This window comes from Quercus lobata, chromosome 5, assembly GCF_001633185.2.
Source record: "Quercus lobata isolate SW786 chromosome 5, ValleyOak3.0 Primary Assembly, whole genome shotgun sequence".
In the NCBI taxonomy this organism is placed as follows: domain Eukaryota; kingdom Viridiplantae; phylum Streptophyta; class Magnoliopsida; order Fagales; family Fagaceae; genus Quercus; species Quercus lobata.
Window position 1 is genome coordinate 56,532,317 of NC_044908.1, and position 72,089 is coordinate 56,604,405.

The following is a 72,089-nucleotide window of genomic DNA, read 5'->3' on the forward strand; positions in this document are numbered from 1 at the left end:
CTGTTGTCTCCAAGTTTTCAACTCGTACCAACAAACTTGTCATCATCTTTTGAATATCCGTCAAAGTTACTGGAGCATTACCCTTTTCTGCCATATCTAACAAATGCGAAAAGACCACCAACCCAAACAATGAACCTTGCTTCGACTATTGCCAAACCTCTTCACTAATTCAATGACAACTGATCCCAAATTTCCAAGCTTTACTAAAGATTTAGCATTGACCCCTGAATGACCCGTTACTCTCACGTGCATGTGCACAACCATCACAAGATAAACACACATTTAAAGAAGACAAAAGTAGCCAACATGTAAATATATATGAAAGAGCAAGACAATTCAAGCAAACCACAATATTTCAATTTAAAGATTGCACGTGAGAGTTGTGCCCATCAAACAATTAACTAAAAAAAAATTGCCCCCACTCATGTTCAAGCTTGACCCTCTTAACTAGTCCCAGTGGAGTTGCCAGTTTGTGGACATGGCCATGTGATGCCTCTTGAGATGGGTTTTTAAGAAAAGAAAGGTTTGATCTTGAGAGTATTTTATATTAGAAAAATCATGAGTTTGAAAAAAGTTGAGGAGTTGCCACTTATTTTATTATTATTTTTTTAAGGGAAAATAAAACAAGAAATAAAAACCCTTTCATGTTTTATTTGATTGACAAAATGGATAAGGAAAATGGTCTACGTCCACCAAGGACAAGTTCAGGGGCCAAATTACGCCGTGGGAAGGTATGAGGCACCCACACACAGTTGATATGTCTACTGGTCTCTACTAAACAAGTAAGGACTATTTAACATTCAATTAATCCTTCAATGGGCACAATATTATTGATCGAATTCATTACACCAAATCGAGCAAGTAGTTGATTTTATGACATGGTGGCCTAAAGCTAAATCATAAGACAAGATAACGATAATAAAAAGAAGTAGCAAGTTAATAACAAAACAAAATGATGACTAAGAAATTAACGAGCATGTCAAGGATAAAAATAAAAAAAAACATGTATAAGCTTAAACTCTTCCAAGTCATCATCTGAGCAACATGAGAAGATTTTATTTTAAAGGAACCAGTGGGATTACTTTTTCTAAGAGAAGAGTGGGCTTAATCAGATTAGCTTGTGACTTGGTTCTGATTTGAAGTAAAAAAAGTATATTTTTATTTTTGTTTGTGGAAACTGAAATCATGGCCTTGGCAAAAAAAAAAAATGAAGCACATTCTTATTTTTGTCTGTGGAAACCGAAAACATAGACTTACTTTTGATTTGAAGTAAAAAAAAAAAATATATATATATATATATATATATATATTTTTATTTTTGTTTGTGGAAACCGAAAACATAAAGGTTGCCGGAAACAACATGGGTCTAGGCATCTTGTAGAGATTAGCTATGGTGGAAAAAAAAAAATAAAACTATGTCTTCATCACAAGCTTTCAATGCATGGGTCCATCTTTTAAGAAGTCACATGCTGACATGATTTAACTCCACTTTCCACTTTTAGTTTTCTTTTATTACAACTAAGCTGGGTTCTTTGTTCACAAGACAGCCAAGTTTCAACCTTTAACATTCAGACTGAAAAGAAAATACCCAGCAAAGCAACCAAGGTTAAACGGCTAAGTCATGCAAGAATAAAGTGTGGGAAGGTTGAAAACATACCCAGCACCCTTGGACGAGTTTGATGGTGACTCGACTGAGACGAATGGCGATGACAACGGCATTCTCTGATGGATGGTCCTCCCACCACGTGACGCTCCACTGGCGATGGTTGTCAGAGAGGCGCTGAACTAGCCGTGTACAGTGTGGGATTTGTCCCCCCTCAAGACTGGGTCTTCTCCCAAAAAATTTCAATCTCTCAAAATTTTTTTTTTTGAAAGCTTTTTTTGAAAATTAGAATGCAAAGAGGTGTAATGAAAATGATTTTTGGAGATGAGAAATAGATTGGTCCATCCTAGTTCTGGAATCTAGTGGAAAACAAAAAATGGTCTCCCTGTTTTTCTTTTTTCCTCTCCCCTTCCTATTTTTATTTCCCGTCCTTATATGGTCTCCACTCTCTATTTTCAAATTTCAAATTCCACATACCTACTATCCGTTTTCATTTGCACACCATCTACTGCCCGGCTGGAATAGTGAAATGACAACCAAGACAAAAATCGTGCAGCTAAGGGCACGCCAAACTTGCTTAGTGTGGGAGCTGTTTGTCCCCTGTGCCCAAAATGTACATCTCACCATTCACCATTCTATTTTGTTTTTTTTTTCCTTTTCTTCTTGACCACTAAAGCTGGGTTTGCCAATATATTTGAAATAAAATGCAATTGTTTCTTTAAGTTAAATTAACAGAAGGAACTTGAGAGACTTGATCTTTTTGGATATAACTTTCAAAAATTGAGGATTTTGTGGAAAAATGAAAAAAAGACAAGCGTGCATGGATTAAAATTGTAGCTTCATCCAAAGCCATTGAGATTGGCATAATTTTCTCCTGGGAGTTGGGCCTTAGGGAGATTATTCTTGAAGGGGATTCCTAAATTTTTATGAATGTCATTGCCAGCCATGACCCGGGCCCTATTCAGATCCAACAACTTGTTACTGGTATAAAATCTTGGGTGGCAAAGTTTAGAGCTTGGAAGACATCCTTCACGTGCAGAGAAGGGAACAAGGCAGCTCAACTCATGGCTAAACATGCCAAACAGATTTCTGAATGTACCATTTGGGTGCAAGATACTCTCCCTATAATTATGTCTCAGGTTCTTAATGATGTATCTGATTTGGGTTTCAGCCCAGTTTAATGAAAGCTTACTAGCATTCTTATAAATAAAAAAAAAAAATTGTAGCTTCAAATGCAATTAAAATAAAAATTGATAGTAAAAACTATGAATAAATAAATAAAGGAGTTGAAAAATAAAATAATAAAGTGTCAAATGAGAGAGAGATTAGAGAGTTATGCACTTCATTTAATTAGTTCATCATTGGGGGGACACATGCGCAAAAGGTATGCATTATAATCAAGGAACGAAATAGGGTGTCTACAAGGGGCAAAAAAAAATTTGTTTGAAAATTTTTAGAAATTGGTATGTTAATACTAAAAGTTGCATCATCAGTATTGGTTCTCAAATAATTTGTATTTTTTCTTATAAATAAATCGAATATTACAATTGACTTTCCCATAATCTATGCATCAAATAAAAGTCATATTAATTAAAAGGATTTATAATCAATAATTTTGTAGTTCAACTGACACTTCTTGGTTTTTTGTGTGTCCAACGAAGACATGCAGGTTTCAAATCCCCCCTTCTTCTTGTTGTAGCTATCAACTTATTTTAAAAAAATTATAGGAATTTATCATGGTTTTAAAAATACACTGTAAAGAGAACTGAAAAAATGAATGGTTCTAAACTTCTATGTTCTTTGGTTCAATTCAAGTCGGACTGATTCTTTATTATTTTTTTTTAAATCAAATAATTTAATATTTTTACAATATTCTATATTAACCTATATTAATAACTACATGTTAACCTATCCCTTTGTTGTAAGTTCTAATAAAAGGTTTACTCTTTATAAAAAATAAATTTTTTTTTTTAAATAACTACAGGTGTATAGTGTACCCCTATTATTGGATTGTCAGTAGGCACCATGATTTTTTCACTACTTGTAATAATTTTCACTAATAGTTTTGGAATAAAAGTTTCCACTTTCCACCTTTATCACTTAAAGATTAAGAAAGGCACACAAGTCACTCACCATAGGGCAAAGAGAAAGAGAGGGGAGGGAGAAAAGATCAAATCAAAGAAGGAAGAGAGATCCATCCACGAGACCAAACCTTGTCTTTTTTGTTACCCGGTTTTGTGAATTGTCGAAAGGATTGTCTTAAAGTTTTTGTTTTTCTTGGGCAAATGGCATGCAGGAATGGTTAGATAATTTTTCTTTTTTGATTTAATGGGCCAATTTGAAAAGTATTTTCAAGGAAGGGGGCCAAAATATAAATTTCAGGGACAAAATTCTAAACTTCGGTGTAGATATACATACTGGTCTTTGGTTTTTCAAAATCTGTGGGATGCCCCCCTAGCCCACACATAGGTCTGTCTCTACAAACACTGCATTATACAAAGAGTAGCCACCTGACACAAATCATATTTTGGTTTGTAATGGGAACTTGTACACCAAGTTGATCTATTTGGGAAAATTTGGAAGAGTTTTTGCTTGTAGTTTGTTAGACATGGGGTGGGAAGTTGTGAGTCGTGGGATTAGTGGTTTTTACTTTTAGAAACAAGTGAAGAGTTTATATCTTTCTAAAATTTGGATTTATAGGAAATTTATCTGATTTTTTTTGTTTTTTGAATTTTATTGAATAACTATTTTTTTCGTATATAAAAAAAAAAAGCCCATAAATATAGGGTTGCAAAGCATAATTTTTGCTATTATTTTAACATGAAACAATTTTGGGTAACATATTACCCAAACGTATTTTCAAACTTTTTTTTTTTTTAAGACTGGTCCGCCAAAACAAAAGCTATAACCCTGTGTGTCATTTTTGTATGAATTATCTCCTACAAGGTAAGGCTCAGACATAATGATTTGAACATCAGTTGGATACTTCAAATCAAAGTTGGAATCTGTATATTGAAGTTCGTTCATGAAACAAGTCCGTTCATATAAACCATTATCAAAATGTCCACTGCCCATAGGAGGGTAAGTATTATCACCCGGCTGAGTGAAAACATAGCCTCCCCATTTCAATGTGTCTGCTCCTTCAACTAACTCTTTAAATTCTGTGGGTGGCCAATACCCAATTGGATCAATATTATCATTATAAACCACCCACCATTTTCCGCGATCCTATAGTTAAAAAGGAGAAACAAATTAAATGAAGGATCAGGCATTTTGCAAAATATAAGGTAAATTTAACCATATAATAATGAACTTCTAGCACTTATTGTGCGGGCTCAAACTCCCTTTTAATAATTGATGTCAAACATGTGAGATTTTTTTTTTTTTTTTTTTTTTAAAAGATGGAAGAGACAAATATCGAATTTAGGATATTTTGTTCAGATATCATATTAAATTACCAATTCTCTTATAAACTTATTCTATTGGAGTATGATAAATTTAATAATTTAATTATATACTTCTAAAATTTTGATCCAACATTCAAAATAGCAAGTTCAAAAAGAAAAAAGGGAAATTATTACTTGAATAAGGCCAAAACTCATAACCACTTGTTCTTCAGTACTATAAACGGAGACCTTGTCGATAGCACCACCAATAGGAACTTGGGTATTAGTTTGTATGAAACCCCCACAATTAAGATTAAAACATCCTGTAATATTGCGGACGTCGCTCTTTCCGTGCATGACATGAAATTCAAATTAAGTTAGTAATATATATATATATATATATATATATTTATAGATACACACACATATACACTCTCTCAAGACCTTAAATTTGTTTGAAGCTAAAAAGTACTTACAGTCCATTGCATAAACCAATGGGTGCGTGTATCACCATATAAGTCTGGGTTCACCTAAAGAATATCAAAAATAATTTATCAATTCCAAATTTTATTTAATTAAAAATATAATTTCAAGTAAGTGGGGATAAAATCTTGTGAGCGACACACTTCATCAATGTATGTTATTACTGTTAAATTCAGACGCCACTACCCTTATAGTATAAATTAACATTTTCAAATTAGTTTTCTTGAGAAATTTCTATAACAAGTCTTTCCAAAAATTGAAAGTCATAAGTGGGTTTCAGTTAACTCAACTGGTAAAGTCTCTTGTGATTAAATAAGAGATTTGAGGTTCAATCCTCACCTATATCTCCTACACTAAAACCGATTGGTATCTTGGTCCAATAATAAAGAGTTATTATCAGGTGCGGACTCCATATGTTAAAACTATCTCAAAAAAAAAAAAAAAAAAAAAAAAAAAAAAACCGAAAGCCATAATAAGTCATTTTGACTAGTTTCATATAGACCTTAATTTTTAAGGTAGCAGGAATTTATTCTGTCATGTATGTAACAATTGTGTTAGGTTTTTAATTGGTAAATTCCAAGAAAATGTAATAAACATCTAGTTGGTAAATGTTATTGTGGTATTCAAGAAAACTTTGTAGAACTATTTAGCACAAAAAAAGAATAATTTGTCAAGAACTAGTTCATGGGAGTCTTTCGATGAAGGACTTGACTGCCACTTGATTGAGGGTTGATAGATTGACATTCATGGATTCGACAAAATTTCTGATTTTACAGCCAATTCAATCGCATCTCAATAGACTAAAAATTGCATACTTAAATGACGTGTTTTATTTAATGTTGATTGCAATGGAATTCAAGGATGTTGGAGGTTGAACATGCATACCAAGCTGTGGTAATCAAACCTTTAAGAAGGGTATTGGAGTTGGTCAGAGTTCATGATCAGAACCTTCGTTAGAGTTCATAACCAGGTTCAGAATGTCATTTGAGTGTGTGGATTGCCTAATTTGGAGTGTGTTGCCCTTTGGAGTGTTTTTTCCTTTGAAGTTGATCTCCTTTGTTTTTTCACTTTGTCACAAAATTTATGTGTATCTACTTTTTTTTCTTTATTCATTTTACAGATTTGGTTCACTAAATAATCCTAATTGGAAATTAGTTGATTAATCCATTGCCTAATTAACTAAGGGATATAAACAAGTTTTTCACTATTAAAAGTTTCATTGAATTCCTATTTTGAATTGATTTCGCCTTTCTTGGAGTGTATGGAAAGGATTTTCCTTGGTGTGGATCGGAGGAAAAAGATTCTCTTTGTTGTGGAAGGGAAGTTCCTTATTGAAGAACTAATTAGGTATTCCTTGTTCATTAGGAATAGGATTTGAGCCCTATAAATAATCATTGTTGGGATAGATTTTTGCTCAAGAAACAAGAGTGAGTTTATTCGAAAAGTATTTCAGTAGATTTTTGGGGTTGAAATATACTTAAGTATGTGTGTTGAGATTATGTTTGTGTGAGAGACTTATTCGGTGCATTGAGGCTTTCGTATTATTAGCTTGTGTATGATATTCTTGAGAGGTTTTGTTAATATTTTTGAGGTTCATGAGTGTTGTGAGTGCGAGTATGTGAGTTTGGCTTGTGAAGTTTTAAGAGTACTTAATCAATATCATTGATAGTGGACTTTGGTTGGCTTTGCTTATGGATGTATGCTTTAAGTTGGTCAAACCATGTATTGTTGTCCTATATGGTGTTTTTATGTTTATAATTATTTGTTTGTGTGAATGTGCTTTTACTAGTTCCAAATCACAGCATTCACAGTGATAAAGTGAAAGCATATGTTGAAATTAAACTATACAAGAAGCAAGATATTAGTTATCCTCAAATAAAAAGTAAAGCTAGCTGAATAAGTTAAAATTCCTTTCTCTTTCCTAAGACTTACAATCCACCCCACTTGTATTTGATTGAAGTTTGGTCCATCTCCTGCTTCAACTGCTACTGAAGCCGAACTATATTGGTGAGGTCCAACTTTGTGATTATATACACTAATACCTGCTATAGCTGAATGATACATTTTGTCTGGGGTTGTTTTTGTAAGCAGCCCTGCAAACTATATACGAGGATAAATTCTATCCCAGGGTAAAGGACTCAAATTGTATTACCAAAACAAGGATGAGTAGGGAAATTAAAAAAATGCACTACTAATATCAAACAAAGAAAGCCATATATCACTTACTTCCAAACCACCATTCGATTGAAGCGAAGAAAATTGAGGCTTATTTAAATTTGATACGTTCCCAGGTATGTCATTGTGTGTGACCCTTAAAATCGGGATTGTCCCTTGTGGACACTCCTCGTCTAACTCAATCTTTGCATAACGAAAACTAGGCGGCAGCTTCTTGGAATGTATTTTGGCTAATATATCTCTTACTTTATTGCTAGGTCTCATCTGTTCAATATTTTCTATACTTCAGCAAATAAAAATACCAAGACAAATGAAATATTATAAAAGAAGCATCCGAGTTGTTAGAGTAGCATCAATTTCTTTTTTTTTTTTTTAATATTCAAATCAATTTGTGTTCTTTCTTCTCAATTACACTCTCTTCCATTATCTAGCATCGATACAACCAAAGAACACCATTTTTTCTTTTAATGTTGACACTTTTATCAGGCTTCGCTTTTTTTCATTTTTAAAATTTTTTGCCTGTATCGCACATATGTTAATGTGCAAAGTGCCATATCGTTTACAATTCTAAATGATATGGCACTGAATTCACCTTAGATTTGTAATTGAATGATTTTAATCATAGAAGAAATTATATCAACTTGCAGAGAGAAAACAATAGAAGTCCCACAATGCTTGCTTGTTAGAAACAAGGTGCATGACTAAGGCATCATTGAAATGAAATCTTAGGACACGTTTGGTATACTAAATGAAGATTACATTAATAATATTAATCTTTAATTCTTTTTTAGTGGGAATATAAAATATTGTAATAATTTTTTTTTATATACTATATTCTAATCTAAGTGTATAAATGTGTGAAACTCCTTCTTGAAAACTTGAACTCCGGCCTTTATCCTCCACACCCCACAAGAATGTATACATGTGAAGTAATCATTGCACCAAGAGTGTGTGGTAGTGTAATAATATTAATCTTTAATTCTTCATTAGTGGGAATAGAAAACATTGTAATTGAATAATTAATTACTATTCATAAGTTTGGTTGTTACATATGAAAAGCTTGTAAAAAATGATGTGTAAGGAAAATTTATATTTTTGGAAATATATTAATTTTAAAATCTATTACATGTAGGGACGAAGCCATGATTCAAACCTAGGTGAGGCCAAGCTTAATGTGAGTTTATCGAATTTTGTCACATTCATTAGCATCATAATCTCAAATTTGTAGTCGGATCCAATATCATATTGCAATAAACTTACACCAATTTTATCAGTGGTGATTCTTCAAAATTTAATTTTAGGATTTTTCAGAATTTAGGATATGAACACTAGAGGTTGATAACACTAAATAATCATAGTAAGCTTATGAATTATTTGTATTCCTCTTCCAATAATGATAGGGACACAACATGCCCCACAAAAATTAGTTGCAAACAAAAGCCAACTAAAAATGAGAATTGAAATGAGAAGTATTACATCCATAACATTTTTATAATATTTTCACAACAAATGGTAAGTTATTACTAGTTTTAATTTGAACTTACCACTGAAGAATTATTGTAACAATATTGTGACCATAGCATTTCTCAAAAATCATGTCCCACAAATAAGAAAAAGTATAATGTTAATAGTTTATTGACAGTAAAATCACAACAATATTATTACTAATATTTTGTTGCACAATATGAAATTTACAGTTTTTTTTTTCTTTTCTACTGAGTCAATAGGACAACTAAAGTCAACCAAAATATGGAATTTCAATTTTGCTCAATGCGCTACACGTTTGATTTATATGAAAAAAAAAAAAAAAAAAAAAAAAAAAAAAAAAAAAAAATTCATGAAAACCAAAACCACAACTTTGCTTTTTGTCTTTTTAATCTTCCTTTTTTCATCTATCAGATCTATCTTTCTCACTTTATCGTATTACTGTGAGTTTGTGTCCAACACATGTACAGTATTTAAATATTTTTTCTTTATAACGTAATTTTTTCCTCAATATTTCTCTTTCCTGAAATGTCAGTGTTCTTATTTCTATTTTTATTGACATTTACTTTTCACACTTATCTATTATTCTTACAAGACTTTGTGCTCTCTCTCTCATGTATCACGGCTTAAACCTAGCATCAGCAGAAGTGTCAAAAGCAAATCTGTTCAGATCCATCATTTTCTTGTTTCAAACTGCTGGATTAGATCATTTACAAGAGATTTCAGCAGCCCAGTTCGATCCATATATAACTTGTATTTTTTGGGTTAATTTGTAATTTTTTTGGGAAGTGGGGCAAGGATGTATATTTTGGGGTTCATTGTTAAAATCTTATGTAAATATATACGGAGAAGTCAAATTTTTGAAAAAGCTAGGGGGACCGTGGTCCCCTAAGCCAAAACATAGCTTCAGCCTTGATTCTACGTACTAAGGAATAAACTTGGCTAAATTGCAAAACTGGCATTTTATGTTTCACTAAAATTCATTTCAATTCTATAACTTTTGCTATTACATATGAATAGCTATTCAATTATAGGAGCTATTACAGGCTTTATAGCATACATACCCATAATTCACTATACCTTGCTCTTTTTTTTTCTTTTTTTCTTTTTTTTTGTTGTTGTTAAGAATTTCAACCTATGGCGTCCACTCATGATGATAGATAACTCTTTATCATCAAACTAAGACATCAATTAGTTTTTGGTGTAGACAGAGATTGAACCTCAAATCTCTTATTTAATCATCAAAGACTTTATCAGTTAAGTTAACTAGAACCCACTACTATCTCTCGCTTAATTGTACACATTAAGAGTATAAAGTAATATTAGGAAAAAATCTACAAAGAGAGATGAAAAAAGAGAAACTAAACGTCTACAACATGTTGTGTCCTAAGAATGCTTAGAAACACCATTGAAATATCATGAAACACAACCTCTCAAGACACCATAATACAATTTTAATTTTAATGAGAAATAAAATACAAAATACGTAAAAATAGAAACCTCAATTGTATGATCCTTGAGTGAAGGGTGCTTTAAACTTGGTTGCTCATAAATATTCACGCAATCATAGATGTCTCCATGTTTAGTCTGCAAAAATCTTGTAATTATTAGATTAAATATCAAGCTATAATGAAATGCAAGGACTTCTTACTTTATCAAGCATACAACCGAAGATACCTCAATACTTTTGATGCGTGGTTCAATCTGTTTTTCTGAAATCAAATTATTGAGATCATTCCCTTTTTCCATGCCTCCATTACGGGAGGAAGCAACACGTAATAAGACAAGAAAAAAAACAAACTCTTTGAAAGCCATGGATCCTTAACACTTTTTTTTTTTTGATGAATGGATCCTTATCTCTTGAGTTTGTACGGTGTCAATATACATTTATAAGAGATTGGAGACTATAAAAGGTAATATATCAAAACAAATTCCATATAAATGAAATTAAGTGAACATATTGACAAAGTAATGACAAGGATAAGAATAAGAGATAAGTGTGAAAAGTAAATGTTAATAAAAATAGAAATAAGATCACTAAGATTTCATGAAAGAGAAATAGAGAGGAAAAGATTACGATATAAAGAAAAATATTTAAATACTGTACATGTATTTGTCACAGTAATACGATAAAGTGAGAAAGATAGATCTGAATCATCTGATAGATGAAAAAAGAAAGATTAAAAAAACATAAAACAAAGTTGTGGTTTTGGTTTTCATTATTATTATTTTTTTTAATCATATAAATCAAACGTGTAGTGCAATGAGCAAAATTGAAATTCCATGTTTTGTTTGACTTTAGTTGTCCTATTCACTCAATAGAAAAAAAAAATGTAAATTTCATATTGTGCAACGAAATATTAGTAATAATATTGCTGTGATTTTACTGTCAATAAACTATTAACATTATATTTTTCTTATTTGTGGGACATGTTTATTGAGAAAGGCAATGGTTACAATATTTTTATAATAATTCTTCAGTGGTAATTTTTGGGTTGGCCTAAGTTGACTTGGGGCTTCACAAATGTATGTGGGTTGGTGTGTGTTAGGGTGAAGTGGTTTGGACCCAGTAATTTTTCGAATTGGGCCATTTATTGAGCTGGGTTCGGATTGGGTTAAGGCCTTTGGAAAACTGGCTTGGGATTCTACATGAAGTGGGCTTAAGTGAACCAGGTCGATTCTTCAGTGGATTGGACTGACCCACCCAACAAATAAATCAGCAACAGATGATCTATTCCACCCAATCTCACCCTCTCTTTAAATCAAGTCCTCCATTGCCAAACTCCAAGGGCTCAGCTTCTCACCGGCCATCACCACCTTCACAATGGAGATCCCTGAGATCAACCCCTCCTTTCTCATGAACCACTGTAGAGTGTGACCCTCTCTGGCAAAAGAGAATTCATGCCTGTCCCAAAGTTTGAGAATTGCAATAATGGAGGGCAAAGCCCACTCGATCTTCCCTCCATGGACATCAGCCAAATACAACATGTTAATCCTGACTTCGAAGATCAACACCGAATCCAAGAGGTGGAAGGAAATGATCAGATATGAGTTTTGGGTTTGAAGGAATCTAAAACCATTCCTAAACTTATTCAAACTACATACAAAATTATAACATCATACAATCCATGTTCCATCATAATACCCTCCAAAATTCTATCAAGATTTTTTCAAAATGCATATTATTCATATGTTTATTGTCAAGTCTTGGGAATGCGAGCAGTTAGTGATGAAGCACGAGCTCGTCAGTGGAAGTGAGTAGATGGAATCAACTTGTTGGTGTGGGTATATGCTCTATAAGGGTCACCGGTGTGGTGTCTGCCACAACGCCTCCGATGCCAAAGTCAGTATTATAAAAGTACCTTATGAAATGAAAGACAAGATGAAGAAAAACCAAAATGCTTTCTAAGAGTATGAACGTATATATGTACCTTCTGTTGGCTGTGTGAGGGCTTTATATAGATAGCTTTAAGGGCTAGCCATTGTGCTTATTAATGCTTTCTCAGGTAACGCCTCTGATCCAATAATGGAGCTTTTAAGAGGCTCCCAACGATCTGTCTGGTTGATTCGATAACTGCCAAGGTCATTGATTGACTGTATTAAATGACCCCTATGCCTTCGTCAGTGATGACTAGCTTCTTCGTTATTCGGGACGACTTCGTCATTAACGTTAGCTTCGTCTGTGGGATGTAATCTCGTCATTCCCATCAGTTGCCCCCAGGTTCTGTGGTTGTCTGTGACGCGTCATGACAATCACGGAAGATGAAAAGTTTTCTTGAGCTGTCTGTGACTCTTAGGGTTCTGTTCCGAATTTAATGCTTAGTGGCGGCGCTACACGCAACGTGGCCACGTGGCGCGTGCTAATCCATGGAATTAATGGTGTGACTCTTAGGTTTCCCGCTGGTTTTTCAATCGTTTTTTGGCCTAAGTTTAAAACTTCTCCTCTTCTAATTTCATTTACTTTTTAGAAAGCAAAACAAAAAATACCCGAACGATACTTTGAGCATCTTTTTTCTTGAGACTTCCTTCTTCTTCAAACCGTTGTGCTGTGCTTTTGGTGTTTCGCCATTGGAGGTATGTTTTTCCTTACTGGTCCTTTCCTTATATTTTCCTTTTATCCTACTGTAGTTTCTGATTCTTTCTTTCCTTTTCTTCCTTTTCTTTTGTTGGTCTTTGATTTTCTGGGGATTTAGCTTGTATCGTTTTTCTCTGCCCTCTGTTTTCCATACTTCCATGGTTGATAGTTTGGAGGTTAGGATAGCTTGCCCATTAATCTCATTTCTTTTTGCGCGCCTAGGAGGGTCTTTGGGTACTTACCCGTTTCTAGAAAATTTTGTGTTTGAGGGCAATTGTCTGACCGTAGTTTTGGGCGACTTGCTGCCTTTGCTTCGTCAATCGCTTAATTGGTTCGAGGGTTTAGCAAGGAGAGAAGTGATGTCTAAGGTTAGGTCTAGCGATCTCGAGACTGGGTTGTCGTCTAATGGCAACCCAGTGGAAAAGGATACAGTCGTCTCTGGTCCTCGGGAGGTTAGGGCTTTTTATGCCCTCAGGGAGGTGTGTGGTTTGGACGTCGAAACTATGAATAGGTTCAAGGATAGGTTCCAGTTTCCGGCAGGGGTTCGTGTCCGTCTTCCTAAGGACGAAGACAGGGCCTACCACTTTTTTCCGGGTGAAGTGTGTTTTTATGAGTCAAACTTCTCCTGCGGGCTTAGGCTCCCCGTCCACCCGTTCCTGATGGAACTTTTGGCTTATTTTGGTATTGCTCTCGGGCAACTCATGTCTAACTCGTGGAGTATCGTGATCAACTATATGCAAATATGGTTGGCCTCCAATGGGGATATGATCAAGATGGGTGAATTCACCTATCTATACCATTTGAAATAGTCCAAGGAGTACGGGTATTATGAGTTAGTCCCTTGGGAGAGAAAGACGAGGATTGTCAAGGGCTTACCTTCGTCCTTCAGATATTGGAAGTCGCGCTTTTTCTTTGTGTTTGGGGATGACTTTAAGACTCAATCCAGTAGTGATTGGGGTGATATCCCGAGGTTGCTCCGTCGATGGGGAACCCTGACTTTAGGTGCGTCAGTATTTCTCCCCGTCGTTTTAATTTTGTCACCTTTGAGGCTTTAGTATCGCTAACTCCTTTATTTCTTGTCTAGTACAGTTAAGAGATGGCCTAAGCTTAAGAGTAGGCATAAGGAACGCATTGAAACTGCGATCGGGTATGCCAAGACGATTGAGAACTGGGATGACCTGGTTGACCCCCGGACCCTTGCTTTCTACAACCTTGGTCCTAACCCGTCTCCTTACATTCTTCGTCAGATCAGTATTAAGGAAAAAAAAAGTAAGTATTATCCTCGTCAGTGTTAATTCTTCTCATGTATACTTAGTGATTTCCTGTTAAACGCTTTTCTCTTGTAGAGATGATGACAAAATTTAACAAAGACATGTACGCGAAGATGAGATCCAAAAAGGACGAACCGCTGTCCAACCTGGGGAAGAAAACTGTGGGTATGACCGGGAAGGGCCCCGCCCCCACTCCCCTTAGCTCCATCCATCCTATAGCCTCTGCTACCGAGATGACAAGGATGGCCTCTCCAACCACGTCAATAGAGGAGATCCCCACTCCCGGCTCCAAAAGGCCACGCGTAACTGGCAAGGAGAAGGAGAAGGCTGATACTCGTTCGTCAACAATATGGGATGACGAAAGGTTGGCCGTGGACAGGGCTCACGAGGTCATCACTCCAGCGGACTTGAGGGTTCTTTTCGACATGTCATTGAATGAGGTCATGTCTCGTCCTATTCACAAGCTCGTCCAGGTACCGTGTTTACCTTCCTTTTTTTTTTTTTTTTTACCGACGACTCTATGATTTCCTTCAGGTGTTGGGAGAGAGCCTCCATATTACCTTCGAATACCTCACCCAAGAGGCCAAGGTGGCATCTTTGACATCCCAAATGGAGGCTTTGGAGAAAGAGAATTCTGTCCTGAAGAAGAATTTGATTGTCTCTATGGACGAGACAACTTCTTTGAAGGAGAGGGTTAAGATACTGGATGATGACCTCAGGGTTGAGCGCAAGTTGACTCAGGAGAAGGACGAGCAGCTTCTTTCGGCCAAGGAAAAACTTGTAACCATCACTGCCAGATCCGTGGAGGTTTTCCAGACCATTGATGAGTACAATAATGTACTCTTTAGTTGGTACTTCAAAGGTTTCGAGCTTCTCAGGAGGTATCTGGTCAAGCATCTTGCTGGGGTCGACATGGAAAGCCTGGACCTAGAGCAGGTGGATAAGGAGATGACTATGGACGAAGCTGCTCAGTCTTCTGCCCCGGCTGGTGATGCTCCTGAGCCTGATACTGACGCACCTACCGGTGAAGATGCTGCTGCTGACGCCTGACTTTATCACTAAAAATTTTTCTTTTGTTTATTTTTTGGTGGATGCCCGTCCTGTTTTGGGCATTTTTTTTTTTTTTTTTTTTTGTAAATTTAATTCCAGAACAATCAGCTTTGTTTTTGAAAACAATGCTTGCGGCCCAGTGGTTACGGGTTTTTAATGCATACTTACTTGTTTAACAGATTTTTTGGTTGATTTATACTCGTCCATATCTTGCACTTTGTGATCTATTTATTCGTCAATAATCTGTTACTTGATTGTTTTGACGACCTTGAATGCAGTCTGACTGTTGTTTTAATTTGTTGCATGGATCTTCCCTTTTCTCTTTCTTTTTGTGTGAATCCGTCAGATGAGATCTTGTCACTTGCTCTTGCTAGGGGATTGTGCCTGTCGTGACTTACATCCGTCAAAGCGGAATCTTGTCACTTAGTCGTTTTATAGCTTTTATAGCCTTTGTATTCGTTACAAGGGTCGTCAGTGACTTACATCTGTCAAAGCGGAATCTTGTTACTTGTGTTCTATACCCATTGGGGTTATCGTCAGTAACTTACATCCGTCGAAGCGGAATTTTGTTACTTTAGTGTTTTATACCCGTTGGGATGGTCGTCAGTAACTTACATCCGTCGAGGCGGAATCTTGTTACTTTAGTGTTTTATGGGCCCTATGATTGACTAGAACTGCCTGCACAAAGACATCAGAGGAATAATTCTTTTATTAAATCCAGGAATGAATGTATTCGTCTATTACATTTATTGGTGGTACTTCTTTAAATGCTCAATGTTCCAAGGTCGGGGGAGCCTTTGTCCATCCATGGTTTCCATGTGGTAACTTCCTTGTCTTAAGTAGTGAATGACTCGGTAAGGTCCTTCCCATATGGGACCCAGCTTTCCTTAGGTAGGGTCTTTCCTTGCTGTGGTGGTCTTGCGCAGGACGAAGTCTCCTATGTCCAGTCGCTTGAGTTTAACCCTCTTATTGTAGTACTCAGCCATCTTTTTCTAATACTTTGTCATTTTGCTGGATGCGTTGTCTCTTACTTCATCCAGAAAGTCTAGGTTGAGTCGTAGTTCATCGTCATTAAGTCCTTCGCTAAACGTTCCTCGTCTGATGCTCGTTACCCCTACTTCCACTGGGATTACTACTTTCGTGCCATAGGTAAGCCTGAAAGGGGTCTCTCCTGTTGGGGTTCTGGCTGTTGTTCTGTACGCCCACAGGACGTTGGGTAATTCTTCTGGCCAGGCACCCTTCGCATCGTCCAGCCTAGTTTTGATAATCTTGAGCAGCATCCGATTTGTCACTTCCGTCTGTCCGTTTGTCTAGGGGTGCCCTGGGAATGAGAACTAATTCTTGATTCCAAGGTTTGAACAGAATTCTCTGAAGCCTTGGCTGTCGAACTGCCTCCCATTATCTGAGATGATCGTCAAGAGAATCCCAAACCTGCAAATTATATTCTTCCACACAAAGCTCTGAATCCGAGCCTCAGTAATCATTCCTAAAGCCTCTTCCTCAACCCACTTTGTAAAGTAATCAATAGCAACAAGCAGGAACTTTACCTGACCTTTACCTTGGGGCAGTGGGCCGACGATGACTATTCCCCATTGTGCAAACAGCCATGGGGAAGCTATAGTCGTCAGTCTCTCTGCTGGAAGCCATTGCACATTTCCGTATCGTTGGTACTTATCGCACCTCTTGACGATCTCAACAGCGTCTACTTGCATAGTTGGCCAAAAATATCCTGTTCGTACTACCTTGTTCACCAAGGATCTAGGGCCAGCGTGGTCGCCGCAAATTCCTCCGTGGATTTCTTCCAGGATGTATCTTGCTTCTTCTTCGTCTACACACTTCAAGTAAGGCATAGAGAAGCCTCTCTTGTATAAGGCGTCATTAAGGATCGTGAACCTGGCCGCCCTCTTCTTGGTCTTTTTAGTTTCCTCTGTGTTCTGAGGGAGGTGCCCGTCCCGGAGGTAGGATATTATGGGTGTCATCCAGCTGTATGTGCTCCGGATAGTGAACATTGCAATTTCTTCAATACTGGGGTGTTTTTGGACCTCCATCGCCAAATTTGTGCTAACCTCCCCTTCTGATGATGCTTGCTTCGAGACTTCGTAAGCCCCCATATTCTGACTTCTGGGAATCTGCACGAACTCCACTACATCGAACTCCTGAGCTAGATGTTTCGTCAGCTTGAGGTATTTCTGCATCTTTTCTTCCTTTGCTTCGTACTCTCCCTTAATCTGCCCGATCACTAGCTTTGAATCACTTTGGATCAACAGGTTTTTGGCACCAAGTGCCTTTCCAAGCCTTAGTCCCGTCAGTATCCCCTCGTATTTAGATTCGTTGTTGGTGGCCAGGAATTTTAGCTGGACCCCGTATTTAAGCACTTCTCCGTCAGGGGTGGTTATGACGACCCCTACTCCCCCCTTCCTCTGAGCTGACGAACCATCAGTTTGTATTATCCATCTATCTACCTCGTTGGTAACCCCGTCTTCGTCTGGAAGTGTAAACTCTACAATAAAGTCCGCTAGAGCTTGCGCTTTGATCGCTGTTTTGGGATGATACTCGATGTCAAATTAACTAAGTTCAATCGCCCACTGGACCATTCTTCCTGCTGCTTCGGGCTTGTTCATTGACTTCTTGATCAGTTGGTTCGTCATTACAAGAATGGGATTTGCCTGGAAGTATTGCCTTAGCTTGCGTGAGGCTACTATTAGCGTAAATGTGATCTTTTCGATCCTTGGGTACCTAGACTCAGCTCTTTGGAAGGCTTGGTTGACGTAGTAGACCGAGAGCTGCTTCTTACCCTCTTTTCTGATCAAGGCTACACTTACTGTCGAGGCTAACACTGCCAGGTATAAGTATAAATTTTCCCCTTCTTTGGACGGGCTTAGGAGGGGTGGACTGCTCAAGTAACGCTTTAGCTCCTGGAATGCAACTTCGCATTCGTCTGTCCAGGCAAACGCCTACTTCAAGGTCTTGAAAAAGGGCAGGCATTTGTCTATAGCCCTGGAAACGAACCTGTTCAAAGCTGCTATTCTTCTTGTGAGCTTTTGAACTTCCTTGACGGTCCTGGGTGACGCCATGTCGAGGATGGCTCACACTTTTTCTGGGTTTGCTTTTATCCCTCTTTGGGATACCATGAATCCTAGGAATTTTCCCGAAGCTACCCCAAAGACACATTTACTTGGATTCAACCTCATCTGGTGTGTTTTGAGGGTTACAAATGTCTCCTTCAGGTCGTCCAGATGTGCGAGCTCTTCTTTGCTCTTGACGAGCATATCGTTAACATACACTTCCATGTTCCTGCCAATCTGATGGCTGAACATTTTGTTCACCAACCTCTGATACGTAGCCCCGGCATTTTTCAACCCAAAAGGTATTACCTTGTAACAGTAGAGTCCTTGGCTTGTGATGAAGGTGGTCTTCTCCTGGTCTTCCTCAGCCATCTTTATCTGGTTGTACCCTGAGAAAGTGTCCATGAACGTCAGTAACTTGTGCCCGGCTGTGGAGTCCACGAGCTGGTTTATTTTTGGCAAGGGGAAGCTGTCCTTTGGGCATGCCTTGTTCAGGTCGGTGAAGTCTACGCACATCCTTCATTTCTCGTTTGCTTTCTTTACCAGGACGACATTTGCGAGCCACTCAGGATAATACACCTCCCGGATGAATCCTACCGTCAGGAGTTTGGTGACTTCCTCTACAATTGCCTGGTCACGTTCTGGGGCGAAGGTTCTTCGTCGTTGCTGGACGGGTTTCCGTTCGGGGTCCACATTCAATTTATGCTGTACGACTTCTGGAGATATGCCCGACATGTCCTCGTGGCTCCATGCAAAAACATTTAGATTCTCTTTAAGGAATCTTATTAGTCTTGCTTTTATCTCGGGGCTCAACGTCGTTCATATCTTGGTCGTCTTCGCTTCTCCTTCTACCAATTCCACCGTCTCTAAGGCCTCTATCCTTTCTTCTTCCTTTTCTTTAATCATCCATGTGTGGTTCTCCTTTTCAGCCAGGATGGCTTGGTAGCATTCTCTTGCCAGAACTTGGTCTCCCTTCACTTCACCAACACCATTATCTGTTGGGAATTTCACCTTCAAGCAGTAGGTTGACGTCGTCGCCTTCCACTTGTTGAGCGTGGGCCTTCCAATGATGACATTGTAGGATGAGGGACAATTTACCACCAGGAAGTCTACCTATCGGGTCAACTGCACTGGGTAGGTCCCTGCTGTCACCGTCAATGTCACCATACCCTTGGGGTAAACCCTGTCTCTGTTGAAGCTGACAAGTGGAGAGTCAAAAGGGCGCAGTCTCTTCGGATCTAATCTCAGCTGCTGGAAGGCTGGGAGGTAGATGATGTCCGCGGAGCTGCCATTATCGACGAGGATCCTCTTGGTATTGAACCCCTCTATATTCAGTATTATGACCAAGGGATCGTTGTGGGGCTGCTTCACCCCCATTGTGTCTCCTTCACTGAAGGACATGTCCTGGTATGTTCGTCGGTGCTTGGACGGGTGTATGGCGTGGACGTTGTTTACCTGTCTCTAGTAGTCCTTTTTGAGTGATTTAAACGAACCTCCTAGAAACAACCCTCCTGTGATCGTGTTTATCTCCCTGATCACCTTGTATGGAGGCTGGGACGGACGGTCATCATTCCGAGAGAAGGATTCATGCTAGATTTTAGTGTCGTCCTTGAACTTGCTATATTCTCCTTTCTTCACATATTTCTGTAACTTCTCTTTCCGTATTAGTTCCTCTATTTGCTCCTTTAGGTCTTTGCAATCTTCTATGTTGTGGTCGTGATTTTTGTGGAACCGGCGATACTTGTTCTTTGTCACAGACATTGGGGGACGAGTGCAATGGTCTGGGCCATTTGAGATAATGCTCATCCTTGATCTGCATGAAGATTTTGTCAACAGGCATAACCAAAGGAGTAAATCTTACCGTCCGAGGACTTTTGTCATCCTTCCTCTTGTTCCTGTCATTGTTTCGACGATCTGGTCGATCTCTCTTTTACCCCCTACGGTCGTCTACCCTCTTGGTCTTGTCGCCTAGCTTCTTGGTATCCTTTATGGCAGCTAAAGCATTTTTAGCATTCATGTACTTCTGCGCTTTTAGGAGCATTTCTGCCATTGTTTTTTGTGGATTCTTTGCGAGGGATGACACGAGATCTCTGGACCTTAGCCCTGCCTTAAAGATCGTCAGCTGGACCTTGTCATCGGCTTTATCCACCTCCAGAGTCTCCCGGGTGAATCGTTTTATATACGACCTCAGAGTTTCCTTCTCTCCTTGTCTTATGGTGAGTAAGTAGTCTACCGGCCTCTTTGGACGTTGCCCCCCTATGAAATGGCACAAGAAGGCACTACTTAATTGATCGAAGTTGTCTATGGACGAGGTAGGCAACTTCATGAACCATTCTCTTACAGCTCCTTTGAGAGTGGTTGGGAAGGAATGACACAGTATCTCGTCGGGTGGTTGCTGAAGACCTAGGGTCGTCTTAAAGGTATTAAAATGATCCTGTGGGTCTTTGAGTCCGTCGAATGGCTCAAGTTGAGGTAAGCGAAACTTTGACGGCACAGGGCATTCTAGTATTGCTGCGGTGAAAGGCGAATCCATAGCCCTCACCATTTTGTCTACGTTTCGGTCCGTCTTCTCCTTAAGGGCGCTCCTTAGTTCATCCATCTCCTTCCTTATTTCTCGAAGGAGATCCGAGTTCTATTCATCCGAAGTAGTTGGCCTTTGAGGGACACCTCTCCCGTGGCTATCCCCTTCTCCCTCCAGGCTACACTTGGACCGGCTTTCACCCTGTTAAGCCTGCTGAACTTGCTGGAGTCGAAGCTTCATTTCCTGGTTTTGTTTGGTGAGTTCTTCAATGGTGGCTGCCAAGGCTTGGACTTGCTGGGCCAAGGCAGTGAATCTGGGTTGGATTCCATCTGAATGTAAAGAGTTAATGGAAACCACGTTTTCAAATATGAATCTGAAAATGTCGGTTCCCATAGACGACGCCAAACTGATGAAGCACGAGCTCGTCAGTGGAAGTGAGCAAATGGAATCAACTTATTAGTGTGGGTATATGCTCTATAAGGGTCACCGGTGTGGTGCCTGCCACAACGCCTCCGATGCCAAAGTCAGTATTATGAAAGTACCTTATGAAATGAAAGACAAGATGAAGAAAAACCAGAATGCTTTCTGTGAGTATGAACGTATATATGTACCTTCTATTGGCTGTGTGAGGGCTTTATGTAGATAGCTTTAGGGGCTAGCTGTTGTGTTTGTTAATGCTTTCCCAGGTAACACCTCTGATCCAATAATAGGGCTTTTAAGAGGCTCCCACCGGTCTGTCTGGTTGATTCGGTAACTGCCTAGGTCATTGATTGACTGTATTGAATGACTGTATTGAATGACCCCTATGCCTTCGTCAGTGAAGACTGGCTTCTTCGTTATTCGGGACAACTTCGTCATGGACGTTTTCTTTGTCATTAACGTTAGCTTCGTCTGTGGGATGTAATCTCGTCATTCCCATTAGTTAGGAGCTTGGTACTATTTGTGGATACTTGCAGATTTCTACACGTCATAAAACAAAATTAATTAGCACGTAACAATAAGAAAATTATGTCATAGAGTTGCAAGGTATATGCTAATCCTATATATAGCTCTCTTATCATAGAGGTTAAGTATGATCTTATACTTTAAAAAATTATAACAAGCCATACAACTATAGATAAATAGCATCAAAAGAAGCAATAAAGTGGGACAAATTTCTTTATAATTTGAGAAGGATGCTATCTATTCCCTTGGGGAGCTTCATCTCCTCCCCACTTGAAGGTTGAAAGTTCAAGATCAATATAACACAAATGAAATAAAAACAAAATACCATGCCGACCATCAAATTATAATAGAGCCAAGTACCAAAGTTTACTAAAAACATATAACATGGTATTGTAGCTTCTTCAATGAGTGAAGTGTGAAGCCCTCTTGTTAATTATAAGCTTTTGCTACCCATCATTCTCTTCTAAAGAATTAATAAAATATCCACCAAAATCTATAAAGCAATATGTACTGTCAGATTTTAGAATTTAAACAAATTAAATAAATCTTTCAGTCAAAGAAAACTACTCGGGTTTATGGAAAAACAAAAATCACATAAAAATGTATCATTAAAATAAACAAAAGAAAAAAAAAATCTAGTTTTGGAGTTTTTTGTTTCCTCTTTGCTATTAGTTGCAAGTTGTTTCTCTATGATTGAATTAGGGATTGAACTTTCAAGATCGTTCATTTGTGCAAAAAAAAAAAAAAAATAGCATTTTTATTTTGAATGAAAAATGAAAATTTGAAGGAATTTGAATAAATGAAAGGTGATTGTGTATGTTGAATTTTATAATATGTAAAGTTGTGATGATTGACTTTGAAAAGGTTCTTATATATTACCTTCAGATGTGTGGGATAGTTTAATAAAAATTATACATTTGAATAAAAATAATAATAGAAGAAGTTTGGTCAAAAGTACAAACTTCATCTTACATTGCCACTTAACTGGTAAAGTCTCTGATGGTTGTATAAGAAATCTGGGATTCAATCTCCGTCTACACCAAAAAATTGATTGGTGTCTTGATTTGATGATAAAGAGCTATCATCAGGGACGGACGTCATAAGTTGAAACTCTCTCTCTCAAAAAAAAAAAAAACACATTGTTGTTATCAAAAAAAAATATATATATATATATACACACACACACTATGTTCCTTAATAATAGAAGGCATATTGGCTCACTACCATTACAAATTGGCAATAAGAATCATTCTCATGCTTCAAGTTCATAATTTATTTAAAAGAAAAAATTTTAAATAACATCTTAAGTTTCACTATTGCAACTGAAACCTTCATGATTGACTCTTTAATATGTTTACAATTAATCATTAACAAGAAGATAAACACTATCATTTGTTCATCAAAAAAAGATAAACACCGGCACCGCATTACCAAGTATATACTTTGAAAAGCATTCCAATATATATATATATATATATATATATATATATAGACACACACACCTGAAAGGCTACAGACAACCTTCATGACCAAAACATTAGACTTTAAATCTAAAAAAAGACAATGAATAGGAAACACAATAGAGTCAAAAAATGTTCTCTGCAAAATAATCTCGTGAGTGAAAAGAAAGAGAAAAGTGAGATTGTGACCTTCAAAGTTTGAGGCCTACAGGTGCAAAGAGCAATCAAAAAGGGATTGCAGAACAAAGCCAAGTAAAGAAGTATATTACAAAATAATAAGAGAGAAATCCAATGGACTTGGGGACTGGGTTTATGTGATTTTTGTTTCTCCATAAATCCGAGTGGTTTTGTTTGACTGAAAGATTTGTTCAATTTGTTTAAATTGTAAAATCTGATAGTACATTATTCTTTTTACCAAGTTTATTGCTTTGTAGATTTTGGTGGATACTTTAGTAATTCTTTAGAAGTGAATGATCGGTGGCAAAAGCTTATAAAAAGAGGGGTTTACACTTCACACATTGAAGAAGCTGCAATACCATGTTATATGTCTTTAGTAAACTTTGGTACTTGGCCTTATTATTATTTGATGGTGGGCTTGGTATTCTGTTTTTATTTCAGTTGTGTTATATTGATCTTGGACTTTCAACTTTCAAGTGGAGAGGAGATGGAGCTACCCAAGGGAATAGATAGCATCTTTCTCAAATTATAAAAGAATTTGTCCCACTTTATTGCTTCTTTTGGTACTATTTATCTATAGTTGTTTGGCTTATTGTAATTTTTTAAAGTATGCGATCGTACTTAACCTCTATGATAAGAGAGCTGTGGGATTAGCATACCTCACAACTCTATGACATAATTTATTTACTGTTACGTGCTAATTAATTTTGTTTTATGACATGTAGAAATCTGCAAGTACCACAAATGGCACCAAGCTCCTAACTAATGGCTCACATTCCCAAGACTTGACAATAAACATATGAATAATATGCATTTTGGAAAAAATCTTGATGGAATTTTGGAGAGTTAAATGATGGAATATGGATCGTATGAGCCAAACAATGCCTAAATGATCTGAAACCCATGCCGCCGATTTGAAACCCAAGCCACCGATCAAAAAAATCATCATTGGAGCAAGCCCATTCAAACCCATTCAAAAAAAAAAATCATCATCGGAGCAAACCCATTCAAAAAAAAATCATCGTCGGAGCAAACCCATTCAAAAAAAATCATCACTAGAGCAAACCCATTCAAAAAACATTATCATCGGAGCCACCGGAGCAAACCCATTCAAACCCATTCAAAAAAAATCATCACCGGAGCCATTGGAGCAAACCCATTCAAAAAAATGAGAGAGATGAGAGAGCAGATGGAGAGCAGAGCCGAAAGAGCAGATGGAGAAGCAGAGACGGAAGAGAGAGAAGAGAACAGAAAAAATGAGAGAGATGAGAGATAGAGGAGAGAGAGTAGAGATACCGGAGCCTCTGGAGCAAACCTATTAAAAAAAAATCATCACCGGAGCCATCGGAGCAAACCCATTCAAAAAAATGAGAGAGTTGAGAGAGCAGAGCCAAGAGAGTAGATGGAGAATCAGAGACAGAAGGGAGAGAAGAGATCAGAAAAAATGAGAGAGATGAGAGACAGAAGAGAGAGAGTAGAGATAAAATATATATATATATATATTTTTTTTTTTAGAATATTGCTACAGTGCAATTCTATCTTTAGAATTGCACTGTAGCAAGTATTGCAAAAAATTTACAATACTTGCCTTTACAATTTTCTGATGCTGATGATTTTAAGGCTGCAAATGCTAAATTTTCCTTAGATATGACATTAGCATTCTCCAATGCTAATGCTTTAACTAACGGCTCACATTCCCAAGACTTGACAATAAACATATGAATAATATGCATTTTGGAAAAAATCTTGATGGATTTTTGGAGAGTTAAATTGAAAGAACATAGAGAAGAACGAAAAATAGAGTATAACAGAAAGAGAAAAGAAAGAGAGAGAGAGAATTATTGAATTGAATCAATTGTATTGATATGAAAAATTGATTAATACAATACAGAGGCAGTACACTATATATACAGTATTAGTAAAGGTAAACAGTTAGTTACGGGCTGAATCAAGCATAATTGCCTCTCACACGTGCTAGACTTAAGTTATCAGTACATACAAGACTAAAGGACACCGTTCTATTTAATCTTGCATTGTGCCTTCTTTATACTTGGAATTGAACTTGCTTCATCTTCAATTTCCTCAATCTTGCAACTGCTGTTATCACTGCTTTCATCCCCCCTCAAACGAAATGGGAATTTCCACATGAGTTTGGATGTCAACTAGTGAAAACGAGAAGAAGGTAAGCCTTTGGTAAAAAATATCAGCAAGCTGATCATTGGAAGAGATGAACTTGACCATGAGATCCTTCCAGAGAACCTTTTCACGCACAAAATGGTAGTCCACCTCAATGTGCTTTGTACTAGCATAGAATACAGGGTTGGAAGCAATGGCCAAGGCACTAACGTTATCACATCACATTAAAGGAGGGGTAGAGAGAAAGATCCCCAAATCTCTGAGAAGCATACGTATCCAATATAATTCAGCTGCAGTAGAGGCTAAAGCTCTATACTCAGCTTCAGTGGACGATCTGGAAACAGTGGACTGCTTCTTAGCAGACCATGTGATGGGGCAATTTCCAAAGAACACAACAATGCCAAAAATGGACCTGTGATCTACTGGATCACCAGCCCAGTCTGCATCACAATAGGCAGACAAGAAAGGAAAACTAGGTGTAAAAGCAATGCCAAAATGAAGAGTGCCCCTAATATATCTCGGAATACGTTTGGCAGCTTGTAAGTGGTTCTGAGTAGGAGAACACATGTACTGACAAGCTTGTTGGATAGCAAATGACAAGTCTGGCTAGTAAATGTGAGATATTGAAGGGCACCAACAAGGCTTCTATAAGAAGAAGGGTCAAACAAAGGAGAACTATTATTGGGTAGTAAGTGTTGATTGGGAGAGCAAGGAGTCTTGCAAGGCTTGCAATCTACCATAGCAAACTTGGTCAACAGATCAGTAGCATACTTGGTTTGATGCACAAACAGCCCTGAAGTAGTATAGTCAATCTGCAACCCAAGAAAGAAATGAAGCAACCCAAGATCCTTAAGATCAAAGGCAGAACTCAAAAGCTGAATAATAGAAGTAGTGAAAGCCTTGTCACTGCCAGTTAAAATAATGTCATCTACATACAACAAAAGGTACACCAAATGGCCATCATGACTGTATATGAACAGATTACCATTAGCCCCTGATGCCGAGAAACCAATGTGAAAGAGATGAGTGGTGAATCTTTCAAACCAGGCCCTATAAGCCTGTTTGAGACCATATAATGCCTTATGGAGAAGACAAACATAAGAGGGGAATTGAGGGTCAACATACCCCTGAGGTTGTCTCATATACACCTCTTCCTTCAAAATGCCATGAAGAAAGGCATTACTAACATCAAGCTGCCTCAATTCCCAACCATGATGCACTGCTAAAGTTAAAAGAAGTCTCACAGTGGTAGGTTTAACCACAGGGCTGAAGGTTTCATCATAGTCAAGACCATGTTGCTGTAAATAGCCCCTTGCTACTAATCTTGCTTTATATCTAGCTATGGATCCATCAGCATGCTTCTTCAATCTGTAAACCCACTTACAAGTGACTGTATTCTTATCAGAAGGTAAAGGAACCAAGGACCAAGTGTGCTGTTTTAGTAAGGACTGAAATTCTGAGTCCATGGTAGCCACCCATTGAGGGTGTTTAGCAGCAACAACATAGGAAGGAGGTTCAGTCATAGAGTACTCAAGCTTAACATGTAAAACTTTAGGCTTATATATACCATGCTTAGACCTAGTAACCATAGGATGAGAATTATGAGAAATAGGAAGAGAGGAAGAAGGATTGGGATCAAAAGAGTGAGAAGTGGAAAGGTTAGTAGAAGGGACAACAGGTTCAGTAAATGAAGGTGGTGGATGAGGAACCATAGAAATTAGAGTGGAGGCTTGCACTAAAGATGGAAGTAAAGAAGAGGTAAGGTCTAAAGGAGTGGTTGAAGGAATAGAAGCAGAATTGGAAGAAAAATTAGAAGAAATGGGATTGACAGCATCAGAAGGAGGAGTAGAGGATGATTGGGGAAACCAAAGAGAGAAGGTAGTGGAGAAAGGACTAGTAGGATCAGTAGAGAAGGAAGGTTGAGCGAAAGGAAATAATGACTCATTGAATAAGGCAAAACAGGCAATGTAAATCTTATTGGTTGTAGGTTCAAGGCAAATGTAGCCCTTCGACTATGGAGGATAACCAAGAAAAATGCACTTTTGAGACCTTGGTTGAAGCTTGTGTTTAGTATATGGCCTAAGATAAGGGTAACAAGCACAACCAAAAGCCTTGAGAGCTTGAAGAGGAGGTGGTTTAGAGTATAAAACTTCCCAAGGAGATTTGAAACTCAAAATAGAAGAGGGTAATCTATTAATGAGAAAAACAACAGTAGAGAAAGCATAGGACTAGTAATTGTAAGGAAGATGTGATCTATAGAGCAAAGAAAGACCAGTTTCAACAATGTGCCTGTGCTTCTTTTCAGAAACTCCATTCTGCTGAAGAGAATGAGGACAAGAAGTTTGATGCAAAATGCCATTTGATGAACAAAAGGCTTGAAAGGCAGAATTGGTATACTTAGTACCATTGTCTGTTCTAAGCACCTTAAGAGAAGTAGAAAATTGATTCTCAACAAGAGCCTTAAAATGCTTGAAAACAGACAACACTTCTTTCTTATGTTTGAGTAAGAATAACCAAGTAAACCTAGTGTAATCATCCACAAAGATCACATAATATGAAAAACCAAGAATAGAAGATAAAGGAGCTAGACCCCAAACATCACTATGAACAATATCAAGTACAGAATTAGACATAATAGGAGACTTAGCCAAAGGATATTTGTGCATCTTGGCACTTATACAATATTCACAAGAAGAACAAATGTTCACAATTTGAGACAAAGTAATAGAATGATAGAAATGCTTTAAAGTAGAATACAACAACCTAGAACTAGGATGTCCAAGTCTGTAATGCCACAGCAAAAGTACATCAGACTTTATGGAATTGGAAGCAGACATAGTGGATTTGGAATTGAAGGCTGAGGAAGATGATAGTGTGGAAGGAGATGGAATAGGATACACTCCATCTTTACTCAACCCTTTGTAGAGGATCTTTCCTGAAGGTAAATCTTGAATTAAGAACTTGTAAGCATCAAAATAACAAAATGCATTATTTTGAAGACACAACTTATGGACAGACAAAAGATTAGAAGCAAGAGCAGGAACTCTAAGTATATTATGAAGCCTAAAGTTATAAGAAGAAGTTTTAAGCTCACCATGACCAACATGAGTGACTGGAAGCTCTTGACCATTACCTACTGTAACTGTTTCAGTGCCTGCAACAGGTTGTTGATGAAGACTCAATTGTGACAGATCAGGAGTGACATGATCTGAGTAGCCTGTATCAGTAAGCCAGCCATTGCAGTGCTGGACTTGAGATGAGTTAGCCACCATTGAAGCCAACTTAGCAGGGGCATGCCTCCCTTGATATGCAAAATCCATTCTGTGGTAGCAATCAAGGGCTGTGTGACCACCCTTTCCACAGATTTGGCAAAATGGCCTATTTGACTGAGGTTGGCCAAAGGGATTTTGTGACTTAGAATGTTGCCCTGAGGTAGGATGATAGCTAGTATTACCAAAACCTCCATTGTTGTTGTTAAAACCACTGTGATTGCCAAAAACTCCATTGTTGTTGTTAAATCCATTGTGGTTACCTCTGCCACCTTTTCCTCTTTGATTAGAATATCTACCCCCTCTGCCTCTCTGATTAGAAAAACCTTGATGTGGAGATTGAAAATTGGCATTCATAGCCATTGAAGGAGGAACAAGACCATTAGACCTCTTCTTGATTACTCTCTCCTCAGCATTAAGTAAAGTATTTAATTCCTCAATAGACAATACATCACTACGAGTTCTATCATGAATCTATCATGAATCTGTTTGATCTTTTGGAAATATCCATCAATTGAATCAGTTCCTTTCTTCACTGCACTCAGTTCATTACGAAGACTCATAACATGAGACCTTGACACTGAGGCAAACCTCTTTTCTAACACCTTCCATACTCCCTTGGCAGATCTTTGCCCAACAATGAGAGCAAGAATTGCAGGTGATAAAGTGGAATTGATAAAAGTGAACATTGCTTGTTCACGATTCTTCCAAGAAATGGAATTAGGGTTAATCTTAGTAGTGAGATTACCAGAAGAATCCTTCAAAAAACGATCTGGAATAGTAATTGAATCATCAAGAATGTCAATCATAGAGTAGGTTTCAAGAATTACCTCAATCTGATGCTTCCAAATAGTGTAGTTGCTATAATCGAGTTTAACAGTCATCATTGAAGACATATTTGATAATAAAAGCAACGAAGTGTTGACAGGTAAAGCTGTATTAGTTACAGCAAGGGTTGAACTAGAGGTTGAAGATGAAGTTGCAGATGTGGAAGCCATGGATAAGGATCAAAGCTCTGATACCATGAAAGAACACAGAGAAGAACGAAAAATAGAGTATAACAGAAAGAGAAAAGAGAGAGAGAGAGAGAATTATTGAATTGAATCAATTGTATTGATATGAAAAACTGATTAATACAATACAGAGACAGTACACTATATATATACAATATCAGTAAAGGTAAACAGTTAGTTACGGGCTGAATCAAGCATAATTGCCTCTCACACGTGCTAGACTTAAGTTATCAGTACATACAAGACTAAACGACACCGTTCTATTTAATCTTGCATTGTGCCTTCTTTACACTTGGAACTGAACTTGCTTCATCTTCAATTTCCTCAATCTTGCAACTGCTGTTATCACTGCCTTCATAAATGATGGAATATGGATTGTATGATGTAATATTTTTGTATGTAGTTTGAATAAGTTTAGGAACGGTTTGAATAATTTTTGCTTCCCATGATTTCTGTATTATGTTTAGCCCCTATGATTTTCATTATTTGTCTCCGTATTTTTTTTTTTTTTTTTTTAGTTCTAAACTCTAAAGTTTACATCTTTAACTTGAATGTGAGAGAGAGAGAGAGAGAGAGGGAGGGAGAAAAGTCTTATTCTCTGACATCTAAACCATGCGTGCACTGTTTGGTTCTTGGGAAAGATGAGAGGAAAAGAAAAGAAAAGAAAATGGTTCTTTTGAAGCATGATCTTACCTTTTTATTTTGTTTTATTTGGAAGAGCCAAACAACGCCTAAATGTTTTCTAAGAATTTGAAAAAGAGATTGCGCTCTGGATTTTTGAATAGCTAGCTGGATTTTTGAAAAAGAGATTACGATGATGACAGGTCATCTTTCCTTATCTTACGATTTTGAATATGGGCTTTCATGGACCACCTCTTTCTTCTTTTGGAAGTTTTAGGAGTTTGGCGATGGAGGACTTGGATTTAAAGAGAAAGCGGGATTGGGAGGAATAGATCACCTGTAGCTTATTTGGTGGGTGGGTCAGTCCAATCCACTGAAGAATCAACCTGGTTTACTTAAGCCCACTTCATGTAGTATCCTAAGCCAGTTTTCCAAAGGCCTTAGCCCAATCCGAACCCAGCTCAATAAATGGCTTAATCCGAAAAATTACTGGGTCCAAACCACTTCACCTCAACACACACCAGCCCACATACATTTGTGAAGCCCCAAGTCAACGTAGCCCAACCCAAAAATTGAAATCAACAAGCCGTCGACCCAAACAAATTATTTCTCTTGTTTTTAAGTCATGTCCAACTCACACCATTATATTCCAACTCCAAAAAAATTTAGGAATTAGAATTAGAAACACTATATTATAAATAGTTTTTTATTTGGAGATTAGTCTAGACTCTAGATGCGAATTCTACATTGTTAAGAAAGTATTTGACTTTGTTGTAGAAACTGACAACGCAAATCAGTTTGATCAAATGACAAAAGTGATTTATTTTTTTTTTTTAATGTAGCAAAATGACAAATTTGATTTTTAACTTCTACATGTTGTAATTTATTTCTCAATGTGTTTTATTGACAAACTTACATCAATGATACTTGAATGTGATAGCAACTTATCAAGTGAACAAGATGGTGATTCTACAAAGTTCTAAGAAAATTAATGTTGAGTGCAATGTACAAGCTCACACCAACAAAGGAACAAAGGAAGAAGATGCAAAAAATACTTTAAAGGTGTCTTCCAATTTATTAGAAATATTGATCGAGTTGTTCATTAAATTTGTCTTTCATACATTTATTGGATAATTGGAGATGTTAAGAATTGGAATCCTAATTTTAATTTTAATTTAAGATTGATTAATATTTTACATTTAGTAATTTAATGTTTCATTTCAAGGATAAAAATTTATAAGACTGAAATCTTAATGTACAATCAAAGAGAAAGAAACAAAGAATTGTTTAAATTTTCATACACATTAGTTTTGCACGGGTTAGCGGCTAGTCTATCATATATTATAGAATCGAAATCTTTAACCAATATTTGACCTTTTTTTAAGTTTCTTAGAGCTTGCCATGTAGGATTTGGAGCTTTCACATTTTTCCACATTAGCCTTATATAAATAAATATATATATATATATATATATATATTATATATATACATTATGCAAAATCAAAAGGGAAATATTAGATTTTACTATTAATTTAAGCCGCAACAAATTAGAAATATAAGTTAATGCCTGAGACTACTTTAATGAGATTATATCCTACAACGTGAAATATTTGACCATGAATTTATATAAGAAAGTCTTTTTTATTTTTTAAACTATAAGTAATTAATAATGGATTTATGCTCTTCAAGACATCCCACGCTTCACACTAAATTTACCATCAACTTTCTTCTTCTTCTTTTCTTTCAATCTATAAATATCTCATGACTTTCATCAGCCAACTTCATATTAGCTAGAATCCTACTACATTTCAAATGTTGTATATAGAATTGGCGACAATGGCTATTTCGATGCAGAGGTTTGTATCTAATGTTTCTTATTAGTAGCTTTATGAACGTTGAGAACATGCACTATTAGCAAGATCTCACATGTTCTATAACAAAAACTACTCAAAGAAGAGATAAATCTGTACATTGCACATATTAGCGACTAGCATACTATAAAATTAAAATCTCTAATATTTTTTTGAGTTTTTTTTTAACTTCATGATAACTTGCCCGCTAGTAATTTAAGCTTTCACATTTTCCTAAATCAGCAAGATTATTATTAAAAAAAAACATAATAAAAAATCTCTTCTCCTTCAAACTCTCTCTCTTTCGAAAGCTAAATTGAAACCTCTAACCGTCTCCTTCAAAGTCTCTCTCTTCTCCCATGAAAAATACAAACTCCAAAATCCTCTAGGAAGAAACCAATGGTTGTCTAACTGGGTATGTGTTTCTTATTTGAATCTCAATTGTAGGAATTATTGTTGATTGAAGACTGGCCAGTGGTTGTCTAAATGGGTATGTGTTCTTATTTGAATCTCAATTGTGGGAATTATTGTTGATTGAATTCTGGTAGTAAAATTTGGGTTTCTACTTTCTAGGGTCATTTATGATAAAACCCAATTAGAGTTTTTGGTGTGTTTTGTTTGATTCTTTGTTTTGTTTCATCTATGTTAAGTTTAGGAATGGTTTTAGTTTCACTATTAATACTTAGGGATATCATATAAACTTCAATTTGATTTGTTTATTTTTTACTTTTGGGATATGAATATTGATATAGCCATATAGGGGAAAAAATGTTTGATAATAAATAATGAAGAAAAAGGCAAAGGTGATGTAATAAGAGTTGAGGCATTGCAATTTGCAAAGCCAGTTTGCTACAGATCATGGAGTGGCCAAAGGAGCATGTATAAGCTGAAAACATGAAATGAACTACAATATTTGACACATTTTGTTTACCAAAATGAAGCTTGAGACAAGTAATACAAATATTTAAAGTAGTGAGAACTATGAGTGAAGGTAAATTTCAACATTACGAAATAAAATATATCAAATGAAGACAAACTACTTATAAAAATTAGGAATATATCTTAAAAGGCACAAATTAATGCTGTATAACATTGTGGGCCTGTGGCATATCATTTGTGACAATATGACATTCATAAGAACCATAGCTACTTCTATGTTGCATTGTAAAGTGATCATCCTTAGTTTTGAGTTTGAACAATTTGTTCTTAAAATTTGTTTTTACTGTGTTTTAACTTAATTTTATTTTCAAATATGATTTTTTTTAATTTGTGTTTTCTTATTATTTTTGCAAAATGAGAAAGCTTAGAATAATTGGACCCTGCTCTTTATGAATCATTAAATTATGTTTTGTGTAAGCCTTTATTTGTTTCTTGGGAATGTTTTCTTGCAGTTTTCTTACCAATCAACCTGAACACAAGTGAATGTCTTATGCTATCTTTGATGTTAGGGTCTCAAATTTCATCACTATAACTTTCAGCTATAGAGTCAACAACCTTTAAATAATTAGCACAGCACCACAAAATATTGGAATGATGTCAAGGCTCCCAAAAGCTAATTTATGCCAGCTTTGGTTAAATAAAGAATAAAATTTGGCTACATTAGCTTCCCATCCTATAGAATGTGACACTAGCCAATAACATGATTTAGAGGCATTAATTTTGACGGTAAGAATGATACAAAGCTAAAGATACATGAGTTAATTTGGTTGAAGAAGATACACTTTTACCTTTCGTTAGCATTGGATTGTAATAGAAACCAAAGATTATAGCAACATGTCCAAGCCTCCTTTTTCCTCTCTATTCTTTTTTGTTGAATGTAGGGAACATCATAGAATATCAAATTCTACATGGGCTTTAAAGAATGGTTAGTGATGGTTTTACTTTAATTTTAGGATTTTTCCTTTACCTATCTCTTTATTTGTTAGTGGGAATAGAATTGTGGTTTTTAGGTCCAATTTGGAACTTTGGTTTACTAATCTTTTTAAATTGGGTTCTTTTTATTCAAATTCTACATGGGCTTTAAAGAATGGTTAGTGATGGTTCCTTATGCTCTAAAGAGTAAAGGAGGTTGTTTATGGGCTTGCAAAAAATATGATGGGGATGTGTAGAGTAATTTCTTAGCCTAAGGTTTGTGTTGATATAGGAATAATCTGTACTTTTTTTTCTTTTTCTTTTTTTGAGAAGGAAATAATCTGTACTTGACATATCATTCTTTATAACTTTTGCTACTTTTGTTGTAAGTGAATGGACAATTGCCTAGGGTTGACTTTAAAGTTTTATCATTTAAGATCCAAAAAAAGGTGTTGATATGTTTCTTATGGAATTTTTCTAGATGTTGCATTTGTATTTTTTTTTTTTTAATTTTAAAGAAAGGTTTTGATATTTGGGATTTGTATATAAATGTTTGCTTACTTTGTAGGGTTTGGTGTTTTTGGCACACAAGAAGCTCATTGCGGAGAATCTTGTGGAAGAAGGAGCTGAACAGAACATCAAGCGGGAGGCCAAGAAGGAAAAATACTTGGTAACAAGTCTATCATACTGAACTACATTGTTCAAGAGCTACAGCTGCATTAAGGCTACACCAATTAAGTGCTACTGCATCTAAAGATACAATAATCATTGATGTACTGTAATAGATAGCTAGTAGGGATTAGCAAATATTAAAGTACTTTGCATTGTATTAGGAATATTACTGTTTTTTCTTGATGCTCAATGAATCATATTGGGACAAACAAATTAATTCTAAGCAACACTTAATAAAAAGAAATCATTTTCAGTTCTAGCTTTAGGTAGACTTTGGCAGTGTATGAAAATTGAGATATGTCTTGATTTGGTTGGATGAAAGTTTTTGTTTTAGCTGGATGAACGTATTTTTGTATTGGAACAATAATTTGATGATTTGTTAATTTGGCAGATTGGAGTTTCATGCATTCCATTTTTTTTTTATCAAAAAAATTGAAATATCAAATTTCACATGCCTTTTTTTCACCTCTTTTAGATAATAATATTATTACTCAGTTTTTTTTCCCCTCATTTGGTTGATGGGAAATTGTGAGAAAAGGGAGAGAGAAAAAAAAAAAAAAGGGTTTTTGCCTTTTTGGGATTTGAATGCTATTCAAAATTTAAGTCTTTTTTTTTTTTTTTTTAAATTGCACTTAATTTGGCTAGATGGTACGTACTCCTAAATTTGAGGTGCCTTTTTCTCTCCTTTGCTTGGTTAGTGCGGAAGTTCAAGAAGATTAAGGAATTAAGTAACAGGATTTTAAAAATATTCTTTTACTCAGCTATTGGGATTTTACAAATAGAAGTTAATGTTGAATTTGGCAAAGTTAATTTTATTTTGGGTAATTAGCATATGGCACTATCATTTGATTGGAATAATTTTTGACTTATAGCAACATCTTAAACAACAAATTGAAAATGCAATAGAAGAATAAAAAGAAATCAAGATGATTGTGCGTATGTTATATAAGTCTCAGATTTATGTAAAACCTTTCTATGCATAGCGCGAGTTAGTGACAGGTGGAAAACATAAACATGACAAATAAATTGTATATATATCATATAAATATAAGAAAAATTATTTAATAATATTATAAGAGACATATCAACGATTTGATGTCAACGATTTGATGGCAACGATTTGATTACATATTTAAATGCAAGATTACACTTTGAAATTAAATTTACAAATTTTGTTAAGAAATTTATTGCACAATTTCTAAAATGGTGTACATCTTTTATAAATAAATAAAAAATATAATATTCAACAAAAATCAAAATGTGTTATAATAATGAAAACATTGTATTTAATTTTGCAAAACTCCTATTGAACCACATCATCGTTCCTTTTTCAAAAAGATTTATCTTTTATTTTTTAAAATATAATGAATTATTTAATTTTAAAAACTATGCAATTACAAACTTTATAGACCTTAGCAACTTTACCAATCATTCATGTAATTTATCTTAACCATCACCTTTTTTTCTTTTCTTTTTTTACTCTTCTTTTCCCCATTATTTATTATCTAACCACAATAGTATATTTGCTTCAACCATTATTCGACCCATTGTAAGAGGCAATAATCTTGAAGATTAGAATGGTACAAAACATCTTAAAACATCCATCAAGAGTCATCTAGTATTTTGTGTTGTATGCTTGTTCATAGATGGTTGTTACTTCTTATTAGTAGATTTACTTTGAGCAAGTAAAATTTCAATTATTCTATATCCACTCATTGCCAAATTAAGTAATAATAATTACATGCCTAAGAAAGTATTTGTTAATAATTATAGCTAGATATTTAGTCTAACAGTATAAAAATAATAATAACAATAATAGAATGCAAATTGGAATAATAAGAAATTTTTGATTTAGCAAGAAATCCTATTATTTAAGTAAGAAATACTGGAGGCGAGAGACCATACTATTTGTCATAACCACTAGCCTAAGCTCCTTTGATGTGACGTTCTCTGATTCAATATTTTATTTATATTAAGTTTAAATTATTGGTTTTCAATTTATCAATATTTTATAGAAAGCCTGTGTAAAAACCTTTAAATTTTGGGTATCAACGAACTACAACAACTAATTATTGAAATTGAAATCACCTTCTAATCCTATCACTCCCTACATATGAAGAGTTATTTTTATTGATCTCCAAGTGGACTGATAATTACCAGGTACTCCTATCACTTCCAGCCTTGATCAACTTATCTATGTCTGCAATCTTATCTACCTCCATGAGTCCAAGTTCCTCTGCCACATGCAAGATGATTTGCCCCTTTGTTGTCTGATTTAGAGTCGGCCCTTGAGCAAGGCCACTTAAACTTAATGGCCTAAGGCCCAAAAAAATAACCTTAAATATTTTAAATTAATAATCTATATCATATCATATCATATCATATCATATCATATCATATCATATATAATAAAAGTTGGGCTTAGACGCTGTGGTTGCGCCAAGTGGCTTCACCAAATTGCAGAAATTTTAATAAATTTTTAGATTTTAAGAATAGATATATACATATTTTTTGAATAAATATGACAAATCAAGTAATGAAATAAAGTAATATTTGATTTACAACTATAGCCGTTATGTTTATCTAAAATGTTATCAACAAAGTCTAAAATCAATAGACTCTTCATCTAATCCTTTTTTTTTTAATTTAAATTATATTATCACGTGTAACAAAAAAACAAAATACGTACATAGTACACGTTAAAGTTGAAAAAATAATCTTAATTAAAAAAAAAAAAACCAACAACATAGTACATGTTTCTATGATATTAAAAAAAAAAAATAGATATAACTACACTTAAAAAGAAAATAGCAAAAAAAAATATATAATAATAATAATAATACTACACGTAAAAAGAACCTTATTTTTTATAAAAACAAAAACCAACAACATAGTACAGATTTATATGATTTTAACTTCTCCTATAATTTCTAAGTTGATAAAAATTATAATTTGATTATAAACCAAATTCTATCTTAATTTGATTACAATCCAAATTCTATCTGTGGGGCCCAACAATTCGTGGACCAGGCCCATTTGCCCTTAGAGAGTCCGAAAGCCCAATCCGAGGAGAGCTGTGGCCCAAGCTCTACAACGCAGAGCACAAAGGAATTTTGGGAGGCAGCCGAGGACAGTGTAGTCCTCGGCAGATCCATAGTCCCACCAGAACAAAGGGGTGAAACTGGTATAGGGACGAATTCGTATGGAGATCCAAGATACCTTGGGGAGGTTATCCTTACTACCCTTCCGGATAAGACCCAGCGCCTGACAGAGCCGTACTCTGCAGCTTTATCGAACCATCCCCAACAATTCCGGGATTGGACTGATGGGACAAATGTCAGTGATTGTAAAGATTGACCCTACACGTGGACGAAGGATAGCGAATGCAAGCTAGTATAAAATAAGGAAGTAAGTAAATCACAAGGGGGGACCCAGCCCCAAAGGGAGAAAAGAAAGACTACGTGGGGAAACATCTCAACCAGATTGGATTTCACGGAAGAAATTCCGCCGTTGGGTAACCGGGATAAGATCTCAAAAGGTCCTCGGATCAGCTCCGAGGAGCTCCATCCCACGGGGTACGACGCCTTAGAGCTTCCTCTAAAGCCATGACTGGGCATCGCCACTTGGCCAGCGACTAGCTTTTCAAGCCCACTCTCTACAAATCATATTGTGAGGGACCTTTATTGCGTGAGCCCAAAAATGTTCGTGGGCCGCAAAGGAATCGTGCCCTTACACTATCTTAATTTGATTACAATCCAAATTCTTCATTTAATTATTTATAAAAAAATTCTTAATTAAAAAAAAGGTAAAATCTAAGTTGTTAAAAATCATAATTTAATTACAGTCAAAATTTTATCTTTATTTGATTTCAATCTAAATTCTTTATCTAATCATTTATAAAAATAAAAATAAAAATTTACTTAAAAAAAAAATGCAACATAGCACACTTTTGAGTTGAAAAAAAAAAAATCTTATAAAAAAAAAAAGTTGAAAAACAAATCTTAATTAAAAAAAAAAAAAAAAAAACAGCAACATAGAGCACGTTTTTATGATTTTTTTTTTTTAAATCGATATAGCTACACTTAAAAAGAAAACAGCCAATAAAAAAAACATATAATAATACACGTAAAAAGAAAATAGCTCTACCAATTAAGTTTGAATCAAAGAGAAATTGAGTTGAGCTAAAACTCTTGAATCCAAGAGAAATTGTGTTGAGCTAAAACTCTTGAATCCAAGAGAAATTGAGTTGAACTAAAACTCTACTAAACCTACTCCACTCTACTATTTAAGAATGCTAAAATTAATACATAAAAAACCAAAATTAATTAAGTGAAGAACTACTAAATGAAGGGTTTGGCTTCTTCAATGAGAATAGCTATCTTCTTTTTACTTTTTACATTTTTCTATTAATGTAGTTCAATTATTGCTTAAATTCTATGCTTTTTTAAAAATATTTTACATAATGCAATTCATCTTAATTATTGATGTATTTTTTTGATTTAGTGTTCTTAATTGATTGTGCAGATTATTTCCTCACTTATAGCAATATCAAGATGGCTAGATACAAATGACAACATCAAAATAGTTAGACACGGGTAATTTATATGTAAACTTTTACACATTTACATTGCAATACATTTTTTCTTTTTCTTTATGTACTTTCATTTATCTATTTTTTAAATTATTTTGATTGTGATACTCTAGAAGGTCTAGATACTTATATATATATATATATATATATATATATATATATATATTTTGGTAATTTATGGAATATTTGTTTCGGTCAAAATATTATCATTGAATCTATTTGGGATGGAGCTCATCTACAATATGAAATTATGAGATTTATGTGAGAAGAGTTATCTTCATTTTTTTTTTTTTTTTTAGTTTCTATTTTTCTATTAAAGTAGTTCAATTATTGCTTAAATTATATGATTTAAAAAAAATTTAGATAATGCAATTTATCTTAATTATTGATACTATTTTTTTATTTGGTGTTCTTAATTGATTATACAGATTATCTCCTCCCTTATGGAAACATTAAAGTGTTATGATTGGTAATTTATAGATAAAATTTTACATTTATATTGTAGTCTAAATACTTACATTTTTTGTAATTTATGGATTTTTTTTTTGGTAGTTTATGGATTTTTTTTTTGGCCATATATGCAAGAAATTTATCTATAATTAGAATGGAAATATTTTTAAGTGCCACACACACACACACATAATCAAATTACAATTTTAATACTAAGATCTTTTAAAAATTTAAAACTTGCCATAATTTTTTAAAAATATTTTATAATATATTTTTTTGAAAAAAAAATACTTACATAATATACATTTTCCATGTACTTAATTTTAAAAATATTTTTACCATTTTATTTGTTATTAAATTTGATTATATTATCAAAAATAATAATAATTTATATATAAGTTTTTTTACTAAGCCGTGCATCGCACGGGTATAATACTAGTTGATGATGCCAAAATCGTCAGTTGGGTCACTTGTTCAATTCGGATCGTTAGACGATCTTGTAGGACCTGCAAGATAAAAGAGAGATAGATTGAAGAGACCACCGTGTTGTGCCCAGTGGGGGAGCCTCCGATGCTTAAGTTAGTATTAGTCCATATATTTTGTATATAGATAGTGTTTTGTAGTATTTTGTAGTAGTTTTTGACATACCTTAGCTAGTGAGACTGATTGTCCCTTTTATAGGTGACTTAGGTAGTTGTTGTACATAAGTTAGGGTGATTATTACCTTGATTGTAACATTTTTTGTCTTGATGAGAGTTTAAGACCTTTGATGGTCATTATTGAATGTGTTGAGCAGTTATCTTTGATGGTCTACTAATGATGCAAGGTCGTCCATATTAATGGACGACCTTAATGATTTTTCTGGACTCATCACTAGTATATATATATAATCGAAACTTCTGAAACTCCCACAATTTTTCACGTTAACACAATATTAAAAAAAATCATAAAAAAAACTTTTCTAAATCCCAAAAAAAAATTCAAATGCAAAATCAGAGAAGCCCTAAGCCCCTAACACGCTCTACCTTCTCCTTCCTCCAAAACGCAAACCACGCTCTGCCGTTCCCCCACACGCAAATCTTAGCTCAACAGCTCCACCTTCTCCAGCACCACCCTTCTCCAGTTCTATATTTGTTGGCCACCAGTAAACATTCTGTTTCTAAATATTCTATTTTTGAAGCCTCACCGTTTGATTATCTCTTCAGCCCTCAAGTATACTCATCCAAAACCTTCTTCTCTCTAACCACTTCACCCCTTCCTAACGCAGAACTCTAGGTTTCATCCCAATAAAAGTAAAACACTCCCTCTTTCAAAATTTGGGTTTAATCCTCTCTATCATTCTCTCTAAGGTATTAGCCCAAACTGCCAACTCTTCCAAAGAAGGTAACTCTTTTCTCTCTTTATGATTAAGTCCGTTAGTACGAATCACATTAGATATCTATGAAACGTTTTAACTTTTATTTAGTTTTACTAATTCGTTAATGTTTGAATTGCTTTCAGTTTGATTATTGTTGATTTCAATTAATTTACACCTAAGAATTTGTTAAATTAATTTTTTTTTTTTTAATTTGATTTCTTTCTCTAATTTCGTAGCTGATAAATCATGTTCTTCTTCTTCATCTTTCTCCTCCAACCCAGGTTAGTTAACTTTCCTAGAATCAAAATAGTTTCACTTTTCATAGACGCACACCATCTGCTTGATACAAAGCTTCCAAAGTATTTTCACTATCAGACAAACTTAACCAAATTGAACATCTGTTTGGGTGTTGAGGAAAAAAACAATAGTGAAGCAAAAGTAAATGGAAGCACAATCAATTGTGAAGGTTCCTTTTAGATACCTTTGTGAATTGTGAATTTTGCTTTGTTAATTTGCCAATTGTGAATTACTTTATGTTATTTCTACTAAGATTTTTCTATGGTATTCTATTTTATTTCACTTTTGTTGCAGGTGCTTGCATTTTTCTTTTTTTCTTTTTTCATGTTTGTAGCTAAACATGATTAAGGAGGGGTTACATATTATTCTTTGTACTACAAGATGAGGACAGTCAGGTATTTACCTTTCCTTTATTCTATACTATTTCTTGTGTATTTATTAATAATATGTTTCTAGAAAGAATTTGAAATTGGAATGTGATTGCATATTTAAGTTTCTTGGTTATCTCAAGCTTGGGGGTAGTCCTGAATCTGTTGACTCTATTTTCTATTTGTAGTTTTAGCTGTATATTTGTATTGGCTATCATTCTGTTTGATATATATACATACATATATATATATATATATATAATTTTGATATTGTTAATTATCAGAGATGTTTTTTTACCTCCAAAACAAGGACTCACGGCTAAACCCACTCCCCAAACCACCGATCTCCACTTTTGAGAGACAAAATGCAAACCCCTTCACCTTCCTCCATCGTTCCCCCTCTCCTTCTTCCAAAACAACGACCCACAGCTAAACCCCCTCCCCAAACCACCATTCTCCACCTTTGTGACATGAAATCAATTTTTATTTTTTATTTTTTTAATGATTGGGAAGAGCACCTATCTGTCTTTAACCAAAAGAAAAGGAGAATTAAATCATGCAGATGGTTTCTAATCTTTGTTTTTTCTTTACTTTATAAATAAATATTATATTTTTATAATTAAAAGTGCTGTATTTGAACAGGCACAACAGTTGTTTCAAATACATGTACAAACGATTACACCAGAAGCACTTGAGAGCATAAAGGCTACCCTTGCAAGCAGTGAGATTGAGCACAAAGCAGAAACCAGGAAAAAAGTAGTTCCTCGCAAAGTTGTTGGGCAAGCTTGGGAGGATCCAACACTAGCAGATTGGCCAAAAAGTACAAATTATTTATCCCTTCTCTTATTCACTGTGTGTTGGTACTTAATTTATATGATACTAAGGCCAGATCTACTGATCTATAATGGGTGCAGGCTAATATTCATAATTTCTAACCGATTTTTTTTCACAAATTTTTTATAAAACTCAATTCCTTTAACTACCTAGTCTTACTCATGTTATCCTTTTATAACATTTGGTCTGATTCTCTTATGATGATACTGTGATAGTAACGTGGGAATTTAATAGTAAATTTTTTTGTCCTGATGCTAAGCAAAAACATAAAGTTACTATGTCTGATTTTTATTTTATATAAATTGACAGAGTTTATGTTTGATTGAACTTGGAAGGTTTTTTCACTAATTCAGTTTGCTGTGTATGTGCTATACTCAATTTTCTTTACTGAATTTAATGTGAAAAAAAGAAATGTTTTCTTACATGGTCTTGACATTGATTTCACTTAATTTATATTCAATTTATTTTCCATTTTTAAATTATTTAATCAAACTCACAAATTACAATTTAGACCCTGATATTAAATTCACTAACAAATGAACATGAATTTGCTATGGCTGTCAACTATGAAGACTTATCAAGAAAAAGAAAAAGTTCAACTATTTAGTTAGAATTCTTTTCTATCATTGGTTGTGTAATACTCCATTTTCAATATTACATAATTGGCATTGCATATCATTCCTCTTTCTCATTTGTCTTAATTTAAGTTTTTTTTTTTTTTTTTTTTTTTTTACAAAGTTTCCATATCTTCTTCTTCTTCCTTTGGATTGGATTTCTGGTATTGGACTTTTTTTTTCCCTTTTTCTTTATATGCAATTTTTATTGGATTTTAACAAGTATGTTTTTAACGTGGAGATTGAGACTATAAACTAATGAGTAGTCCCCTGCACACTAGGACAAAGTTTATTATTTTAACATGATTTGGTTATTATGGTGCATGTAGATTTGCAAATGCTTGCAATCCTTTAAACTCAATCAAAATATGAGCAAATATTATGTTCAAACTAACGATCAGATCATGGCTCTAAGCAAACTTCAATTCTTTGTTTTTTAATGATTTTTACACTTTTTTTTTTGCTCAAAACCTAATTTCCCAACAGCAAGATACGATTAGGCTAACTATATATTACAAATTGCAAATGATATGCTCCCATTTATGCAGATGATTGTTGTGCCTAATATTGATTTTTCCTTATTTGATTCAGAGAGGGCAAAGATGCCAATTGCCAAGGTAAGCTCTAGATCCAATTTTTAAAAAACAAAAATGAGCCATAGCTGGTAATCCACTTGGAGTGGGTACTTTCTCTTTTTAGGTAGATGTGGACCAGTTGCCCCATCAGGCACAATTATACTACCTCGACACTAGGAGGATGTGATGTTGACAATAGGCCTGTATTATTGAAGCTAGCTTGGTATTTTAACAAGTATGTTTGATTGACATTGTGAGTACAAGCACTAGAAATTTGGATCTTTATAGACTAATATTACTGCTTCTTCCTAACTTAGGTGTCCAGAGCTCCTCAAGCACACATCTATTTCTCTGGATGTGTTTAGTATCCCCATCTCTCTTACATCTACATAAGCTGTTTGATAAAATTCCTATGTGATTTTTTTTTTTTTTGGTTATTCTAGGAGTTATATTACATGGAGATTGGTAAGGAAGAAGATAAGTAAAGAATGTGATGCTATGTTGCTGATTTAATCAGGTTGAGATGTGTTTGTCGACCTTCTTTTTTCAATGTCATTTTTTTGCAATGTAAAAAAATGACTAGCTAGGTTGCTTATGCCTCTAGAAAATTAAAGAATTTTGAAGAAAAATTACCCAAACTCATGATTTGGAATTGGTTGCTGTGGTTTTTGCTTCAGATTTGATGGGAAAGTATTAAATGTTAATAATAGGCCCTTGGTTACAAAATTGTTATGATCCGATATGTAGGTATGATATATAAAAGGTCCATATATGATTTTGGATGAGGGATAGCATGAATGGTTTATATAAATAGTGTGAAGAACTCCACTCATTTTTCTTATGCTTTTTCAATTGAATCAGGATGGATTTTGTTTCTCCAACTTAAAACGAATGATTTGCTTTTATGTGCAACACCTATTCTTTGAACTTGCTTTCAAGTTTCATACGATTGTATTCTTTAAGAAAACATCTATTAAAAATTTGTTGTTTTCTACCTTCTGGAATATGCTTTTACATCCTTTATGAGATTTTGTGTTACCAACATTTGCTATGGCTCAGTTTGTTGTATAGTTTATAGTGGTGGAACAATTGAGTGTGTATTTTGGTTTTTGCAATGAAAATAGTTGGTTTAAGATCTCTAAAGATGACAAGAACTATCTGCAAAGTTGGGAAGTTTGTTTAATTCTTCATATTATTTTTTTCCTATGAAGTTTTTTTTTTTCCCCAAATCGTCACCATTAGCAATTCATTACTATTTTTTTTTCTCAAAGTCATAATACATTTAGTGTTAATTTTGTGATTTTTCTTGGGTTGTACTTGATTAATTTAAGTTGAATCTTTGAATTGAACAGGGATTTTTCCTTTTACATTTGTAGTTTTACAATGATTTATGACTATTATGCTACTATTTTAAAGTTGAGTATGGACATTTTTAATAATGTTCACTTTCATTAAGTGTTGTTTCTTTTACATGTACACAAGGTGTTTGATGAAATTTCTTATGAGTTCTAGAAGCCATAATACATGGAGAGTCATAAGGAAGAAGATAGGTAAGAAATGTGATGCTCTATTGTTGATCTAATCAAGGTAAGCTATGTTTGATTCTTATTACTATTTATCAATTTAAAATTTATTGTATATAAATGTTTTTTTAACAAGGGGTTGCTGATATTTCCTAGAGGTATGAAAGGTTTGATATAGCATTGACAAAAAGTAGATAACTCAATTCAATTATGATCCTGCTTTCATGGAGGAAATGAGGACAAGAAGACAAACATCTCATGACTTTCACCTACACAATTGCAAAACCAGTTCATAAACCATAGAAATATGGAATATGCAAATGGACAAATGTCCATGAACAATGATAGATTTGCTAAGAAGTGTTCATAAAAGAAATATTCAACTTGTGGTGGTGTTCATAAAAGTAACGTTTAACTAGCATTGATAACACCTACTCTTCTAAGTTTATGAAATTTTACATGTATTACTTTTGTGATCTTTTGAAATTATGTTGTTTTAGGTTTCTACAAGTTTTGTGTTTATTTTTATTTTTATGTGAACTTTTATTTTGAAATTTTTTTTTTATTTTCATATATTTTCAACTCAATATCTTGAACAAAATAAATATATTTAATTTCTATTTAACTATCCTGTGCATCGCACGGGTTAGCGACTAGTTATTTTTAAAAGAAAAGAAAAAGTAAGTTTCTTCACTTCAAGAAAGACCCCAAAATTCTGGATAAATAATAGAATCCCAAATGATTCATTTGTAATCCTAAAATTGTTTTTTAAAAAATAAAATTAAGTGAGTGTATTAAATTATCATTAATGAGCTCTTCCCCCACACAATAGATTGTTATATTAGTCGTCCAATCTCTCACATGATCAAAGACCAAATAATGCATATCTCTTTGTCAATATCATAATCAACTTGACCATAAATTATTTTATCCAATGTAAATTAAAACTCATTTCATAACTTCGCTAAGAGCCTTATAGATCAAACTGTCCTGATATTTCCATTGAACCGTTCAATGTTTAAATTTTTCCATCTCCAACTACTAAATTATCAACAACAAAAACTAATTTTAATAAATAAATAAAATTAAAAAGTAGATATTAGAAGAACTTAAATATAAAAACTTAATTAGCAATTTTTCATATCAACAAGCAAGAAAAATGAAATTGCAATAAAACATAAAATAAAAAATATTGCAATAAAAATATCCTCACTTAAAATGGTTTCCTTAAGCCTCAAATTGTCTCGGCTAGCCTTGGTTCGAATGATAACGATGAGAATGAGAGGAATGCTCAAATGACAGCATTGCTAGAGAGAGCATCTGACTTTAGGAATAAAGGCAACCTTTCAGACCCAATCTGAGAACTACCATCACCCAGACAAGCCAAACTATAACTATAAGCCTCCTTAAGCTCAAAATCCCCAGTACCAAGAAATACATACTATGATACCACTAAATTATCCAAAACACAAATAACGAAACTCAGCGAAATTTTATTGAGGTTTTTTTTTTTTTTTTTTTTTTTTTGTTAGAAGAATTTTTTTTTCTTAAGTTTGAATTCAATAAATATTCGGTGTAAACCACTACATTTTCACCCTCCAGTAAAAGTAACAACATATCATTGTTTTTTAACTGGTAGAATGAACCATCAAACAAAATCTTAATAAAAACGTTGTGATGTATTAAAATATATATATATATATATATATATATATATATATATTATATCCTACACAAGCACAATCGGCATAGAATATGAAAAGAAAGAAAACCCATTTAAAAAAAAAAAAAAAAACACTTCGCGGTCACTACAAGAAATCTAGGTTTAGGTGAAATTTTACAAACATCACTAAAAACCCAAAAAACGTCACTATAGACACAAATGGTCTATAGCGACGTTTTCTTTTGCGATGTTTTTTGGTCACTATAGATTTATTGTGACGTTTCGAAAAACGTCGCCATATGTTATTCTTTAGTGACGTTTAAAAACTTTTAGTGACATTTTATAAAACGTCACTAAATAATATTACATTTTCGTATATAATGTTGGAAAATACATTTAGCAACGTGTTTAAAACGCTACAAATAATCACACCTATAGTGACGTTTCAAAAACGTCACAAAAGCATTTGTCCCCTTATTTTTAGTGACATTTTTAAAACGTCGCTATAGGATTGATTATTTGCGACATTTTAAAGGTGTCACTAAAAAGGATTTCCTCTTACTTTTTAGTGACGTTTTCAAAACGTCGCAAAAACCTGCTAATTTTTTTTTTTTCAAATATTAAAAATGCTATATAAACCTGCCTAATATTGAACAATAACTAACACAAACTTTTAACAAATCAAATATAATTATTGATCATCAATATTTCACAATAACACATTAACCATAGATTCAATATATATATATATATATATATATATGTTTAATACCAATACATATATCATCTTGAATTGAACAAAATACTTGTCTACCTACAAATAAAAACAACCACCTAAACTATGACAATATTAAACAAAGTACAATACTTCCAAAATAAATGTGATTGTAACAAAACACTTGTCTACCTATACCAAAAAGGAACCACCACCCAAACTATGACAATATTATAAACAAAGTACAATAGTTCCAAAATAATTGTGGTTGTTCAAAATAACCATGTAGTGGAGTTCTTAAAACATTGCATGTACCGCTATATGCTAGTCTCTTGATGGGATGAAGCCTGTGACCTGTAAGGAGTTGGAGATTGATGATCTAAACCAAAACCACCCTAAATACAAATTAAAGTATCTAATAAGTTCATAAAGTAATCATTTCTAGTAACAAAATAATAGTTACTATACTTAAAAAATTTAAAAACCAAATACATTCTTAAAACATAAAAATTTAATACCCGACTTGCTTCTGAAGAATGATTTTGCTGATTTTGCACTAGTTGCATCAATTGGGTCATTTGCTCCTCCAAGTTTTCATAACGATTCACTTTCTCTGTCAAAGAAGCCACTTGATTCTTCAACTGAGTCACTTTAGCATCCCTTTCTTGGCTTCTTACTTGAGCAATTTTAGGAGTGCTCTTGGCAGGATGCATACTTGGAGTTGGGCCAAATCCCACACCTCAAACACGACCATTGCGCTCATTACCAAACACTTGAGCATATACATCATCTGGTGCCCATGCAATACTACCAGTAAGGTCAGATGATTGCACACGATTTGAGGACTCACTCAACAGTTCGTTGATTTTTTCCTAATATTCAAAATTTGAACACCAATTATAACTAATGCTTTGGGGCATAATGTAGATATGGCCCTCCCTTAGGTAATAACAAATGGCATTAAAGCTAGGGTGATATTTTGATTATGCAATTTAATTATGCTGAATATTTGATGAAGTTTTGATCAATTGTACCCATTTGACTTCAAGTCGTGTTTTCCTTATCCCCCCCCCCCCCACAATCTAAAAGGTAAAAAGCTCAAAAAGAAATATTTATATTCTTTTTAACTAATAAGAAAAAAGAAATTTTATTAATGGAGAGAATGTTTCAATAATTATATGATAAAGCTACCACTATCCAATGATGCCAATACAAAAATGTAGCTAGTCACTAAATTTAGATTTTATTATCTTCCTCTCTTTGAAGAATGTTTCTAGCTAATCCATGAGTAGCATCACATTGAAATGTGAAGCATTGACCAAGTTTACTATTGGCATAATTTTCCAATTTTAGGGATGAGGTGGGTTTTGCAAATAACCAAAGTATTAAATAGTAGAAAAGATGTTTGTGACAAACAAATCTTTGTTCATAATTGGTAGTCATTATAATTATTATAACTTTTGCAAATTTGTGACAAATGAGTATTAGTTCATAATTGTAGTCATGGTAATTAGTATAAGTTTTGCACTTAGACACTATGCTCCTCTTAATACATTAGAAATACTCAATATCTTTTTGTTTGATTGAATTGAAATTTGTTAATAATAATAATTATTTGGAATTGGTAGTAGTTCTATTCCTTGTTTTGTTTCTCATTAAAAGATGCTAGAAAGACTCAATCAAGTGTCAACCATATCCATCCAAATCTCCAAATTTAATAAACACTTCCAATATCAATTACAATGACCTTATAACACCATGCAAGCCACCCGCTTGCTCCAACACAACAATCCACCCAATATAATTATCATAATCATAAATATAAAATGCTTACAAGTATTGAAGTCCAAAAATTAATCAACAAATATAAGTCAAAAATATCCATCCAATTTTTCAAAAAAATAATAAACACTTCAAATATAAATGTAAACCGCCTTATAGCACCATGCAAGCCACCTACTTGCTCCAACTCAACAATCCACCCCAACACAATCATCAACATCTCAAGTACAAATTTTTAAGCAAAAATTACTTACTATACTCAAGCCAAGCACGCACCTTTCCAAAAATATAAATTCCAAACTTATCACAATAAGTGAGTAGTTAACCTGCAAAATAAAAGAGGACACTTAAAATAGTTCCAAAATAAGTGAGTAGTTGTCCCAGTACATTCGAAATCTATTAATTTTTTTTTTCTAATTTAATAGTTCCAAAATAGAAACTATTTTAACTCTAGTAGCTTTAATTTTAAAAGTTAAAAGTGTTTTTTGACAACAAAAAGAAAGAAAAGAAAAGGAAAATATTCCCCACCTCAAATCCCTTGTTTTTCAATGATTAGACTACAAGTTTTTTAGTGACTGGATTTTTCTACTCTACTAAATATTAGAAAATGAAAAAAATGATTTTTTAGAAAATATTTTTTGTTGAATCGGATAGAGTTCATCATGACTAAACTTGCCATCAACTAGAAGTCTAGGACCCCATTTGGTTATATTTTCATCAAGCTTTCACTTTTTCTACATGCATGGAAAACACCTAGTGTATAAATAATTAATAGGAGACACTTTACTGTAGATATTGAAAAAAAAAAAAGCATCCTAGCTATTGATAAGGATCCATCCCCTGCCATTGATTTCAAAATATGGATATAATATTGAAAAAATGTAATTGGGAGCCATTGAAGTTTTGTTTTGGTTTTACAGTGAAATAACTTTGGCTTTTGCAACAACACGTACTGTTTTGCTCACAAACAGACAAAAATTGACTAAACCAATGTAACTGTAGAAATGGCTATAGACAATTTTTATATACTATAGAAATTTTTCAAAAGGATGTTCAAATTGCAAATGGAAAACTGTTGACAATTTGAATTTTAAACTGATGTCAATCTAAAGCTTGATGTGCATATTGTCTTAGGTGGTCCATCAAGCTTTTGAGGCCATAATAGATATCTACTGCATGCTAATAGTTGCATGCTAATAGTTCACTTTTTATATATTAGCCCTTTGAAGATTTTATATAGTGGGTACACTTTTTATATATTAGCCCTATAATAATAATAATAAATATATAAACTTTCATGGATAAAAAATTATCAATGCTTCCAAGAATTGCATTCACAATAAACATCACACAGAGCCATATTTAAAAAAGAAGTCAAGATTTATTAAAAAAATATAATAATAATAAATATATAAACTTTCATGGTATAATATTAAAAAACAAATATTTACACTCTAAAAAAAATACTTTCAATGATTCAGCCCATGATCCTCAAGTCCTTTTGCACTAGAAGCCAAATCTAAATAAGAGTTTTCTCTACTAATTTCCAACCAAAATAGAAAAACAGAAAAAATTAGCACAAAACTCTATGACCCATTAAAGAAAAACCAAATCAAAGCAAACCCATTAGCTAAAAACAAATACTTACACTCTAAAGAAACTTGAACAAAAAAAAGATTCCAACCAACACTGAAAAATAGCAAAAAAACGTAGTGACCCATTAAAGAAATACCCAATTAATGCAAACCCATAAATTATGAACAAAGACTTACACTTTGAAGAAACTAGAATAACAAAAAAGAGGGAAAAAAGTATGGTGGTGGTAGTGGGTCTTGGTGGAGGTCGACGACGGCCGCAGTGGCTATGGTGGTGGCAGTGGGTGGTAGGCAAAATGTGTGGTGGTGTTGAAGAAAATGGCTCACAAACAAACAATAGGAACAAAAAAGAAAAGAAAGGCTTAATGAATAGTTGACTGAAGAAAGGAAAAAGTGGGACACGGAGTGGCTAACTAAAAAAAAAGAGGGAACCTGAAAAAGTGGCGGAAGGCCAAAAGTTAATAATGTATAGTGACGTTTTGAAAAACGTCGCTATAGAGTCTTTATTTTTAATAACATATCGAGCAGATTTTCCTTAATAACTATTGTGACGTTTTCAAAGAATGTTGTTATAAACCATAAATGCGCTACTAAAACTATATTTTTTGCGACGTTTTAAGAAACGCCGCTATTGTTTTGAGTTACAACGACGTTTTTAGAAAAAGGTCTCTAAAATTTCACTCTCTAGCGGCGTTTTTAGAAAACGTCACAGTATACCACTTATAGTGGCGAATTTAAAAACGTCACTAAAAAAAACGTTGCCTAAACCCAGATTTTTTGTAGTGAGTGTTGAACTTGAACATCAATTGGTTTTGGAAGCAATCAAATGGGAACAACGAGATAATCATTCTTTTTTTTTTTTTTTTGAATGAATAGTGGAGATGGAAGAAGAAGTAGTTGATAAACGTGGGGGTGAATTCGTTTTTGACCGGCTAAACCGTGTGTTAATTTGTAATGGTAAAATAAAAAAAAGAAAAAGAAAAATAAAAGGTTGTCAGAAAGTAAAGAGTCTGGGACTATGGGGAAGTGTTTATCACATACCTTTGTAGGGCACAATCAGCACACAAATTCTAAACTCTACTGGGGGATTCTAGCATTTTGTCCTTATTTTTAAAAAAATTTAGCAGTATGTCATTGTTTTGAAAATAGAGTATGGGACAATCAAACTTAAAAAAAAAAAAAAAAAAAAAAAAAAAAAAAAAAAAAAAAAATGGAACTCGAGTTCCATTTAAAACGCCACTATAGGACTCCCTGAACACAACTATAGGTATGGAACTCAAGCTCCATGAACTCGAGTTCCATGAAAGTTTTTTTTTTGGCATAACTTGATTTTAAACTAATTGAGTTTCAAAACAGGAACATGAACCTAAATAATTTCAAAACATGGCCATATTACTAAATATTTTTAAAAATAAGGAAAAAAATGCTAGAATTCCCTTCATATTAGACAACACAGGATACAATATTGTACTATTACTTCTTCTACTGCTAAAAATATGTATATAAAAGTTCCAGAGCAAGAATGACTACCACAGCACATCCTTACGCACTTAGATTACTCTAGCATAGAGCATAAATAAAATAAAAATAAAACTAAGAGTAAAGATAAAAATAAAAATAAAAAAGACTACCTCCCCCATGTTCACCAGTAACCAGTTCCTTCCTCTCCATCATCTTCACCTCCATGTCCATCACTGTGATCCCCTCCATCAACACTCCCATCCTCTCCGTCTGCATCACCATTGTCTCCTCCATGTCCACCTCTCCCCTCCTCTCCATCGCCATTGCCTCCTTCGTGTTCACTCCTCCTGTCCCCTCCATGTCCACCACGTCCCTCCTCTACATCAAGGGCACCTCCTCTATCATGTGCAAGTCGGCCTTTCTGCTCAAAGTGCTTAATAATCTCTTTGAGCTTGTCATTGAAGCAAAAACATAAGAGGCTAACAGCAACCGTCATCACTAAAAAACTAGGTACTATTGCAGCAAAAAGAACAAAAATTAAAATCTTGTTCATTCTAAAAAGCTCTTGGCTAATTTTTTTTTTTTTTGGGCAGTCACAGAAGAATGATTGGTCAGACCCAACCCTTCACTGATTCCAGAAAGCCCTAGTTACAACTCAGCTCAATTAGTGTTATCAGTGAAAAAGCTTAGTGAGTGAGAAGGAAAAAGCTCTCTCTATCTCTCATATTGGTGTGTGGGCGTGTGAAAGGGTGAATCAGCTTTTTTAAGGATGTCTAGGTGGGGGTGGAGTAAAAGCGTACTGTTGGTTGGTTGATATTGCATTGAGAAAGGGGGTGTGAGTGAGGTGGGTTTAACTATGACTGATGAAACTTTTCTTTTCTTTTCTGTCTACCTCTTCATACTTCATTCTAATTGGATGCTTCCTGGGGTTTGGAGATTATTGCAGAAAGATGAGCTAATGACCTAAAGATAGTATTACTTACTACTTAGTAGTGAGGAAAAAGAAGGAAACTTTCAGAAAATTTAATAATGAAAAACAGATAGAGAAGAGCGTGGGGCCGTGGGGGCAAGTACACTACAACAAAAAAAAAAAAAAAAATCGTTGCAATAACATCGAAGTCATTGCAATAGTTTATGCAAAGTGTTGCAATAAAATTTGAGGTAATAAATTTATGCTACAAAAAAAATTTTGTTACAATAAATCTTAAATATTTTAATGAAAATTTTGATGTAATAATATATTTGCTATTGCAATAAACAATTTATTACTTCAAATATCTTGTGGCAATAGGCTATTATTTCATAAATTTTATTACAATAGATTGTAAAGAATTGACAAAAATAATTTGGGTTCAAATTATTGCAACAGTATATTTAATTGTAATAGTTAAATTTTTCATATTTTTTCTTACAATAAATTATAAAATAATTGGAATTAGATCATTGTAATAATATATTCATTCATTGCAACTTCATATTTGTCATTGCAATAGATTGTAAAATAATTGATATTTTAGTTATTGCAATGTTAAATTTGTTGCAATAAGCCATCTCTTTGAAATTTCGATCTATTATAATATATCGCAAAATATATAATTGGTATCAAGTTATTACAATGGTTTCTTCAATTTAACTTATTAAAAAAAAAATTGATTTCTTCAATTTAAGCTATTGCAAAAAAATTTCTAAATTTAATTTAGTATTAAAATCTCTATTGCAACTGAAAATTTTAAATTAATACAACTAATTATTATTAATGTAACAATTTACTATTTTTAAGTTACTATTGCAACAACTTTTAATTTTTAGATGTGATATTATGTCTAATACCACTATACTAATTTTGTTGCATTAATACTTGATGTAATAGACCTATTTTGGTGTAGTAACTGGAGGGGCCAATCAATTTTCTTTGGGGGTGGGGCCAGCTATTAAGGTATTTGGGTATTTACCTATAATAAAAAATTTTAAACATGTATTTAAATATGTAGAATATTGTAGTGAATATAAAAACATAATTTTCCTTTTGTTTGGGTGGACACAAGTGCCACATAACCTGGACGTAAGTTAGTTCTATGTTTCGCAATCCAATTCTGTTTTTTGAAAAGAAAAACAACATATTTTACAGTTGGCTCAAAGGGCTGAAAAAATCAACAAAATCAAGTTAATAAGCCTATCATATTGATTTAGGTAATAAATATTATGAACTTAGAAGCACAGGCACTGATAAAGAATGGACAGAAAAATCGACTGATAAAGAATGGTGCAACCTTTTACCAAGTTTGAAACTCGATGAGATGTAGAATCAGATTTAGCATCCATACACAATTATCAAGACTTAACCCTGTGACCAATCCTGTTCCTATTATTCTCTTTGAGTATAAGGGCTGTTCGCTTTATACATTGAACTGTTTTATCCTTTAGTTTAGCAATAAATTTGTTTATTCTTTCCTACATTTTTTTTTTTTTTTGATAGACAAAACCCTTAACATATATAAATCTGTTACTAAACATAAACGATTTAAAAAGAGACTATAAATTAATAATGACAATTTTCATCCATAGATTTTTTTTTTTTTTTTGGAGAAGAGTCTATAAATTAAAAGATCAATCCTTTTCCTCATCTTCTTGGAGAAAATGAGATCACAAGTACTAATAAATCAATTTGGTTTAATTGCGGTTAAAAGCTTGGCTGTGTGCCAAGTTTTTTATTTTTATTTTTTTGAAAGTAAACATGGAAATAAAGTGTGTCAAATATTTTCTTTAGGAAGATATCTAAATCCAAATCAAACGAAACCACCTATGCTATTTAAAGGTCAAAATACATTTCTATAAGAACAATTACCTGCTTTTGTTCAAGAGAATCTATGGCGTCTTGTAGACAAGTTAAGATCCCTTCAGCAGCTATTTTCCTATGGAAGTTCAAAGGAAAAGTCATTCTTCGTTGAATTTTCTTAGGAATACAGTTGGAAGAGTAAAAGACATACAAGATTGTGGGTGAAATTCATTCATTCAAGAAGACAAGAAGTTATAGACGTTATTAGTTTGAGAAGCGCAGTAAAGAACTCATACTTTAGCGGATCAAACTACTTGGTCTAAGCTGACTAACCATAATATCAGTCCACGAATGATCTTATTTATATGTTCTCATGTTTAACAAATTACTAAAGTAGAAGGCCTAAAATCATACTAACTAAAATTACAATGAGGCATAAGCAAACCAAACTTGAAGCAAAGTGACCTCGTTATTACTCCCATATTGAAACCAAATTATAAGACCAACAATTACCAAAAGGTAGGAAAAAGAAACACACACACATTTACAAAAGCACCAATACAAGAAATACAATTTTTTTTTTTTTTTTTATTGCATACGAATTTGTTTGCCATCTTTTCATCAGTTGGATAATAGATATAGAATGATGATTGATTGTCAACAAAATTGACTTTAAATTTAAGTTGCTTCAATAAGAAGAAATTTTCATAATGCTCAGTTCCCAAGGTATTGCAACAATGTTCAGGTTCTATTACATCTTAGGTAGAATAGTAACTCGGGCAAGAGAACAATAATACCATAAAAGGAAGATGAAGATATATTTCTGCTAAGATTTAAAAAAAAAAAAAAAAAAAAAAAAAACTGCAATTTCTAATGTCCCCTCCCGAACCCTCAACTGATGTTGCAACAACTATATAAAGTAAACAGACCATGATGAAAGGCAAAGCAAAATGAGGCTAGGGTGGATGTTACCCCCCATGGGATTGAAATTTCTTATATATCCTATATTGACATCGAGATAAAGAAAATCATCATACTTAATTAAAACGCCAATTATGTATCTAATAACTTAAACCACTTAATATAATTTTGTACATACTTAGTATATATTTTTATAATACAATTAGCTATTCAATTATTTATAATCTTTACAATTCTTATTCAATGGCATAATAAAATAATATGTTTATTAAATACTCTTTTATTAATTATAAAAAGAAAATGGCTTAAAATAATAATTAACCACTTAAACACATAGTTTAATTATAAAGTTGGGTTGGGGTGTTACATTTATGATTTTTTTTCAATGCATTTATCTATTTTGCTTCTTTTTCTATTGTTGTTGACTTTTGGTACATTTTAGGCGAAAATACTACTTTAGTTCCTAAATTTTGAAGTTACAATTAATTTGGTCTCTATATTTTGGTAACAGTCAATTTGGTCTATGTTATTTTCAATTTGTAGTCAATTTGGTCCCTACCGTTAATTTGCTATCGAAAAAAATGCCTACTTAGCAAATGGTATGCACTATTGGCAGACTTAAAGCTTATGTGGCATATAAAATAATATTAAAAAATCTTAATCAATATTAAGAATTACCAAATTAGCATTTTAATAGTTAATAGAAAGACACATTTGAAAGGGGGGGAAAAAAACCACAATTGTAAACTGATTTTTAAATGAAAAAAAAAAAAAAAAAAAGAACACATCAAGATCTGAGAAAGAGCCGGCAAACTTTGTTTGTGTGTTTGGATCTCAAGAAAATGAAAGAAAACACAAGAAATGCAATGGATCTATGTTACCACCAACTGAACAAAGAGAATCAAACCAATATAACCTTTGATATACTTATACATCATTGAAAACATTTGGATACAAATGGATATGGGTTCTTTACTTTTATCTATGAAGGGGAGACAAAGTTTGTAGAAGATTTCGCGGAATCCAAGCCATGGCCAAGCTTTATGCAGGACGCAACCATACCCTATGGCTGCTGCCAGCGACCATTGCAAGCCACAAATGAATGGATAACACCTTACAAGGGTTTATTTTTTGTTAATGAATTAACTATAGAGATCAAATTGATTGTTACCAAAATATAGAGTTTAAATTGACTATGACCCTAAAATGTAGGGACCAAAATATTGTTTTCGCCTATATTTTATGATATATATTCATTTATTGAATCAATTCAGTCAATATTTGGATTTTAAATTTGAATCCTAAAAATTAATTTGGAAAATGCAGAGGTTTTAATGAGGTGACTAAAGGTAGATCTTTCCAATGGAATTAAGCCTTTAAATTCAAATTTAAGTAGATATTTCTATTGGAAAAGTTTTAATGAGTGATTGACTCTTTTCTCAAATAAGTTGAGTCATAATATATATACTCTAGAGAATAGTTAGATAGTCAAAAATGTCATAATACTCTTATTTATAAAACAAAGGTGATTATATCATTTTGGTCCCTACATTTTGATATGACAATCAATTTGGTCTTTACATTTTAGTAACAGTCAATTTGATCTTTGTTTATTTTCATTTTGCAGTCAATTTGGTCCTTAAAGTTAACTAACTAACAAAAAATGCTTATGTGACTAACAAATTGCATAATTGGCGCACTTAAAACTTACGTGGCAAATAAAATAATAATAATGATTTTTAAATACAATTTTTATAAAGCCATGTCAAAATTTAAATTTAAAAAAATACATTTTCCTAATTTTAAAGATTAAAAAAAACCCTCAAATTTTCTTGCACTTTCTTGACAACCTAACACAAACCCAGATTTGAACCCAACATAAAATTTCTCCAATCATTACTCTCCACATGTTTCTCCATGGAAAATAGAGACTATCCTCGAGTCGACCACCAAACCACCCACCCCCACCGACCACTAGACCCAATTGACCACCACGACCCACCCAAGGATCAATTGGACTAGCGTGACCCACCCAACAACTATTGATTTGTGTTTCACAACCACGAATAACCATAATCTCTACCTCCTTGTTGCCACCACGAATCTGTGATTTGCGACCACCCCTGATATATGCTTTCGTTCGCAACCACCATGAAGAAGAGAGAGAGAGAGAGAGAGGGGAAAACGATGGAGTTACTTATGAGAGAAAGGTTGGAGAGAGAGGGAGAAAGAATTGGAAATCCTTAATCTCTCTCATTGAACAAGAACAAAGTTAGTTAATTATTTCTTTAGACCATTCTAGAAACCTCCTTAGGATTTTGTTCTTTTTGACCATTTTGTGGATGTGGTTGCTTATAGATTTGTTATTTCTTCTTGTTATTTTTTGGGTAAATTGCAAATTACACCTCTAAAGTTTAGGGGTGTTTGAATTTTACACTCTGAAATTTTAAATTTTGGATTTTGCTTCTTGAAGTTTAGGGGTGTTTAGATTTTACACCCAAAAGTTTCAAAATTTGATTTTACCCCTTAATGTTTGGGAGTGTTTGGATTTTACACCCCCCAAATTTTGAAAATTTAGGGTGTAAAATCCAAACACCCCTAAACTTTTGGGAGTAAAACCTAAACACCTCCAAAATTTAGGGGGTAAAATCCAAATACTGAAATGTTAGGGTGTAAAATTCAAACACCCCTAAACTTCAAGGGGTAAAATTCAAAATTTGAAATTTTAGGATGTAAAATCCAAACACCTTTAAACTTTAGAAGTGTAATTTGTAATTTACCCTTATTTTTTTTCTAGTGGTCTTATGTTATTTATTTTTGTTATTTTTAGATGATTCTAGATTAGAAATCCAATTTATCGTACTTACTTGTTATTTGAATTATTTCTTCATGTGGTTTTATGGGCGATGGTTGATAAAGGCTTGCTTTTTTATATTTTTTAAATTTTTAAATTTAAATGTACTTTTTAAAATGACATTTAAAATATTTTATTATTATTTTATTTGCCACATAAGTTTTTTTTTTTTTTTTTGAAAGGTTTGCCACATAAGTTTTAAATGTGCCAGCTTTGTAATCCATTAGCCATGTAGGCCTTTTTTCGTTAGTAAGTTAATGGTAAAGACTAAATTAATTGCAAGTTGAAAATAATAGGGATCAAATTGACTACTTACAAAATGTAAAGACCAAATCAATTGTGACATTAAAATGTAGGGATCAAAATGATTTTCTCACTTAAATCAAAAAGCAAAAGACAAAAAGAAGTGTGAACGACCAAATAATAATTACAATTGATCATAGAAGGTGCATAGAAGGTGTTTGTTGAAATGTTGTATAGAGTTAAAGTCTATAAAGACTTTTTTGTATTTTTCCTTTTCTTTTTACGGTCTCTGAGGGGATGATTCTAAGCTAATACTATCATTATAGTGATAATGGTAGAGGATCACAATGAAATATGGTAAATTGGTAATCTGGCAAAATATCATTTACGTTTGTCTTACTGTCACTATTGTATCTATCATACTGAGACAGAGATACTATTACAACAAAGAAAGGCTTTGTGGTTGAAGCGTGCTCATGTTGGTCAAAGTGTTCATGTTGGGATCCCCCATGTTACCGTTGATATGTTTAGACACCTCATTTTACAACTTGCATTTAACCAACCGGTAGATCTTCAGATTTGTGATACAAAACAAATCTTGATGCTCTAACGATCATAATGGTATGTCATAGTTTTTAATCGGACCACTTGATCAAAAGTTATCATACAAACAATTTTCAATGATCATGACTCACCTACACGATGGGCCTAATCACGTCCTATTTTAAACACTTAATTTTGATTGGTTCTCACAAGAACTAATTTAAAATTAATTAAGTGTGATTTTTGATTGGATTTCATTTTATTTCATTTAAAAAATAATAATAATAATAATAATAATAAATGTTTTTCTTTATGGCATCTTATCTGCTCTTTTAAAAAATTTTGGAGATATGGTGTGTGTTTGGATTCCACTGAAGTTGTGTTGCGTTTCAAAGCTGCGTTTTCGTTCCTTTTTTTTTTTTTTTTTTCCCACACGTTTTGGAGTAATGCGGTTACTGTTCATGCACTGTTCATTAAACAGTAACCGCAAATGTTGACTTTTCACAATGAACAGTGTATAGGTGCACTGTTCACGGACTCACAAATTACACTTTTCAGTAACTTTTTCATTAAAAATGGGTCCCATGGTACTATTCATACATTTAAAAATTATTTTACTACAGTGTTTTCAATTTTCAGTTTCAGCAAAATGAGTTCTATCCAAACAGACCCATGATCCATGAAAAATTCAAAAAACAGAAAAATGCTCAAAAAATGTCATTATCTTCAGTAGCAACTTGAATCACATTTTTGGCCAGAAAAACTTTGAAATTTGGATTTCTATATTTCTGAAAAAGTTGTAGATAATTGAATTTCCTTTCAAAAAACACCCATCTTGAATCAATTGGAATTTTGAGCGGAAAATTAGAGCCAAAATACGAAGCAGGTGCAGCATCATTTCAAAATTTGAATAGGGATCAATACCAAATCCGTTCCAGCTCATTTAAACAGGTTATTTCCTCCCTTAGATTCAGAAGAAAGCTAATAATTTAGCTTTAAAGCTAAGCCATCCCTTCCCCTATAAATAGAGAAGACCTCTTCCATTATAGGGACCGCGAATTCCCTCCAAAAAGCTAGTGAGAAAGCAGAAAAGAAAAGCTGTTGAACAACCATTGTTCTTACTTTGGTTGTAGTTTAGTACTTCCTTGCTTTCTTCCTAACCCTTTAAGTGATCACTTCCCCCTTTTAATTTATGCTGGTTAGTAGTTAATTGTGTTTTTTTAATTCTTTATACATGCTAGAATAAATGCTTACAAATCATTATTCACTTCTTTTATGCTATGCTTGGATGAACATGCCTATATGTCTTATTGATTTTCTCTTACATGCTTAGATGAACATTTCTAGGCTAATACACAATTTTCTCTTGAATGCTTAGATGAACACTTCTAGGCTAATACACAATTTTCTTTTGAATGCTTAGATGAGCACTTCTAGGCTAAAACACAACTTTCTCTTTAATACTTAGATGAACATGTCTAGGTAGTTTAAACGCTTGAACAAACATGTCAAAGTATTTTGATTTTGTCTAGATAAACATGTCTAGGGTTTTTCCTTTACTTCTCTTCATAATTGCATTGGATGATCAAATATGCTTAAAGGTTTTTATTTGTTTCTCTTTGCAATTATGATGATAACAAAAAACATGACAATTTTGTTTTTCCTTCACATGCTTAGATGAACATGTCTAGGCTATGAATTCTTTGTTTATATTGATCTCTTGGATGAACATGCCATTACCTTCACTTTTTTTTTAATTGTTATCTAACAAGTTTCACTTTTTGTTTCTCTTTATGTCAAATTCCCCTAACACATATTTGTTTACATTTCCTACAAATTACATGTTTATATGACATATTCTTTGTATTTGTTTGACATGACATGACATTGGCCACCTTAACCTAGGAGACCGGTTTTACTGGGTGAGATGGGTGCTTAATCCCTTCCCATCTCGTAAATTAGCCTCCGAACCAAGATCAAGGGTTCTAGACTATACTCTTGTATATACAATTTTACATTTTTTTTTAGAATGTAACTAGGAAATTAATCAATGTAATTTACTTTTCTTAGATTGTATCTAGGACAAAAAAGCATTGTAAATTTTTGTTACAAAATTTGATGTAAATTGTCATATACATTAATACAACAGAAGTATTTTTCATTAAAAAAGGTTTTCTTATTTTTCCTTTAAAATTAAATAAGTGGCGACTCCATGTAAAATCCTCGATCTAGGAGGGAGCACATTTTTACAGTGGCGACTCCATTGGGGACATTGAAGGCTAGACTCCAGTTTAGGTTATGGTGGCCAATCATGTCATTTGTTTGTTTATTGCTTTTAATAATATGTCATATTTGCTTGTCATAACATCATTTGCATAATTGGAATTGGATATGAATTGTGTATGCTGCTCGGAAACCATGGTAATTGTAGCCATGGATCGCGGTCCTCCTGGATGCGTGTACCTAGTGGTGAACCTACAACCCCATTGCCTAAGACTCGCTTGATCTTTCTTGCGTTTCGTAAAGGACAAACTCTACCGTTTGGACCAACGCAACGTTCGTACGTCACAAGTTGGGAGGTACAATGTCCTAGCTTTTAGGGAACCTATTAGCCTACCTTTTACCTTCATGTAAGAAGTCATAGAACTAATCTTTAGGTCAATCCCATAAAATACATTGCATCCCATGAATGTGTTTGGCTGTTGTTTGATCCATGATGTGCCTTAGTCCAATGCTTAGGCCCATCATAATTGTTTAAGATTTCTTTAAAAAAAAAAAAAAAATTCTAACTTATGCATTTTGGTTGAGACCAAAGAATCTCAATCAGGGTTCAAGCCCACCAAGTTCAAAGCATATCTAAAAGCTCAAGATCATCAAGCTTAAAGACATCAAGATTAAAGCCACCAATCTTAAGGTGCAAGGCCTTAGCAAACATCAAAATTGAGGCTTCCAATTAAGAAATGGCTAACAACCAAGAAGATCGACACATGAATGATCACAGGGAACAACCGCCTCTCGCCACTCAAGATTTACTCAACACTTTGGTAGCAGGTCAAGCCCAACTCCAAAAGGACATCCAAGCATTGATCCAACAAATGGGTAACAAGAACTCTCATGAATCCTCTAGGGCCCAAAATGATAACGGACCCAGAAATTCTAAAGAAAGCCATGGCTTGGTGTTGACTGAAAATGAGAAAAAGATGGTTGAACAAATGGACCAAATGGAAAAGCTCCTAATGAGATCTAGAAGGGTTGAAGAAGTTATGGATCTGCATTCACTTTCACTCTTTCCTCAAGCAAGGGCCCCACCAAAGTTTAAGATGCCAACATTGGACAAGTTTGATGGCATGAGCTACCCTAAAGCCCATCTGAAAATGTACATAAGAGCATTGCAACCCTTGGGAGCTGATGAAGAGTTACTGGCCAAAATGTTTCAAAATACACTCACTAGAGCTGCCCTACGTTGGTTCCTAAATTTGGAGGATTCTTGAACTCGGACTTGGGAAGATATGTGCCATGAATTTTACAAGTAATACAAGTACAATACTGAGGTGGACATCACTTGGCGAGACCTTGAGACAACCAAGCAAGATTCCAGTGAATCTTTTCATGCATTCATCACAAGGTGGAGGACAGAAGTAGCCCAGATGACCGTTAGGCCCAATGAGGAAGAACAATTGAACATGATTGTGAAGAATCTCCTCCCGACCTACAACAAGTATCTATTTGCTCGATACTTTCCCAACTTCAAGACGCTAATTGCTGCTAGAACCCAAATTGAAGATGCCATCAATAACGGTGGGATTATCCAAGATCTCATGGACCAACAAATCATTGCTGCACCAGCATCTACCAATCAATCCAACTTTACTTCATGAGTTGCCAAGCCATAATGGGTTTTTCAAGAATTTTTTTTTATTACAAGCTTTGTCTGTTCCTTACTTGTTTCCATTTTTTAATTTCATTTCTTGTTTGATGCATTTTGTTATTCATGCTGTGTTTGATGCAAAAATTTCAAAAAATAAAATAAAAATTCAAAAACTCAAAAAAATAAAAATTAAAGAAAACTTTGGACTAGGGGCATTGGGATCTTTGGTGACATTTCCGACTCCTTTCAAAGCCCAATTGAAAATGGTTTCCTTTAGGCCTACAATTTATGTCACAATGGACTTGTTCATGATAATTCTTCAAAAATTACAAAAATGCTTTTCTTCAAAAAGAAAAAAATAATAAAATAAAATCAAGGAAAACTTTCAAAAAAAAAAAAAAATCTTCCAACCAGGGGCATTGGGACCTTTAGTGGATTTTCAAAAATGATGTAAGGCTTAACCTTCTCATCAAAGCCCAGTCCGCTTGGGAAGAGTGTGAGAGGTCAAAATTTTCAAATGTTATTTTCCTCAAGTACTACATGAGAATTCCTTTGGCAAAGCTTTTGCAAATCATAATGCTTAATGGGCCAACCAATCAATGTGCACCAAGAGAGAATTAATTTCATCTAATTCATGTAAGGATCTTTGCTGAATCACTTAGAACATAAGAAGAGAAGGTCCCAAAAGGCAATCAAAGAAAATCCAATTATTAGGAAATCTCAACAAAAAAAGATTTCACCTATCAGAAATTCTCAAACTATGTACACTTAATCCAAATCTTAGAACATTTTTTGTGTCACAATATTGAAGCATTCATAATTTTTATTCCAAGAGGAAGTTACTAAAAGAGTTCGAGTTACCGTGCCTATAAACAAGCCTTACTAGGGATAGGAGGCCATCTTTGGTTTAGCCACATTATTCCTTGACACCCATTACAAATATTATCCATTGCTAGCCCATTTGAGCTATTAAACAGTTAGCCTTTTTTTCATGAACCCATAACAACCTAAACCTAGGGTGGGAAAATTCGAGTGTACATACTCAAAATTTATGCTAAGGAGGACAATCTCATAGCTTCAATGAAGACATCAAGAAAAGCAGAGTCCGTCAAGATTAGAAGAAACAATAAAGATCACATTTGAGAATGCAGATGATAATACTCCATCAAGGTGAGAAGACAAGACTTCTTCAAGTTGAAAGGTAAGAGATTCCATCATACAGAAAGAGATGAGAGCTCATCAAGTCAGAAAGAATGACGCAAAAAAAAAAAAAAAAAAAAAAAATCCTGCTAGATTAAAAACCTGAAAGGATAGTCCAGGCATAAATTAGGGATAAAAAAAATAAAAATTAAAAAACAATGGTAGATTGAAAACCTGAAAGGGCGGTCTACGCAAAAGGAAAGACAAAAAAAAAAAGAAAAAAAAAGAAAAAAAAAGTGTGAAAGAGCCTGCTAGATTGAAAACCCGAAAGGGCAGTCTAGGCAAAAATTAAGACACAAAAAATTATTTCAAACTACGGATGACCTAATCCTTCTTTTAAAAGAGGTACGTAGGCAGATTTTTCAAGCACGGTCATATAAAAAAAAAAAAAAAAATTCATTTGCTATCAATGAAAGAGGAATAAAAAAGAACAAAAGAAGTCCAATTGATTGAAAATCGAAGAGGTGGCCTAGTCACAATTGCCAAAAGAAGAAGAAAAGGTGACCTTGTCATAGGTTTCAAAAGAAGAGAAAAAAGAAGAACAAAGAAGGTCGAAAACTAAAAAGGCGGCCTAGTCACAAGTTCCAAAAGAAGAGGAAAGATTTGTCAAGATGAAATTCTAGAGGTTTGAAAAACAAGCATGAAAGCACATTCATACAATAAATCAATGAAGAGAAAGGTAGAAAAATTCAATCACAACAAAGACCTCAGCACAAATTCAAATCAAAGAAGAAAATTTTGAAAGCTCAAAAAAGAGTTGCCTAAGAGGAATATAGGCAAACAAGAATGATATAACTTTGATACAAATGATCCATGATGACCAGTGAGCAGATGACAAGAATGATGAGAATTTCAGCACAATGTCAAGAAAGGGAGAAACAAGAAAATCCTTCTAATGCCTAACTTTTGAGTATTGCATACTTGGGGGGAATATCTACAGGGCATTTTGAGCCTTTTTATATCATTTCTTTCATAACCTGAACCTAGCCTACATTACAACCCATGCATAAAGACCTCCTTGAAGTTCTGCTAGTCATAGGCACATCCTTAACTCTGGCAATATTTTCTATTGGATTAAAAAGGAAAAATGCTTGAGGTTATCAAGCCCCACTGGCAAGTAATCTCCATGACACAGTTTCTTAAATTCTCAAATGACTTGAAAGAATTCTCTAATTGAAGGCATTCCCTTTTGTTTGTTTCCAACAAATGTGACTCCCAAATTTGGGGCATTCCTCTTTATTTCTATCCCACCAAAAAAAAAAAAGAAAAGAAAAATACATGACTCTCAAACATCTCTACATTTCATTTCTTTGATTGTCTTTGAAGACCTAATCCGACAATGTTTAAAAATTTGATTACATGTATTTAATGACTTTGATCCTTTTTAGTCAAAAAGATTGACTTGACTCTTAAATAGTATGATATGCTAAAATAGTTGTTGAAAGGATTATCTCATGATCATTTAGAAAAGGAAAAGCATTTTCTCAAAAGGCAACACTATGCACCAAATGGTTTTTCAAGAAGAAAATAAACTTCTTTCAAAAGCAAAATTTTTCATGGTCAAGTCCATTTTGAAAATGCCATGCAAGGTTTGGTTGGAAGCCATGGTCATTATTTGGGTGGACTAGATGTCTTCCCTATAGACTTGAATTATGTCTGACCTTGTTCTCTTAAAGAAAGGTGCGTAGGCAACCTGTTAAAGGCTCTGTAAACAATAGGCACCAAATCAAGACAATGACCCAAAGTTGTTTGCAAATAGCTTTAAACTAGGGGCATTCGCCCATTTGCTTTTTTATCTGCACTAAGCATGCCTAAATTATGAGCATTGGCCCATTAGTTTTCATATGCAAGCTTTTCATCTATTTTTATACTAGGGGCATTGGTTCAAATAAATTGGTTTCTAACAAGCTTGAGAAAGGAAATTTTTCATCTTTGTAGGAATTAAGCAAAAATCTCTCATTCATTTTGGCATTCAATAACAGCTTCAAGTCCAGATCACTAAATCAGCTAAGAAGTCTCACATCTCACATGGATCAACTAAGAAGTCTCCCATGTCACACAAGGCTCAACTAAGGAGTCTCTTGCATTCATTGAAGTTGACTAGTATTGTCCAACATCTCAGGCTCTAGGGTTTGACAAAGTTTTTTTTTTCTTGAAAGTCATAAAAAGTTTTCAGGAAAAAGCCAATAAGATTTGCATAAAATTCATAACTTTTTTCAAGGAAACTTGAAAGTTTTTCAAAATTCTTATAAACCTTCAAAAAACCCAACAAGGTTCGTCAAACAATTTTTCAAAACAAGGTTTTCACGACTTTCTCAAAAAAAATCAAACAAGATTTTCAGAAAATTTTAGCATCTATCTCAAAAAACCAGACAAGGTTTTCTAATAAAATTCTCAAAACCGACAAGGTTTGTGAACAAAATTTTCAAAAAAAAACCCAACAAGGTTTGTCAACAATTTTTCAAAACAAGGTTTTCATGACTTTCTCGAAAAATCAAACAAGATTTTCAGAAAGTTTTAGCATCTTTTTCAAAAGTTGAGGAAAATCCTGCAAGATCGTCAAACATCTCTTAGAAAAAGAACGCTTGGCAATGTTACACGGTTTTCACAAATACCCAACAAGGTTTTTATCAAATTTCCAAAAGACATGACAAGATCATTCCAAGAATGCCCAACATTGTTTACAAATTTTGGTAAGAATATCAAAATTTTCAAAAGAAAATTCAACAAGATTCTCAACAAATTTCGGGTTCAAAAATTTTCAAAAAACAGACAAGTTTTTAGAAAATTTGCCAAGATCTTTACAAGAAAGCCCAACAGACTTTTAAAAAAAAAAAAAGCCCGACAAGGTTTTTTTTAAAATAATTTATAGGTTCAAAATTTCTGAAAAAAATAATAACAAGTTTTTTTTTTTGGAAAAAATTGCCAAAACATTTTGGATCAAAATTTTTTGGAAACCAACAAGTTTCCACAACTTTAACAAATTTTCATCACACATCGGTTAAATTTCAAGTTGCAAAATTTGGTGTCTTTCTTTTTTTTTTTTTTTTTTTTTTTTGAGGAACAGTTAAGTCAATTTTATTAAGTTAATTCAGATTGAAATACATCAATTAAATCCTATGGTAGTTCTTCTAACCACACATCTAAATCAGCAGATAAAACTGCTCTTTTAGCTAGAGAATGGGCTAAACTATTCCCCTCCCTATAGACATGACCGAAGCTACAAGTTTGGAACCAAGAGCTGGCTTTTTTAATATCTTCAACAACATGACCCCACTGTGTCCTATTCTTTTGTGGGTTATTAATAGTTGTAATGACCTTCAGTGAATCACCCTCCACCATCACGTGAGCAAGACAGAGTTCTTGGGCAAATAGGATAGCTCTCCAAGCGGCTAAGGCTTCGACCAAGTCAACTGAGCTAAGAAGTTGGATGTTCTGGCACATTGCAGCTATGATCATACCTTCAGCATCCCTCACTACCACCCCCAACCCCGCTCTCACTGAACCTTCAAAGATGGCGCCGTCGAAATTAAGCTTATAAACTCCTAAGTCCGGCGGCAACCAGTTCTGCCTTGAGCGCTGAACGGAGGTCCAAGATGGCCTGTCCTGAACGTCCCGAAACTCTTGCAGTAGCTCCCGAGCTCGTCGCACCATTTCCCCTACAGCCCACACTGGCTGCTTCTCTCTTAATTTATTCCATCTAACCCAAATGCACCATGCAACCATTGAAAATAGAGCAGCAAAATTTGGGCTTGTATCTTCCAACACGGCAGCGACAAGATCACCAAAACTTTTGAAAATTTTTGAGCGTAGGGAGCTAAATGTTGGTGTCTTTCTTTTGTATTGACATTCGCTTTTCAAGCTTTGTCAATGAGGGGCATTCCGTAGACACCCCATTTTACAACTTGCATTTAACCAACCGATAGATCTTCAGATTTGTGATACAAAACAGATCTTGATGCTCTAACGATCATAATGGTATGTCATAGGTTTTGATTGAACCACCTAATCAAAAGTTATCATATAAAAATTTTTCAATGATCATGGCTCACCTACACGATGGGCCTAATCACGTCCTATTTTAAACACTTAATTTTGATTGGTTCTCACAAGAACTAATTTAAAATTAATTAAGTGTGATTTTTTATTGGATTTCATTTTATTTCATTTTAAAAAAAATAATAATAAAAAAAAAATGTTTTTCTTTATGGCATCTTATCTGGTCTTTTAAAAATTTTTGGAGATATGATCCATGAAAAATTCAGAAAACAGAAAAATGCTCAAAAAACGTCATTATCTTCAGCAGCAACTTGAATCACATTTTTGGCCAGAAAAACGTTGAAATTTGGATTTCTATATTTCTGAAAAAGTTGTAGATAATTGAATTTCTTTTCAAAAAAACACCCATCTTGAATCAATTGGAATTTTGAACGGAAAATTAGAGCCAAAATACGAAGTAGGTGCAGCATCATTTCAAAATTTGAATTGGGATCAATACCAAATCTATTCCAACTCATTTAAACAGGTTATCTCCTCCCTTAGCTTCAGAAGAAAGCTAATAATTTAGTTTTAAAGCTAAGCCATCCCTTCCCCTATAAATAGAGAAGACCTCTTCCATTATAGGGACCCTGAATTCCCTCTAAAGAGCTAGTGAGAAAGCAGAAAAGAAAAGCTATTGAGCAACCATTGTTCTTACTTCGGTTGTAGTTTAGTACTTCCTTGCTTTCTCCCTAGCTCTTTAAGTGATCACTTCCCCCTTTTCATTTATGCTGGTAAGTAATTAATTGTGTTTTTTAATTCTTTATACATGCTAGAATAAATGCTTACAAATCATTATTCACTTCTTTTATGCTATGCTTGAATGAACATGCCTATATGTCTTATTGATTTTCTCTTACATGCTTAAATGAACATTTCTAGGTGATACACAATTTTCTCTTGAATGCTTAGATGAACACTTTTAGGCTAATAAACAATTTTCTTTTGAATGCTTAGATGAGCACTTCTAGGCTAAAACACAACTTTCTCTTTAATACTTAGATGAACATGTCTAGGTAGTTGTTTTTCTTTTTTAAATGCTTGAACAAACATGTCAAAGTATTTTGATTTTGTCTAGATAAACATGTCTAGGGTTTTTCCTTTACTTCTCTTCATAATTGCATTGGATGATCAAATATGCTTAAAGGATATTATTTGTTTCACTTTGCAATTATGATGATAACAAATAACATGACAATTTTATTTTTCCTTCACATGCTTAGATGAACATGTCTAGGCTATGAATTCTTTGTTTATATTGATCTCTTGGATGAACATGCCATTACCTTCACTTTTTTTTTAATTTTTATCTAACAAGTTTCACTTTTTGTTTCTCTTTATGTCAAATTCCCCTAACACATATTTGTTTACATTTCCTGCAAATTACATGTTTATATGACATATTCTTTGTATTTGTTTGACATGACATGACATTGGCCACCTTAACCTAGGAGACCAGTTTTGACGGGTGAGATAGGTGCTTAATCCCTTCCCATCTCGTAAATTAGCCTCCAAACCAAGATCAAGAGTTCTAAGCTATACTCTTGTATATACAATTTTACATTTTTTTAAGAATGTAACTAATTAAGCAATGTAATTTACTTTTCTTAGATTGTATCTAGGACAAAAAAGCATTGTAAATTTTTGTTACAAAATTTGATGTAAATTTTCATATACATTAATACAACAGAAGTATTTTTCATTAAAGGTTTTCTTATTTTTCTTTTAAAACTAAATAAGTGGCGACTCCATGTAAAACCCTCGATCTAGGGGGGAGCACATTTTTACAATATGCTTTTCAAATTAAAAATGGTGCTTTATAAATTTTGGTTAGTCAAAGACCTATTACTTGATTATCTGATTCTTATTATTATTATTATTATTATTATTATTATTATATGTTTGGGGATGGTGGGTTTCTTATTAAGGATCACTTTATTTAAAAAATGGCCACATGTTTTTTAAAATAGAAAAATAGGCAAAAATTGTCTGGACTTATTTTCCTCTTAGATATTATATTATGTCCTAAAAGCAATAATAATAATATTAAAAAAAGATATTAGTCTCTAAATTTTTAATTTTGCTAATTAAGAATACAAACTTATGAAATTGTTTCAATTTGAAATATTGTCCATCTTTCTTCTTCATTATCAAACTAAATGCAATCTTTTTCTGTTTGGGAGAATTGTCAGTCTTTTAATGAATATCATATTGATTTATGTGCATGTTTTGGATGGAATATAAAGTTTAATCAATCGGCTTCAAATTGAAATAATTTATAAATTTCATATTTTAATTAAATAAAAAAAACTTGTTATCTAATATAAAATATGGTATAAATTTTGGGACCTCTCTCTGATAGTATGTTTGGTCTCACATATTATGAAATGTTGGTCTCATGAGCAACCCAATCCTTGAAAGTGAGAGTGTGCATGGGTTGATTAGAAGGTTTTTTCAACCTAACCCATCACGTATGTAGAAATGAACCCAACTCTTTGGATACTTACTGTCCTGTTTTTGAATATGACCCCAACCTCCAAAAGTTTGTTACAAGGAAAAAAAAAAAAAAAAAGGAATTTTCATTACTGAAAACTTCAAATACAAAGTGCTCTATCAATACAAATCCTTTCTTTATTAAACTTAGGTTCATCCTCTAACCAAAAAATTTCATGGTTCAACAAGCTTGAGTTTGTTGTTGCCTTGTTTCTAAGTG

General features: G+C 33.8%; 4 protein-coding genes across 4 annotated transcripts; all 4 read right to left on the bottom strand.

Annotated features, from left to right (window-relative positions):
• Positions 1–16,862: 16,862 nt before the first annotated feature.
• On the bottom strand, positions 16,863–18,699 carry LOC115990749. The gene is made up of 2 exons (XM_031114542.1): positions 18,351–18,699; positions 16,863–18,064 (listed from the first exon to the last, which is right to left on the bottom strand). The coding sequence occupies exons 1-2, from the start codon at positions 18,697–18,699 to the stop codon at positions 16,863–16,865; spliced, it is 1,551 nt and encodes a 516-aa protein (XP_030970402.1).
• A 1,484-nt stretch (positions 18,700–20,183) lies between these two features.
• LOC115990750 lies at positions 20,184–21,138 on the bottom strand. The gene is made up of 2 exons (XM_031114543.1): positions 20,528–21,138; positions 20,184–20,406 (listed from the first exon to the last, which is right to left on the bottom strand). The coding sequence occupies exons 1-2, from the start codon at positions 21,136–21,138 to the stop codon at positions 20,184–20,186; spliced, it is 834 nt and encodes a 277-aa protein (XP_030970403.1).
• Positions 21,139–29,529: 8,391 nt separating this feature from the next.
• Positions 29,530–30,099, bottom strand: LOC115990751. The gene has a single exon (XM_031114544.1). It carries the CDS (start codon positions 30,097–30,099, stop codon positions 29,530–29,532), a length of 570 nt encoding a protein of 189 aa, XP_030970404.1.
• Positions 30,100–68,455: 38,356 nt separating this feature from the next.
• Positions 68,456–68,992, bottom strand: LOC115990752. The gene has a single exon (XM_031114546.1). It carries the CDS (start codon positions 68,990–68,992, stop codon positions 68,456–68,458), a length of 537 nt encoding a protein of 178 aa, XP_030970406.1.
• Positions 68,993–72,089: the final 3,097 nt, after the last annotated feature.

What these genes read in the sequence shown, in the direction of transcription:
- LOC115990750 (XM_031114543.1), bottom strand. Translation starts at nt 21,138, where the DNA reads ATGGTGAGGGCTATGGATTCGCCTTTCACCGCAGCAATACTAGAATGC. An exon ending in AGGGTAGACGACCGTAGGGG is followed by an intron (nt 20,407 to 20,527) that starts GTAAAAGAGAGA and finishes ATCTTCATGCAG; the next exon opens with ATCAAGGATGAGCATTATCT.
- LOC115990751 (XM_031114544.1), bottom strand. Translation starts at nt 30,099, where the DNA reads ATGGCTTCCACATCTGCAACTTCATCTTCAACCTCTAGTTCAACCCTT.
- LOC115990752 (XM_031114546.1), bottom strand. Translation starts at nt 68,992, where the DNA reads ATGGTGCGACGAGCTCGGGAGCTACTGCAAGAGTTTCGGGACGTTCAG.
- LOC115990749 (XM_031114542.1), bottom strand. Translation starts at nt 18,699, where the DNA reads ATGTGTCTTTGGGGTAGCTTCGGGAAAATTCCTAGGATTCATGGTATC. An exon ending in TGGCAGTGTTAGCCTCGACA is followed by an intron (nt 18,065 to 18,350) that starts GTAAGTGTAGCC and finishes ATCCCAAAACAG; the next exon opens with CGATCAAAGCGCAAGCTCTA.